This window comes from Miscanthus floridulus, chromosome 2, assembly GCF_019320115.1.
Source record: "Miscanthus floridulus cultivar M001 chromosome 2, ASM1932011v1, whole genome shotgun sequence".
Lineage (NCBI taxonomy): Eukaryota > Viridiplantae > Streptophyta > Magnoliopsida > Poales > Poaceae > Miscanthus > Miscanthus floridulus.
The window spans coordinates 107,500,810-107,571,847 of NC_089581.1; the positions used below are offsets into that span (position 1 = coordinate 107,500,810).

The 71,038-nt window shown below is 47.2% G+C and overlaps 3 protein-coding genes across 3 annotated transcripts in view; all 3 read left to right on the forward strand.

Moving 5' to 3' along the window:
• Positions 1-3,373, forward strand: part of LOC136536850 (intermembrane lipid transfer protein VPS13-like) — a 20,303-nt gene extending 16,930 nt beyond the window's left edge. Inside the window, exons 25-29 of the mRNA XM_066529006.1 lie at positions 1,733-1,841; positions 2,101-2,262; positions 2,371-2,514; positions 2,613-2,726; positions 3,147-3,373. Coding sequence (XP_066385103.1) covers positions 1,733-1,841; positions 2,101-2,262; positions 2,371-2,514; positions 2,613-2,726; positions 3,147-3,373 — 756 coding nt within the window. The remainder of the gene's footprint in view (positions 1-1,732; positions 1,842-2,100; positions 2,263-2,370; positions 2,515-2,612; positions 2,727-3,146) is intronic.
• A 14,406-nt stretch (positions 3,374-17,779) lies between these two features.
• On the forward strand, positions 17,780-35,214 carry LOC136527631 (phragmoplastin DRP1E-like). Its single transcript, XM_066520424.1, has 15 exons — positions 17,780-18,072; positions 18,168-18,231; positions 18,325-18,432; positions 19,015-19,116; positions 19,457-19,507; positions 19,600-19,661; positions 31,693-31,783; positions 32,989-33,053; positions 33,143-33,337; positions 33,422-33,541; positions 33,620-33,690; positions 33,784-34,009; positions 34,088-34,138; positions 34,223-34,645; positions 34,727-35,214. The coding sequence occupies exons 1-15, from the start codon at positions 17,938-17,940 to the stop codon at positions 34,853-34,855; spliced, it is 1,893 nt and encodes a 630-aa protein (XP_066376521.1). The 5' UTR covers positions 17,780-17,937; the 3' UTR covers positions 34,856-35,214.
• Positions 35,215-38,007: 2,793 nt separating this feature from the next.
• On the forward strand, positions 38,008-39,895 carry LOC136539319 (uncharacterized). Its single transcript, XM_066531275.1, has one exon. The coding sequence runs from the start codon at positions 38,278-38,280 to the stop codon at positions 39,226-39,228; it is 951 nt and encodes a 316-aa protein (XP_066387372.1). The 5' UTR covers positions 38,008-38,277; the 3' UTR covers positions 39,229-39,895.
• The last annotated feature ends 31,143 nt before the right edge of the window (positions 39,896-71,038 follow it).

Genomic DNA, 71,038 nt, shown 5'->3' on the forward strand with positions numbered 1-71,038 from the left:
CGTCGAGACCATCAGTGTACTCCCTGTACTTGCGCCTCGTATTCCCTCTAACTAACTCTGATTCCGTCCAGATAAACAGAGCTGTAGGGGGTGTATCCTGCCCGTTCCATTACTGCATTGAACACGATAATGAATTAGCCATTAATAAACTCATCATATGTAACAATATCGAAAAATATAGTGAACCGAAGTACTTACCGATAAACTAGTATTAAGGGGCCTTTCAACAGGCCATCGTTCCCAACACCAAACCTAGAGTAGGTACGAGCAACCCTCAAGGTTCGCATACCCTGAGGTGCGATGGCAGGCAACGCATAGCTGTCGATACATCCATGTCAAGACTGCGCTATCCTAGCTGTACGTCGCTATGTTCTTCCACGGCTAGTGTAGTATGTCAAGGAAGATTTAGCTGATGGTGTTGCCCGAGGCGTCTAGGAAGAGAAAAGCACCAAGAAAGTGCCAGAGCCACACTCGAGCGAATCTGTCGATCTGAACCTCCTCAGCCTATGGGTCCAAGTAATCAATAGGCTCCGTGATCCAAGACGATGAAACACCGGAAGTTTTCCTAAAATTGACCAAAGAAAATAAGACCCGATGGCTACAGAAAAGCAATACAAGTATTAAATAGGCTTGAATTTCTCACTTATTTTTCTTGAAAGCCTCATCGTTCAGTGAAAAAAAGCTAGTAAACTGAGCCACCAGCTCTCTCCAGTAATCGTTGTCAACTATCCCTATCACTGGAAGTCCCCCTAACCGAAGGCCAAAAATAGCCTTCACGTCCTGCATGGTCAAGGTCATCTCGCCACAAGGTAGGTGGAACGTGTGGGTCTCAGGCCTCCACCTGTTATAAGAATAGAACGACTATTAGTTGCCTCAAATTTGTTACAATAAAGTTTACGTATAAAGAATGCACTCGCACATGTCTACAGCTGCAGTAAGTAGTGCTGGGTCAAGGGGCAGAAGACCGTGGTTGACAACACGGACAAGCTCGAGGAAGCCAACACGTCGTATGTACGGCGCGTAACGCTCGTCCCACTGGTGCGCTCTGGTGTGCGTGCGGGGCCTCAAAATAGGTAAGGCCACCTCTGCGTCGTTGTCACTCAAGATGTGTGCTCGGTGTTAGTCGTCGTACTCCACATCAAGAATGGGATACAACGGGTGTTGTGTGGGAGGGGCCATCCTGTTACAAATTGATAAACAAAGCGTTAGAGTATTCAAATTAACAAAATTCAAATTTACGTTATGTAGCATTGCAAAATTTGAACTACTTGCTATGCAATACGAACACAATATGAAAGCACATGTATATATTCAAAGTAACATTAACAGACATATCACGCACTAGTAACATAAACAACTTCACTAGGAATATAAGCATTTGACGAAACTTCATTGAGTCATCAAAATCGACGTATCACGCACTAGTAAGTACCGACATTTATAAACTAGTATCTATACCCAAAATCCCTAACTAAATAACTAACTATAAACTAAATAATAAATACCTAATCAATCCCTAAACCCAAAATCCTAACTATACTTGAACACACAACCTCAAACCTAAAAACTACCTACGTAAATTACAAATAAATCCACTAACCTAACTATCCTAAATCACTAACTATCATAAATCAATAACAATCATGAAACCCTAACTATCCTAAATTACTAACTATCCTAAATCACTAATTATCCTAAATCAATAATAATCAAAATAACATGAAACCGAGAGGGAGGTACCTTAGAAGCGGGCGGCCTTGACGCGCCGGCGTTCGTGGCGCAGCCGGCGCGGGCGCTGTTTGGGGAGTGGGCGGGCGCGGGCGTTGCGCGGCGGCGGGCGGGCGAGTGGGCTCGCTCGCGATATTTATTTGACCCTGCCGCGGATCGGTGGCGCGACAGAGCTCTGCCACGTCAACGATCGCGAATCCGGTCGCCGCCACGTCAGCTCTCTGCCGCGCCACCATGCATGACGTTGCATAGGCATTTGGCCGCGCCAGGACAATATGCGTGACAAAAAATATTAGTTTTTTTTTTAAAAAACAGGCAATGCTAGATTTAAAATTAGTTTTAAAAAATTGTTAAAATTAAAAAAATCGCTAGGCACGGTGCTCGCGTCCGCCGCGGCGCTGGTGGCCACCGTGTGCGCTGAGGCCGCGGAGACCGCCGACGCCAACCGCGGCCGCGTCACATCCGCCGTGAGGACCGGCCTCGAGAGCCGCTCCTCCGCCGACCTGCTCACCCTCACCGCTGCCGCTGCCACATGTAGCAACTACAAACCACGGCCCGAATAAATAACGAAATTTAACGTGGCAGATTCAGAATGAAGGGGAGCTAATTGCGTGCATGTTAGTGTCTTGATGCTTCTGCCAGGTTTGAGGGGAGCCGCGGCGCTGAAGCAAAGGGCAGCTGACCTCAGGGGAATCAGCACCACCACCAGCAGCAGCAACGCCATGGCCATGAGCGTCAGCGCGGGCATCCAGAAGGGCACGACTCTCAGAGTCTGCCTGCCTTGCGGTGAGAGACGTGCATTTTCGATTTATGACCAGTTGTGCATCGTTTTTTGTGTAGTTTGACGCTGCAACTTGATTACTGTTTGGGTGCTATATATGCAGGAAGTGTGCGGGTGAGGACGGTGTCCGTCTTCCCGCGGCGCGGCGACGGCGCAGCGGTGGTGCTGCGGTTGGGGAAGAAGCGCCTGCACGGCGCGTTCGCCACCTTCAAGGACTGTAAGTAACAGCTCGTGCACGCACAGTCATCTCACAACGCTATTCCGCTGCCGCGTCGTCGCCGCGCGCGTGCATGCGCGTGGGTGCGCGCACTGTGTGTCGCCGCGCGCTCGGCTGGCCGGCTGGTCCGGGGAAGACGACGACGAGGCGCTTGCCCGTACCGCGACGTCACTGCACCGTAACACCTAAGCAGTTTGGCGTTTGGCCGGTTGCCCCGGGCGACACGCTTGTCTCTAACGTCTAACGACCCAATCAATCTTCCAGGGCCGGTCCAGTCCCGTCACGATTGGTCTGTTTGTACCTTGGTACTAGCGTCGCTGTTGTGATTTGGCTCCCAGCTGCTTGGCCGCATACTGTGTTGATACCGGCTTAATTGACGGACTGATCCATTTGCCGTTTGGTGGTGATGATGACTTCCAGATGTGGTCTCGGCGGTTGGAGACGGCGGCGGCGAGGCGGTGGTGGAGGGGCGGCCGGTGTTCCCGGTGAAGCTGATCACGTCAAAGGAGGGGGTGACGGTGCAGCTGCTGTTCGAGCACCAGACGCACTGCAAGGTCTGGAAGGCCGCCATCGAGGGCATGCTGGCCGAGAAGAAGCTCAAGCGCGACAATATATATATATATATATATATATATATATATATATAGGGAGAGGCTATTCAGCAGCCGGCTACAAAATAAGTTATTCTGTAGCCACCTCTATTTACCATAATTTTATATACTAATTTACCATAATATCAATACATATTTACGATAGTTGGGTTACTATAACACATGGGAATATTTACCATAACGTTATAGTAAACCACTTAGTAAGGAGTTACTGTAAATCTCGTAAATTAACATAGTAATTATCGTAACTCAAAGTGGCTACAGAATAAGTTATTCTGCAGCCAGCTATAGGATAGTAGTTATATATATATATATATATATATATATATATATATATATATATATATATATATATATATATATATATATATATATATATATATATATGAGGGTGAATCGAAGCTCATAAATAAAGGTGCTATAAAAACCTGCTCTAGGATTGAAGAGAATTGTCTACTTTTTATGGCATACATTTATATTACAAACAAAGGATCATGTCGTTTGAAGAAATAGAAACTTAAACAGGATTTTTAACATGTATTAACCCCACTCATCATCACACAAAGAAAAATGGAAGAGGATTTTAAACGAGGGGAGAACAAAGAATTAACCCCACTCATCACACAAAGAAAAATGGAAGCCCAAAGGGCTATTAAGGCCTAATTTTGGCCCATTTGATAGTTTAGGGGTGGCCCACCATACACTAACAAAGGTTTCAAATCTGAGGGAGAAATTTTGAAAGATATTCGAACAGACCGTCCTGTCTCTGTCCATCCACTGGACAAGGCCCCACTGTCCTTGTCCGCCCGCCGTCTCAACTTTCGTTCCGAAACTATCCTTGCGAATTCTAGCGAACGAGACGGGAATTTGCCGAGGTTGTTTGTGCTCACGTTAAACTATGGCATCCAGCTGTCCATCCAGCTGTCTCTGAGGAATAAGAAGAAGAATAGATAATTAGTAGTATTGAGAAAAGACAGACTTGTGCTGTCGTAAATGGTTTGGTGTAAATTATGGGCATCCGGCTGTCTCTTAGAAACAAGGAGAAGAATAGACAATTAGTAGCACCGAGAAGAGACAGACTTGTGCTGTCGTACATAGTTTGGTGTAAACTATGGGCATCCAGCTGTCTCTTAGAAACAAGAAGAAGAATAGATAATTAGTAGCACCGAGAAGAGACAGACTTGTGCTGTCGTACATAGTTCGGTGTAAACTATGGGCATTCAGCTGTCTTTTTAGGAATAAGGAGAAGAATAGACAATTAGCAACACCGAGAAAAAGCAGATTGTGTATATTGTTATGGTCGACAAAACGCTTACATTGTTTTCACCGAGGAGAGAAGCTACTATACAAATGTCAGTGTATATATATACACGCATATAGCAAGATAGAGCACGCATCATTGCCATAGGCTACTGCGTTCTTCTTTGGAGGTTGTCATGTATTTCTTTCTTAGTTATTACTTAAAAAAAATGTTCCTTTTAACATTTTAGTAGACTGTTTGCTGGTCGGTTAGTATATGGCCTGGAGCAATCCATTAAGACATCTGTTTAGTATGAAAGTAGGATGTCTATCGCAGTATCAAGTTTATTCTTGTCAACTTAAAGATGAGCATTAGTTTGAAACAACATGTTTTTTTATGCCATTCAAAACAACATGTTATGTTAATTTCTATTGATTATGTCAATGTTGCTTGATTATTGATTTTTATTGGTATTATAACAGTTTCAAAATAGAGAAAAGCTAAGGATAGTACGTGATCATGGCTGCCCCTACTCCGACTGTTCCAGGGCAAGAGTGGCCCGATCTGGTTGGCCAAACTGACATGGAAGAGGTAGTTGACACTATCTGTAGAGATGGCAAGATGTAACGCTATTTGTTGGAAAAACTGACATGGAAGAGGCAGTTGACACTATTTGTTGAAGAAAATAATAAGTGAGTCCATTTGTGTCTATGAATGTCGGTTCAGTATCAAATCTGTAATAGACAGATGTTTCGAGTTCTATTTTTACAAATCACCCCGGTTGTTGAAGGTCAAGAAAAGAACAAGTCGTTTACAAGTAGGGACAGTCTGTACAGCGTACATGCTCACTTTTCTTCGCTTCGTATGCAGCCAATTTTCATTTTTTGAAATTTCATCATATCAATAGTACTGTATATGAATATCGATAATGATCCGGACGTCGCACGTACACTCCGTCTCCCCGCGCTTCCTTGATGCACAACTCATCTCGTGTCACTCGCTCCTCGTCCCAACCCGTCATGCGCTCCACTCGCTGCTCGCTCCGGCTGTGCCCTCGACGAGCAGTCATCATGCTGGCTGGGCGTGCGACGGCTGTGCGCCGGGCCGGCTATGCCGCGCCATGCCTAGACTGGCCTGGATGGCATCCGCTGCTCGCGCAGCTGCCCGCTCGCTGCCATCTTCCTTCTCCACCGTGACCGAACAACTGGATCCCGTTGAGGAGTACTCCGTGTATCAGGGTTTTGCTGAAAGCGCATTGTAACACCCCTGGTGTTACAAACTTGTTTAGCACCGAGATTTAGGCCTAAGAAAAATTACCAAAACAATTTTCTCGGATTTTTAAAATCTAACTTATGTTTAAAAATATTATTTTGGCGAATGATATTGAACAACGGGTTAATTAGTTCCTAGATATTTTGTTTCTACGAGTTAGTATGATGTATGGACTAGTGTTTAAAAATGTCTGATAGCAATCAAAAAGGGCAAATGGCTTGTTTATTTGATTAAGTATGAAAAAACAAATTTATAAACAAAAATACGATACGACTGGCATATAGTAAAATTCGGAGCATGATTTTTGTTGCATTTAAAATATCAAGTAACAAACTTTAGTGCTTTTGCCGTGTTTGTAAATATAGATAGTCGGCTTGGTAAATTAATAATTGAGAGCTAAAATAATAATGAAAGCCCCATTGGCCACTCATCTCCCCTACCTCACCGGTATGACGTGTGCATTAATGGATGATTGGCCGGATTGACTGCCTTTGCGTCCCGCCAAGTTCGAGCCATCCTGTCTATGCGTTAGTGTGACGATGGTGGTGAGTTTCTCCTGCTCTGAATCAGTCATCTGATTTGTTGCGACGTGTCGCGCGTGTCCCTACCACCCGCTGTTCGTATCGTCCCGTCGCTCTGCAGCACTGCCGAAGCACATCGCGCAGTCCCTACGTTAATGAAGTTGGTCGAACCCTCGTGTTGTTTTCCTCCTCCCTTTTCTATTTCTGCTTGCCTCTGTCTCTAATTGTGCTTGCCTGCCCTCGTGTGTCCCTTCTCTGCTTGGTATTGTTGTTGTACTGGACGCGCAGTAGGCCACGTGCGCTTGATTTCGCACGATTTTGTTCGGGAGCGCCTTAATGGGATTTGCCGAGTCGCTGCTTGCTATGTCCCCTTGCTTCTGTGGCCTGCCTTGCTTGTATCTGCCTGCTCCGTCGCATCATTCCGGCAACAATCAGTGTCTCTGTCTGCCTTTGCCTCTGCCTATGTCTTGCCTCTGCCTTTGTCTTGCCGCTGCTTGCACTGTCGTGCCAGCACCGCAGCGTCGCAACCTCTGTTGCCGGCCACTATCGCGAAGGCACGCCCGAGCCTCGCTGCCTTTCCCGTGTGCTGCAGCGCCGCCTCTCCTTTTTCCCTCTCTGCGCTGCCATGGTCGCTCCATAGCTGCTATCGCACGCGCGAGCACGCCAGGCAGGACCGGTCATGGCTGTGTATCCTTTCGCACCGCTCCCTGTTGTGGACCATGTGAAAGCTCTAGTTTAGTTTTGGTTAATTGATGAAACCCTAAGTGCTAACCTAGTTTATTAAAGTGATTATGAGATAGGTAGCACTATTCCAAGCAGTGAAGCAAATGAAGACCATGACATGATGATGGTGATTCCACGGTGATGATTAAGTGCTTGGACTTAGAAAAGGAGAAAGGAAAACAAAAGGCTCAAGGTAAGGGTATAAGGGGTAGGAGCCTTTTCGTTTCGGTGATCAAGACACTTAGCGAGTATGATCACATTTAGGTTCGATAGCCGTACTATTAAGAGGGGTGAAACTCGTATCGAAATGTGGTTATCAAAGTGCCGCTAGATGCTCTAACTTATTGCATATTCATTTAGGATCTAGTGGAGTGCTAACACCCTTGAAAATGTTTGTAAAAATATGCTAACACACATGCATGAAGGTGATACACATTGTGTTTAGCACTTGGGAGCAAGGGTTTGAAGCAGGGGACACATGTTACACATCGTGTGACCGGACGCTAGAGTCCAGCGTCCGGTCGATCTGACCGGCGCGTCCGGTCGCCTTATTTTTCAGTGGACTAAGGAGCTAACGACTCTATTTCATGGGGGCTTCCATTGAAGCCCCATGGCTGGCTCAAGCTCACTCTCTTGGCCATTTGCATTGACATGACAACCTTATGAGCTTAGCCAAAGCTCTCCCACTCATCTCCATCATTGATTCAATATCTTTATGAGATTGAGAGAGAATCCTAGTGCATTGTTTGAGTGATTGTATCTAGAGGCACTTGGTATTTGTGTTTCGCTGTGGGATTCGCTTGTTGCTCTTGGTGGTTGCCACCACCTAGATGGCTTGGAGCAACGTAGGAGGATTGGCATGAGTTGGTGATTGTTCGTAGCCATCTCCGGTGATTGTGAGAGGGCTTATGCCTTCCTCGGTAGAGCGCCAAAAGGTAACCCTAGTGGATTGCTTGTGTTATTGAGTTTGCTCACTTGTGGATAGGTTCTTGTAGTGTCCAATTGTGTGGACGAGGTTTGTGCAACACCTCTTAGCCATCAAACCTCAAGTGTTGGTCGACACAACGGGGACGTAGCGTGTTGGTAAGCACGTGAACCTCGGGAGAAAATTAGTTGTCTCTTGCCTTTTGATATTCTTCTGGTGATTGATTTAGTATTCATCTTGTGATTGGTTCACTCCTCTACACGGTGGTATAATCACCCTACTCACTCATTTATATTCTCGCAAACTAGTTGTAGCAAGCTCTTTAGTGTAGCTAGAATTGAGAGCTTGCTTTATAGTTTAAGTTCATATAGTGGAGCTCTCTAGTGTAGCAAGTGTGAAAGCTCTTAGTAAGTAGTGACATAGCAAATTGTGTGTCTAGTGATTATAGTAACTAGAATTATCAGATAGGTGGCTTGCAACCCTTGTAGAGCTAGAGCAAGTTTGCATTTCACTATTTATTATACTAATCAAATTGCTCTAGTTGATTTGTAGATTTTTAAATAGACTATTCACCCCTCCTCTAGTCATATTAGGACCTTTCAAGTGGTATCAGAGCCGTGGTCATCGTTTGATTGAAGGCTTAACAACCTCGGTGTCAAATTATGGCTCAAGTTGTGTTCAACTATGTGGGGGGGGGGGCAAACCACCGTTCTTTGATGGCATAAGCTATGATTATTGGAAAAGAAAGATGAGGATGCATCTTGGTTCAATCAATGACCAAGTATGGGATATGACCAAAAATGACTATGCTATCATTTATCCCGACAATCTCACCAATTAAGACAAGACCAACAAGCAATGCAATACAATGGCTCTCAACACCATATATAATGCCATTGATTCTAAGGTGTTTGAGCAAATCAAGGATTGTGAGAGAGCTAATAAGGTGTGGAAGAGATTGGAGGAAACATATAAGGACATACCAGAGGTGAAGAGTGCCAAGTTGTATATTCTCAAGGACAAGTTGACAAGCTTCAAGATGAAGGAAGATGAGAGTATTTCGGAGATGTTCCATCGATTGTAAGTAATTATTAATGATTTGAAGGCATTGGGAGAGAAGATCAAGAATGATGATGTGTCTTATCAGTTCTTGATGTGCTTACCTCCAAGATTTGAGATGTTGAGATTGCTTATCATAAGAGGAGGATTGAAGGAGACTACCCCTAACCAAGTACTAGGTGAGGTCATGACACAAGAAATATACCATGTGGAAAGGGAAGGAGTTGATAAGGATGACAAGAAGGAAGATGAAGATAAGAATAAGAAGAGTGTAGCATTCAAGGCTAGCTCATCATCGAAGAACAAGAGCAAGTCCAAGAAAGAATCAAGTGATGACGATGATTTTAGTGATATTGATGATGAAGCCATGGCTCTCTTTGTGCGCAAGATGGGCAAATTTATGAAGAAGGGGTATGGTGCAAGAAAGAGAAGAGATCACACAAAAAGTAAAGAATATGTGAGAAGATGCTATAATTGTAAGAGCCCCTATCATGTTGTAGCGGATTGTCCCTACAATTGTGATAATGGTGAGGATGAAAAGAAGAAGCACAAGAAGGACAAGAAGGAAAAGAAGGAGAAGAAAGAGAAGAGGATGACCTTTCAAAAGAAGAAAAAGGGTAGAGGATATGTGGTCACTTGGGATAGTGATGGCTCTTCGGATAGTGATGATTATAGTGATGATGGCAAGAAATCTATCGAGAAAGCACTAGCAAGCATCACCATCAACAATAAGCCCTCCATCTTCGACACTCCATCGACATGCCTCATGGCAAAGCCTACCAAGGTAAAATATGATGTGAGTGATGATGATGAATGTGAAAGTGATGCTTGTAAGAGTGATGATGATGAGGAGGAGGAGGAGGAGTACACCAAGGACGAGCTCTTGGACATGTGTGAGCAAGTACACACTTGCGTTGAGATGAAGAGAAAGGAGTGCAAAGAATTATACAAGAAAGTCAAATTTCTTGAGCAATCCTTTGATGAGCTCAATGCCACTCATGAGAGGCTAATAGAAGCCCATGAGAAGCTTAGCAAAGCTCACTTTAAGCTTAACAAAGCTCACTCCTCTCTCATTGAGCAAGTCAAGAAGGAGGAAGCCAAGAAGGAGCAAGTGATTGTGTCTTGTGATGTAAGACTAACATGTGATATTATTGATGAATCTTTTTATAAGCCCATTGTAGTTGCTCCCACTAACCCTTCTTGTAGCACTTCAACTTTAACTTCACCTTTGAGTGATGGTCTCACCTATGATGCCTCACTAATGGTGGAAAATGAGACCCTCAAGAAAGAGGTGAATGAGCTCACTCGTGCCTTAGGCAATGCCTATGGTGGAGATATCCGCTTGCTAAAGTGGTTGGATAGCCAAAGATTTTCTCTCAACAAAGAGGGATTAGGCTATACCCCCAAGAAAGACAAGGCGACCTTTGTCACTCCCAAAGTTAGCTTTATGAAGGGCAATGGTCGGTTTTACAATAGATGCAAGTAAGTTAGGCATGTAGAGCAATATTGCAAGACTAATAAGAACAAGTAATCTATTGTATCCTCAATTAAATTTGATTCTTGTTATATGCTTGCTAAGGGTGCCAATGGTATAAAGACTAAGTTCATTAGTACACCAATTGTGGCCCAAAAAAGAAGGCCATTTGGGTACCAAAGACCTTGGTAACTAACATTCAAGGACCTAAGCAAGTTTGGGTACCTAAAAAGAATTTATCTTCTTTTGTAGGTCAATTATAAAGCTGAAGAAAGGCATTGGGTGCTTGATAGTGGGTGCACACAACACATGACCGATGATCTAAGAATATTCAATTCAATCAATAAAAACAAGAGCAATGGGATTGATAGCATCACATTTGGTGACAATGGCAAATGCAAGGTCAAAGATCTTGGTAAGATTGCAATATCCAATGACTTGAGTATTTTCAATGTGCTACTAGTAGAGAGCTTGAACTTCAACCTATTATTGGTAACTTAATTGTGTGATCTTGGTTTCAAGTGCATATTTGGTATGGATGATATAGAGATCATAAGTATAGATGGCTCCAACTTGATTTTCAAAGGATTTAGATATGCGAATCTATACTTAGTTGATTTCAATGCTAAAGAAGCTCAATTGTCAACATGTTTGATCACTAAGTCTAGCATGGGTTGGTTATGGCATAGAAGGCTTAGTCATGTTGGAATGAAACAATTGAACAAGTTAATCAAGTATGACTTAGTTAGAGGCTTGAAAGATGTCATATTTGAGATGGATAAGCTATGTAGTGCATGTCAAGCCGAAAAGCAAGTTGGTAACACATATCCTAAGAAAAGCATGATGAGCACATCTAAGGCATTTGAGTTGGTGCACATGGACTTGTTTGGACCAACCACATACACTAGCATTGGTGGAAACAAATATAGATTTGTGATTGTGGATGATTTTACTAGATACACATGGGTGTTCTTTCTTGTTGACAAGAGTGATGTGTTTGCAACATTCAAATCATTTATCAAGGGCATTCACAATGAGTTTGAAACAACTATCAAGAAAGTTAGAAGTGACAATGATAGTGAATTCAAGAACACTAGAATTGATGAGTTGTGTGATGAATTTAAAATTAGACATCAATTCTCGGTCAAGTATACTCCACAATGAAATGGTCTTGTTGATAGAAAGAATAGAACACTCATTGACATGGCAAGATCAATGTTGAGTGAGGACAATGTGAGTCATTCATTTTGGGCCGAAGCAATCAACATGGCTTGCTACTATAGCAACCGACTCTATTGTCACCCCATGATGGAGAAGACACCTTATGAGCTATTGAATGGAAGAAAGCTTAATATAGCATACTTTCGGGTCTTTGGTTGCAAATGCTACATATTGAACAAAGGCATTAGATTGAGCAAGTTTGAAAAGAAATGTGATGAAGGTTTCTTGCTTGGTTACTCCACTACTAGCAAGGCATATAGAGTTTGAAATTTGGCTAGTGGTACTTTTAAGGAGGTCCATGATGTGGAATTTGATAAAAGAAATAGTTCCTAAGAGGAAGATGAGAATTTAGATGATGTAAGAGACACTCAATTGGTCAATGCAATGAAGAACATGGACATTGATAATATAAGGCCTAGAGAGGTGATTGATATTGAAGATGACAAGAATCAAGTGCTCTCTAACTCAAATATGCAAGCTAGTGGTTCTCATGATCAAGTTCAACAATTGGTGGCTAGTTCATCATCTCAACCAAGTGATCAATCAAATGCAAGCAATCAAGCGCAAGTGCTTCAACCAAGTAATGTTGCAAGAGATCATCCATTGGACACTATAATTGGTGATATTTCAAGAGGTGTGTGAACTAGATCAAGATTGGCTTCATTTTGTGAGCATTTCTCATTTGTGTCATCCATTAAACCTAAAAAAATAGATGAAGCTTTGAAGGATGTTGATTAGGTCAATGCTATGCATGAAAAGCTAAATAACTTCACAAGAAACCAAGTATGAGAGTTAGTTGAGAGGCCTAAGGATAATAATGTGATTGGAACCAAGTGGGTCTTTCGAAACAAGCAAGATCAAGATGGTATAGTAATAAGGAACAAAGCAAGATTAGTGGCTCAAGGTTATACTCAAGTTGAAGATCTTGACTTTGGAGAAACATATGCCCTGATTGCAAGAATGAAAGCAATTAGGATCTTGTTAGCCTATGCTTATGCCCACAACATTAAGTTGTACCAAATAGATGTGAAAAGTGCATTTCTCATTGGGTACATCAATGAGCTTATGTATGTTGAGCAACCTCCCAGTTTTGAAGATGAAAAGAAACCCAACCATATTTATAAGTTGAGAAAGGCTTTGTATGGATTAAAACAAGCACCAAGAGCATGGTATGAAAGATTGAGGGATTTTCTACTCTATAAGGGATTCAAAATGGAAAAGGTTGACACCACTCTCTTCACCAAGAAGCTTGGAAATGACTTGTTTGTAATACAAATCTAGATTGATGATATCATATTTAGGTCAACAAATCAAGATTTTTGTGAAGAGTTTGGTAAGATGATGGCAAGTGAGTTTGAGATGTCCATGATTGGAGAGCTTAGTTACTTCCTTGGTCTTCAAATCAAGCAAATAAAGAATGACATATTTATGAGTCAAGGCAAGTATATTAAGGACATACTCAAGAAGTTTGGAATGAATGATGCTAAAGCTATTAGTACATCAATGGGGACAAGTGAAAGCTTGGATAGTGATGCTAGTGGTAACATGGTGGATCAAAAGATGTATCGGTCTATAATTGGAAGCCTACTCTATGTGACCGCATCAAGGCCGGATGTAATGTTTAGTGTATGTATGTGTACTAGATTTCAAGCCTCAACAAGAGAAAGTCATTTAAAGGCAACAAAGAGAATATTGAGGTACTTAAAGCATACATAAAATGATCAAGTGATCATTCAAGTAACTAGAATTGTGTAGCAAGTGTGAGAGCTCTTAGTGAGTAGTGACATAGCAAATTATGTGTCTAGTGGTCATAGTAACTAGAATTGTTGGATAAGTGGCTTGCAATCTCTTGTAGAGCTAGAGCAAGTTTGCATTTCACTATTTGTTATACTAATCAAATTGCTCTAGTTGATTTGTATATTTTTAAATAGGCTATTCACCCCCTCTAGCCATATTAGGACCTTTCACCATGCCGCCGCTACCCCACGTCGTCCGGTGCCGGCCTACCCCGATGCCCATGCCACTGCAGCACCCGCCGCGCCGCTGCCCCACCACCAGTTCACGCTGCACCCGCTGTTCTGCCCCATGGCTCCACCTTTGCCTCGGTCCATGCTATGGTTAGGCAAGCTGGCTGTGGCTGCACATCTCCAACCCTGCCGGTGCCGGTCTTTCTCCACGCACAAGCTCTCGGTCCGCTTCGGATCGCTACCCTCCCGTGCGTCCGTGCCCACAGCGCTGCCCTGCTGCTCCATAGCGGCTCACCGCCATCGCCCTTCCTCTCTCATGAGCGCGTGTTGCGCCCCTTGGCCCCACACTGAACCTGTTGCTCTAGGTGAACTCTTGTTGGTTCTGTGGCTGCTTCCATCACCGGCCATTGCATGCATAGGTGCGCCAGGGTTCCGCGCTACGTCTCTGTCGTGGTCCACGTCCTCGCCTGGCCGACGTTGCCTTGATCGGCGTGCTCGCCACATCGGCTCACGCGGGCAGGCTACCTAGGGTCAGCTCGGGTCTTGCCACGGCCAGCCAAGGCCGCATAGGTTCCCATGTGGCTTGCCGATGGGTTGTCCGTCGCTGCCGTGTCTTCCCTGGCCCTCAGCGCCATTGCCGCCGCCGCCGGGCGGTGCCTCTACGCCGTTCTCTATTTTGAGAATGAGGAAAAGGTGAGAAATGAGAATGTAGCTTTTCCCAGGGTTCTTATTGCGAAGTATGTGACTCTCATAAATAGTGTTTTTCATACCGCGGGTTAAATTGAGGAAGGATTAGGGGCCGTTTGGCAAATGTGCCATCGCCGCTGCCACCTAGGGCACGCACGTGCCTGTAGGCCGTGTCGCATTGGGCCACACGCGCCCGCCTAGGCCACTGGCCGCGCGCCTACCTGAGCCTCAGGCCGGCCTGCTTTTGCATGTTGGGCTCTCCCGCCGGGGCCGGCCGTTTCCAGCCTATTGGGTCGCGCGCCCTGCGCATCCACGATCTTGGCTTGCTCGACGCCGCGCTTAGGCCGTCCGTGTGCCGCTCCCATGCCTGGGCCGCACGTCCGCGGGCCAAGCCAAGCCGCTAGCCCTTTAGTCTTATAAAGCGATTGATAATTTAGTTTCAGGAATAAAACTTATAAAATCAATATAAAATTGTGTAGTTGTCCAAAAATGATGAAACCAATTATGTTGAGTTCCTAAAATCATGATCTATCTACTAGTATACTTTGTTCACATAGTTTGATGATATTCTTGGAAGTTATATAATTAATTTGAGATACTTAATATTGTAAAAAGGTGAACTCGTAGGAATTTTCGTGATAAATTGGTAATAGTATTGGATCTGAAATTGTTACAATAGGTTCCTAGCAATATTAGTTGCTCACTGTAATTTTTGTAGCTTTAGAATAATTAAATTGCTAGATAGATAATGATTTTTCTATTTCGAATAAATATTAAATTGATAGAATAAAATAAAGAAACACCTTAGAATTTTATAACTAAAACATTTGTTGGGATGTAACATCTTATTCGACCACATGGTTATATAGCCTAAGTACAGTCGTTGTTAGGACTGACTCGTTAACTTGAGAGACGTAAATCGTATTTTACTAGTCACGATTGTAGTCGATTAATTACGTCTTTGCACTGTATGGTATTGCATATCATATAGGTACGTCGATGGATCGAGGAGTCATCGGGAGTTTATGGAGAAATGGTACTTTGGAGATTGTGTTGCCATGATGGAAAGCTAACTTCGTGTTGCCATGATGGAAAGCTAACTTCTGATTAAATCTTACCCAGACAAGTCCCGGTGTATAACCCCTATCTTACTGCACTTTAAATTATAATTATGCATTAAGTTTTTAGGAGTTGAATGAAACCCACTTGCATATATATATATATATATATATCTTTATCCCATGAGTCTTACTAATATGATAGGATCGTGTAGATTGCTATGCTACAGGACTCCGGTAGAAATCGAGTGATTGCCTGTCACTCGCGAGAGATAAAAAATATATTACTGTATTATCATCACTTGTAAAATATAAATGGTGGAAAAAAAAATGGTGACCGTATAGGGATATGGTTTGGGTATTGGTGGGTGTAAGAGGTTGTGTCGCCATGGACGTGGGGCATAGTTTGGTTACACTTCTTTCTCTGTCTGTGTTGGTTAAGGACCGACCATTGCATAAGACGCTAGACGAGTCACAGACTTATTATCCTGAGCACATACTTGGGTATGGGCGCTTGGAAGACTTGTTACTCTCTTGTCATGAGTTCCGGCTCTTTCCAGACCGACTGTTATGGTGGTTTTTGGGTTAGGAGGTCCTTGCATCGCACTGAGTCCGGGACTCAGGTGCAAGGGCTTGGAGTCCCAATTTGGACGAGGACCTATACCCCGTGACAAGAGGGTAGTGGGTTGGTTCTGCTTGTGCCTGGGGTACAAGCGAGACGTATGTTTTTGGGGTACCCAGCTGGGGGCATTGATTCACGAATCGCTGGGCGATCCGGTACGGCTTGTCTTAACTCTAACATCGTAGTAAGAACTGGAAGATGAAAGATGAAAAAAGGAAATCTGATTGTTTACCACCTGCTTAAAAAGTAGCACATGTGCTTACATAGAATGGTTAGTTAATGTACTAATGTACTGCTAATAAAAATCGAATATAAGGACACACTTTTAGTAATGCTCCTGCAGATGCAATAAATCCACAAGCCAGATAGCCCTGCATATCCTTGAAGTATTTTTTTTCCTCCTGTCAGGTAAGTCATGCTGAGTACAATTGAGTACTTAGGTTTTTATTTTCCCTGTTGCAGGTGACAGGTGGATGCTAGAGCTGACCTTTATATGTGGAATCCTCCTGGTGAGCTCAGAGAGAATTTCCTTTATGCTGTGATCGTAGTTTCTATTTATAACTCTCACTAAATATTTTTATAAATGAAAGTCTCACAATCTGTTGTCATAGTTTATATACTAATATTTCATCATGCCATGAATAGATGTTTATTTCTGCTGTAATTCTGATCACATGTTTATATTTCGCTGTTAAAATTAAATTCTTCATAACTCTGATAATATGATTATATTCCCCTGTTATAATAATAAATATTATAATCTAAAATTATATTAAAAGTAATGTAAGAAATGGTTAAGAATGATGTAAGCTTTATTCTCTCATTTGTGATCCTGATGTAAAAATGTGGATTTTCGGGTTCCCCCATAGGATGTGCCCGACGGGACCGCGTAATTTGGTGTTCTCCCTTGAGTGCTTAGTGTCTAATAGAAGACGAGCATTCCTGAGAGGTATTAGATTAGGCGGTTCTGCCACACGTATGTTGTAAGCGTATATTTCAAGCGTTTCAGAGATATATTGCAAATATTTCATATGGATATTACAAAAAAGTAGATCGAGATGTTACAGTTCGAGCTCGGCCTCTCCTCTTCCTCCCTTCCTTTCCTTCCCTTTCCTCCATCTCGTTGCGACAATTCGAGCTCGGCGACAGCACGCGATGGGGGATGGCGGCACTGCAGGAAAGGGGCGTGGCTAGGCGTGGGCACAGCCAGGATGAGGATGTCGTAGGTGACACAAATTTGGTGTTGTGCTTAAAGGGAGCAGCGTCTAGACGCGTCCTGCTGCCGAATCGTCTGGTAGCCTGTTCGTTTAGCTGTGGCTTGTCGTAAACGATCGTAAATTTTCAGTCGGAATAGTATTTTTCTCTCACACAAATCAGCCAACAGTACTTCTTCACGAACCAGCAACGATATGAACCAACCAACCGAACAGACCGCTAGCTGCCCCGTATAAATATAGGACCTCTTCAGCTGCTTTTTTTTTACCGTTGATGGTCTACAGCTGCTAGCCTGCTACTTATCTTCTCTCACGAATCTTTTTTCCAAATAAATATTAAAAATCTCTTCAATAGTTTCGGTGAACCAAAGCAGTTCCCGCTCGACGACTTGGAAAAGGGCGGGGGCAAAATTGGAAGAGAAATAGAAAAAGGGAAGCAGTTACGGGTTGCAGCAGCGATGCCTCTATCGGGACCGCCTCTATCTGCTCGGCTCGCACACCTCAGACACAGGGCGGGCAGCGGGGAGCGCTCTCCCCCCTCGATCCTTCGCTTCCTTCTAGAACCTTCCGCCCCCCTCCGTCGCAGCACAGCGCTTTCCTCCTCCTGCCACCCCGAGATGGCGACCATGGAGAACGTGATCTTGCTCGTGAACCGCATCCAGCGCGCCTGCACCGTCCTCGGCGATCACGGCGGCGGGGACGTCGCCGCCCTCTGGGAAGCGCTCCCGTCAGTCGCCGTCGTCGGCGGTCAGGTCCGCCTCCTTTCTGTCACCTCTAGGTGTTTGCTCGCCTAGGATTTTGTCCGTAGCTTAATTACGAGGGCGCTTAATTCGGCGGCCATGTACAGAGTTCGGGGAAATCATCGGTGCTCGAGAGCATCGTGGGGCGAGACTTCCTGCCTCGAGGATCAGGTTGGAAGTGATTTTTACCTTCTTCAGTCACTGAATCATGTTATTTTTTGGGCTCGAAAATTTATGGTTTTTGGTTTGTGCTTGGATTGGAAGGGATCGTGACGCGTAGGCCACTCGTACTGCAGCTGCACAAGACGGAGGACGGGGTGCAGGAGTACGCCGAGTTCCTGCACATGCCCAAGCGCCGTTTCACTGATTTCGGTAAGCAACCTTCGTCGTCTTCAGCGATATAGGGTTATTCTTTGCCTATGCTGCTATGAAATTGGTTTGTTGGTAAGTTGATTGCTAGTATAATTGAATGCTTTAATGGTCATGTTTACCATCGCAAGATGCTCTGTTTACTGAAACCAATAACTGTATACTAGTATTTCTGCCAGCAGAAGCTGTGTGCCTGTGTCTTAATGCTAGTCAGTTATTAACGAATTCGGTTCTGTCAGTGATGTGTAGTATTGCTTCCTATTTAAGTTCTCTTCAAAATTTCTGCTCCATGAGGATAGACACTCCTTAACTTACTTGCTATGTTGCACCAGGCGTTGCCATTGGGGTCTAAGAAGTATTTGACTTGTGTAAATGGCATGATCATCTTTGTGTTTCCCATGTTGTGCTGCTAGTTCAAATATCATGTGCATTTTATCATGCTTTGCAACATGTATTCAAAAGTAGAATGCACAAAATTAGTAAGAAGCAGTTGCCATTTGATCTCAGAGTGGATTTGTTATTTTTCAGTACATGGAAATGGCTGAAGTACTTATCTCAGATGCCAACAATTATTGTTCTCTGCAGCTCTTGTGCGGAAGGAAATCCAAGATGAAACTGACAGGTTGACTGGAAAGACAAAGCAAATATCTCCAGTTCCAATTCATCTCAGCATATACTCTCCACATGGTATCTAAGCCCTGGGCACAACCTGAACCTGCCACTGCTTTTTTCAAGAAAAAAAGAAAAAATGGAGATTATTGCTATTGCTTTTAGTTGTTGAATCTAAAAATCTCAGTCGAATGCTATGTGTATATCACTATATCTCTTCTTTCTGACAAAAGCTGCATTGCAATGTTTTTTTGTTTCCTTTTGTTTTCCTGGTCATGTTTTAATAATTGAAATTGATGCTAGTGGACGCTTCTTGTTGACTAGTTTGTAGAGCAGTTGATTTATATGCAAAAGCATCTCTGAGCTCCTGAATTTTCATAGTATATATTTATTTACTCAATTAAATCGATTATTGCAGTGGTCAACTTAACATTGATTGATCTGCCAGGTCTAACAAAAGTTGCAGTAGGTATGCAAATGCGTTTATTGTTTCTGTTCACGTTCTTGTATTAGGTGGCCTTTTTTCAGGAGAAGTTTCATTGATTATGTTGTCTCTTTCAGAGGGGCAGCCTGAAAGCATTGTTCAGGATATTGAAAGCATGGTGCGCTCGTATGTTGATAAGGTATGAATGATGCACATATCTCTAGAACTGACTATGACCTTGACATATTTTGCATGGTGTTTCTTAAATTAAATGACGTAACACTTGCATCGTTGGTAGAAGTGCACCTTTAGTGGTCATACAAAATGCTTCAGCGTTAACATTCATTTCTTCTTCAGAAAAGAATTAAAGCCACTGATGTTTACCTTGTTATTAGTCATGGTTCTAAATAGCTAGCTATAGCATTTTCAGAGGGCCTACCTCTACGATATTGTCAATTCTTTTGCTATCGCACCTTAAAATGGTTCCACTAAACACTGCTATTTGTCTTTGCTGCAAAATTTGTTTAGCACCACTAATGCTAACTGAGTCAAATATCCACTCTTTGCTCTAGATGAATAGATTTCTATGCCTCTCCATTGTATTTTTTACTCAATGAATGTCATAATGAGCCATTGAGTAACTATTGATTTTATTTCTTCATTGTGAATTGAATGAATATGAATGTTGATTATAGCCGTGAATATATTATATTTTTTATTGAATGATTGTTAAGACATGGGACATGTATCCTAGAGAATTTTTATGTGTTCAAGTATTTATGTTTATGAAATATTGTTAGTTTCATGTTTTTTTCATAGTTAATTGACAATTTCCATTTTTCTATAAAACCACCAAATGAAATAGCTTCGCTATATCCCGCTATAACTTTTCATGGCTCTTGGAGGAGGCCGCTGCTGAATGGCGCAGTCTGCACAGTCCACTTGTTGGTGAAGAAAGTGACCAACACGTAAATATTTATAGTTTTGCTGTACGTTGTGATCGGAGATGGCCTAACACTCGATAACACAAGGTTTATACTGGTTCAGACAACGTGCCCTATGTCCAGTTTGAGTCGGTCCGTGACTTTATTCCTGAGTCCAGGTGCTCAAAGTTTGCTGTGGGGCTACAAACGGAAGGGAGAAAGATGGGGGTACAAGAGGTCCGGTCAGACTCTGATCTGAAGGGCCGAGAGTGACGGGAGCTCCGCTATGTGCTAAGTGTTCGAGCGTATGCTTGAGGTTTGAACCTAGTGGTTCTGTTGTGGTGTGTGAATGAACCGAGAGATCTCTCCCTTGTTGGAAGAGAGCGCATCTTCTTTTATAGATGAAGGAGATGGACTTACAAGTGAGAGAGAGAGTACGTATGCTACTAAGTCTTGTTGCCCACGCCGTCGGGTACAAGATGACGGTAGGCGCCCATAACACTGTTATTGTCAGACGCATGTGGGAGATTGCGTCGTCTTCTTCCGGTATGACAGATGTCGGTGCCTGCCATACTGTTGATGTCTAGAGGCACGTGGGGGGCCTTAGTGCGTTTGTCTGGTATGAGAGTTGATGGCGCCCACAACACTGTAGGGCAAATGTCGGCGCCCACAATACTGCTTGGGTTTTGACATGCCAGGAAGGTTGCAGGGTACCCTTATGACATGCCCTGTTGGTACTGTCCTGCAGGTGTATATGGTACGGTCCTTGGTATTGCGGTTGACTTGAGTGCCCTGCCTTACTTTCTCCGTCCGTTTCCTAGTCCTCACCGAGCGGGCGTTTTCGGTCGGTTGGTCCCAGGCGACTCTGATTGCGCCAGTCGAAGAAGAGCTATAAGCAGGGGTTCGGCGCATCCCCGGTCGGAGACGCGGGTCGAAGTCGGAAGTGGTGTTTGGCCAGGTCTTCTAGTCAGAGAGGCCATCCCGGAGGCGGGCCGGAGTCGGAACCGGGCGCTGTTCCTCCTTATTGAGGCCTTCCGATCGAAGAGGCGTGCCAAAGTCGGAAGCGGGCGTCGTTACTCCTCGGCTAGGCCTTCCGGTCGAAGATTGGATTGCCCTTCTGGCCTGTTGTTTAGGTATTTGGGCCGGCCCATGAGTTACGCGTCGTTCGCAACGTTATCTGCTGGGCCGAGTCTTTGTTGGGAAGCTGGTCCATGAGGGACCCTAGGTTTACGAACCCGACAGGAGCCCCTGAGCCTCCGGGCGATTCGGGTAGAATCGTCTGGAGGATTTTTGTCTTAACGGTGGGTGCGCGCGAGCGAACCCGCGGGTGTAGCCCCCGAGCCCCTGGTTGATTCGGGCGGAATTGCCTGGGGGGTTTTGGTAGCGGGCGTGAGCATGTGCACTGTAGTGGGCGTAGTCTCTTCTGACCCGTCGTTTCCGGGAGCGTGGTCCCAGGTGTTTGGTCGCGGTCGAGGGATCGGGCGAGACGGAGTCGTGGATCCAGACGTCGGGCGCGACGAGGGTTCGTGCGAGACGGAGTCGCGGATCTAGGCCTCGGGCGCGATGAGGGATCGGGCGAGTTGGAGTCGCGGATCCAGGCGTCGGGCGCAACGAGAGATCGGGCGAGTTGGAGTCGCGGATCCAGGCGTTGGGCGCGCCGAGGGATCGAACGAGACAGACTTGCGGATCCAGGCGCAGCCGAGGCGTTTGGGTGTCTTGAGCCCTTGAGCCCCGTTGCGCTTGGTAGGGGTCGGTTGAGTTTTGTGCGTTACCCCGTCCGCGGTTTCTCGCAACCGCAGGGGCTGAGCTAACGTCGCTTGCCTCGATGACTCGAGTGACGCGCTCGGTGAGCAAGCTAGCGGGTATATTCGAGTGAAGTCCGGGTCCGTCGTTCGTGACGGGGTCAGCATAGCCCTCATGTGGCACTCCACTGCTCCTTAACCTGCAATCCGGCAGATGCCTGGGCCGTTCTGGATACCGACCCGGGTGGACCACTGGCCTCCCCTCGATAGAGATTCTGTGGGTTTGGCGGGAGGTTGATCGAACGAGAAGGTTGAGATGATCCTGTCTGCTTTGGGGCAGATTGGGCGAGGGCCGCTCGGGGCTCATCTGTGTTTTCTTCCCTGGCTCTGTTTGACGCGAGGTGGCCTCGAGCCCTTCGTGGGCTGGCCTTCGAACCCCGATCGGTTGTTGCTCATGTTGAATGAGGCAACTGCCACTTTGTGACGCAACACGGAGCGTTGTGATGCATTTAACTGCATATGCGATGCTTTTGGATGTATGGTATGAATGAATGCGTGCATGGATGAATGAATGTTTATATAAAAAAAGAGAGGGGGTTTGGTAATGTTACCTAGATGACTCGAGTGACGGGGTTTGAGGAGCTCCTATCGGATATGTCCGATCGGGATCCGCGCTCGTCGTTCGTGACGGAGTCGGCATGGCCCGCATGGGGCGTCCCTCTGCTCCTTACCCGTCTCTCGGCATTCGTCTGAGCCGTCTGATCGACTCAGGAAGCCCGTTGGTCTCTCCTGGCGGAGATCCCGTCGTTTGGGCCTTTCCAAGTCCCGCCTGGGAAGGCGGAGGGCCGCCTGCGCGCAGTGGCGCCTTGTTTCTTGCTCCCGGCGTGTGGTAGTGGTGGGCCATACCCAGGCCACGTCTCGCCTGATCAGGCACCGTTCTGTCGGGCAGGGTGCGTCCCATCGGTCAGGGCGCGTCTCATCGTATCCCATCCGCATTGAAAGGGGGAAGGGAGAGGGTTTTTCGCCCCTGTCGTTTTGCCTTTCCCCAATCGCTGCGCCTTTCCCAACTGCTATGCCTCTTTCTTTAAGTAGCGGATGGGAGAGGGTTTCCGTCCCGTTCCTTCGCCTATTCCTTATCCGCCGCCTCTCCTCCTTCCTTCTCGCCCAAAGCGTTTGAGTGCCGCGGCGGTTCCTAGGATAGAAAAGGGGAGAGCGAGGGAGTGGAGAAAACTCAGATCCATTCGCAAACCCGGAGCGCAATGTCGAGCTGGAGGTCATCCGTCGTGAGGGAGTCGGTGTTGGCTGCCTTCGCCGAGAAGGGGTTTCTGCCGCTACAGGAGGTGGCGCACTGGAGGGCTCCTGCGGGGGAGGATTTCCCGCAACCTCGGGCCGGTGAGGTTGTTTCCTTCCTCGCCTTTCATGAGCGCGGGTTAGGATACCCCGCGCACCGGTTCCTGCGCGGGCTCCTCAATGAGTGGGGCCTGGAGCTGCAGCACCTCAATCCGACTGGGGTGCTGTATATCGCTGGCTTCGTCACTGTTTGCGCGGCTTTCCTTGGGATGGAGCCGCACGTGGACTTCTTCCACCGGATGTTGTCCGGGCGAGCTTTGTCGGAGGGGAAGCCGCACATGATCGCGCCGGTGGGGGGTTTCGCGCTACAGAAGAAACCGAGCGCGTCGGGCTCGTACCCCGTGTACATCCCTTGTGATTCCAATCGGGGGTGGCATGGGGAATGGTTCTACATTAGGAACCTGGCGGAGGCGCCGTTCCCGCCTTTCACCGGGAGGAGGCCGGAGAGGCAGGAGAGCTGGTCGTGGGGCTCCGCCAGCCGGCAGAAGAAGGTGGAGATTATTGAGGTGGAGCTCCAGAAGCTCGTGCGGCGTGGCCTTGACGGGGTGCGGGTATTCCACACCATCTTCCGCCGTCGGGTCGCTCCGCTGGCGGAGAGGACGCGGCCGATATGGAAGTACAACGGCCCGACGGACCTCGACCGTGTGTCGTCGGAGGAGCTGCCGAACGACGAGGTCTAGAGTCGCGTTGACCGGGTGCTGCAGCCGAGGCCTAAAGAGACCTCGATGGAAAGCCCGGATCCCTCAACACCGCGACGGTGTCCAAACTGGTATGCTTCCCTCTCCTTACTCCGTGTTCTTTCCCCTTTTGCTCTCCCGTGTCCTGACTTTGAGTCGTTCGTTCCGTAGGGATTTGGAGTTTACAAGTCCCGCCACAACTTCCGAAGGGGCCGGAGGGCGCGGCCCGGCTAGCCGCCCTGAAGGAGGCGGCGGTTGAGAGGAAGAAGAAAGCCGAGGAGGCTCGGCGGAAGCATGAGAAGGAAACGGAGATCGCCTGGCGCGTGCGGGTCGGGGAAAATAGGAGCGACGTCGAGTCAGAGGACCCCACAGAGGTGGGTGATGACATGATCTTCTCCGAGGAGGAAGGCCGGAAGGTTGTTGTGACCTCGGCGGAGCGTCGCGATCCTGCGTCCGTGTCCACTGGCGGCGAACAGGAGGTAGAGAGGCGCGGCGATGTTCCTGCGCCGAGGAAACGTGCTGCGAGCGCGGACGCCGTCGGCGAACGGGAGGCGAAGCGGACGCGGTCACTGCGCCCTTCTAAGGCGTCGCCGGCCTCGTCCCCGCCAGCTGTGGGCGCGGCGGGACAGGCCAGGCGATCGAAAGAGCGGGCTCACACCCGCCCGTCGTCGGGGTCGGCTGGTGAAGGTTCCGGACGAGGTTCGGGCCCTCATCATCGACGGGCTGTTCTACGGGACGTCGGGGGTGTTGACTTCGGTGGCGACGTACCACCCGAACCTGGACTTCACCGCCATCTGCAGCTGGTATGCCGACAGTTGGAGCGTGGAGGACATCTACTCGCTCGGGGAGAGCTTGCTGCCACACGCAAAGTTGGTGTTCGAGCAAGTCTCCGCGCAGTGGGTGATGAATGCTCGCCGTGCGGACATGGCCGAAGGCGCGCGTCAGGAGGACGTCGCCCAGCCTACAGATGTCGTGGAGCCTGGGTCGGAAGCGGACGTCGCCCCGCCTCCGACCGAGCCGAATGTTGCCCAGTCGGAGGACGAGCAACCCCTACCCTCGCCAGTCGAGCCGGTAGTCGATGCCGTCGGGGAGCTGTAGTAGAAGTTTTAAACTAGAAATACTTTAGCAGATGTAAAAGATAATGTCGTGGGGGGAGCCCCCTGTGTAAAGTGTTTTTGTGTATTCATGAATACAGTAACTTTGTTTTTGTGATGGAACTACTTAATTCGGGGAAGCTTGTCCCGTCCGTTCCTTTTTTTTCTTAGCATAACTTTGTTTTTTTTCTTTTCTTTTTCGCACCTGCCCGTTCGTACCGTAGGCTGCAATCTTAAGTGCCCGGACGTGGCCCACGAGGCAAAGCTGCTCGTAACCGTAGGTAGAGGCGGGGTACGATCGGTCGGAATATTTAAAGCAAAGTTACGTAAGGTAATTAAAGAAACGGATTACCCTTTCGTTCGGGGAAAAATGTATTTATCATATGATAGTAAAAAGAGAGGTGGCATTGCACCCCCGTGGAGCCCTCGAGCGACCCGTGCTGAAAGTGTTTGGGTTGGGACGCTTTATAAGAGCAAACGTTAAGTAAAAAATGGTAAGAGTGAATTTTAGGGGAAGAAACGACGTAGCTGTTCGTTGTTCCAAGTGTTGGTGAGAAAGTCACCGTTGTCGTCCTTCAGTCGGTAGGTGTCCGGTCGGATCACCTCGGTCGCCGTATCGGGACCTTCAGTCGTCCGGATCCTTGCTCGCCACGCCCCCTTTCTTGGCTGTTGCCTCTTTGCCTTTTTCTTCCTTCGGCCTACCGGCCTGTCGTAGAAAGCGCTTGAGGAGCTCGCAGTCCTTGTAGAGGTGTTTGACGGGGTAGGCGTGGTTGGTGCACGGGCTCTCCATGAGCTCGTTGAAGTGGTCCGGGAGGCCCTGCTGGGGCTGCTTGCCCGTGTGATCAGCCGCGGCGACCAACGCGGAGTTGGCCGGTCGGCGACGATCTTTCTTGTTCTTTTTCCCCCTCTGCGTGGAGAGGCTCTCGTCCTGATCCTCGCGCTTGGCCTTGTCTTTGTCCCGGCCTCCGTTGAAGACTGCTCCGACCGCCTCCTCGCCGGAGGCGTGGTGGCGACGTCGAGCAGGTCGCATGTGGTATGGTGCTTCAGGCAGCCAAACTTGTGGATTAGGGACTCGCAGGTTGTCCCGGAGAGGAATGCGCTGATGACATCCGCGTCGACGACATCAGGAAGGGAGTTGCATTTTTTGGAGAGCCTGCGGATGTAATCCCGCAGGGGCTCGCTGGGCTCCTGCCGACAGCTTTTGAGGTTCCAAGAGTTCCTAGTGCGGACATACGTCCCCTGGAAGTTTCCGACGAAGACCCTTTTGAGGTCCGCCCAGTCGCGGATGCTGTCGTGTGGGAGAAATTCGAGCCAAGCTCGAACATGCTTCCCTACGTAGATAGTGAGGTACTGAATGATGAAGTGGTCATCATCCACTCCACCGGCTCGGCAGGTGAGCCGGAAGTCTTCAAGCCATATACCGGGGTTCGTCTCCCCAATATACTTGGTGATGTTGTTAGGCGGTCGGAAGCGTTGTGGGAACGACGCTCTCTGGATGCGTCGGCCAAAGGCCCGTGGTCCCGGGCCATCCGGGCTGGGACTCCGGTCGTTCGGTCGGCGACCGCTCCTAGGGTGCGTTTCACCACTCCCCGCGATGGTCCGGCCGAGGTCTGTGTCGCCTGCCCTCACTGTCGCTCGATGGACGTCATCATCATGCTGGGACCGACGCCGGCTGCTGATGACGCTGTGAGCGTCTTGGTTCGGCCCGAGCCGCTCGCGCACAGGCGGTCGGTGCGGAGCGGGCGTCAGGTCAGGCTGAGGCGTAGATGCGGCCTCCTGTGCCGCACTCGGCGGCTGTAGCGGTGAGCGGGTGGAGCGATTCGTTTGTTGCGTCCCCACTCCTATGGTGGGGAGAGGCCGCGAGTCGGTGTCGCGATGCGGAGCTTTCCGCCTGTTGAACGGCGGCAGTTTCCACCAGTGCTCGGAGGTTCTGGTGGATCCGCGAGCCGATGTCGTGATGCGGAGCTTTCCGCCTGTTGAACGGTGGTGGTTTCCACCAGTACTCGGAGGTTCCGATGGATCGCCTGTTCTTGGGGGTTGTTCGGCTCGGGAAGGCCGCGCAGAAGCATTGCCGCGGTGGCGATGTTCTGGCCAGGCCGAGCGAACCGCGGGGGATCGTTCCCCTTGTCCATGATGTTGCGCTGGACCTGGCGGGCGCGACCCCGGGCGCCTCTCGTCGGGTTACGCGCACGGGGCGCAGCGTGGTGCGCCGAGCGCGGCGGCGCAGGTGGCGGTTGGTTCTGTCGCCGTTGTCGTAGCTCCTCGCCGTACTCTTGTGCAAGCGCGAGGGCGCCCGCACGAGGGTCCGGAGGGGTGTGAGTCTGTAAGGACTCCGCTAACACTGGCAGTTGTCCCGGAGCGTCCGCCATAGCGCACTCTCGGGACAGACGGTGGCTAGGTGCCACGTCGCCGATGCTGGAGCCGTTGCTCTCAAACTCGTCATCGAGGAGTTCGTGAAAAGTGGTGGGAGCATAGTGCGCCATTTCCACGAATTCGGATGTGAGAGGAGGCGGCACCAGCGTCCTTCGGAGTCCCCGATGAAAGGTCCTAATGGCTAGAGGGGGTGAATAGTCTATTAAAAATTTCTACAACAATACTTAGCAAACCGGTTAGACAATTATGAGACGAAACAAATCTTGCGTTAGCCTACTAAAATTGCAAGCCACCTACGACAATTCTAGTTTATATAGTTTTTAATCACACAATAGCTATGTCACTACACTAAGTTAGTGCACTCTCAAACGATAACTAAAGAGCTACAGTAACAAAACTAAAGAGCTACAATAACAAAACTAAAAAGCTCTCACAACTAGCTACATTAAAGAGCTTGACAACTAGTTTACGGTAATATAAAGAGAGTGAGCAAGATGGTTATACCGTCATGTCGAGGAAGGAGCTAATCAATCACAAGAATAAATACCAATGAAGAGCAATCATCTCGAAATCAAAAGATGAACACAATGATTTTTTACCGAGGTTCACTTGCTTGCCGTTAAGCTAGTCCTTGTTGTGGCGATTCACTCACTTGGAGGTTCACGCGCTAATTGGCATCACATGCCAAACTCTCAATAGGATGCCGCACAACCAACACAAGATGAGGATCACACAAGTCACAAGCAATTCACTAGAGTACCTTTTGCCTCTCCGTCAGGGAAAAGTCAAGAACCCCACACAATCACTACGATCAGAGCCGGAGACAATCACCAACCTTCGCTCGACGATCCTCGCTGCTCCAAGCCGTTTAGGTGGCGGCAACCACCAATACTAATAAGCAAATCCTGTAGCGAAACACGAACATCAAGTGCCTCTAGATGCAAATACTCAAGCAATGCACTTGGATTCTCTTTCATTTTTACAAAGATGTTGAATCTATGATGGAGATGAGTGGGAGGGCTTTGGTTAAGCTCACAAGATTGCTATGTCAATGCAAATAGCCAAAAGAGTGAGCTTGAGCCGGCCATGGGGCTTAAATAGAAGCCCCCCACAAAATAGAGCCGTTGTATCCCTTCACTGGGCACTGCTCGGGGTGATCGGACGCTCCGGTCATATCGACCGGACGTAGGACCCAGCGTCCGGTCGCCCGATGCTTGCCACGTGTCATCGGCTTCAAACGCTGATCGCCCAATCTCAACGATCATTAGTACATTTAAGTGGTGACCAGATGCGCTGCTCAAAGTGACCGGACGCACCAACACTAGCGTCCGGTCGTTTCCAGTAAGGTATCAGAAGCGAAAAATCACGACCGGACACGTCCGGTCATGCCCGACCGGACACCCAGCGTCCGGTCACTCAACGTCTCTGTGCGCTGCCATGTCAGTGGGACCGGATGCACCTAGCTAGCGTCCGGTCACGAAGTGACCCAGCGTCCAGTCGAAGACCGACGTCAGCGTCTTCATTGCTTCTACTGATCGGATGCGCCGGTCTAGTTGAGGCCAGCGTCCGGTACACTCTGTGAGACCCAGTCTTTTCTGTATAGGGCGCCGGTGGCACTGTCGGACTGTCCGCACTCTACGGGCGGACACTCCGCCGGTAAAGTTTCTAACCCTTGCTCAAATGTGTCAACCACCAAGTGTATCATCTTGTGCACATGTGTTAGCATATCTTCACAAACATTTTCAAGGGTGTTAGCACTCCACTAGATCCTAAATGCATATTCAATGAGTTAGAACATCTAGTGATACTTTGATAACCGCATTTCGATACGAGTTTCACCTCTCTTAATAGTACGGCTATCGATTCTAAATGTGATCACTCACTAAGTGTCTAGATCACCAAAACAAAATGGCTTCTACCACTTATACCTTGACCTTGAGACTTTTGTTTTTCTCTTTCTTCTTTTCAAGTCCAAGCACTTGATCATCACTATAGCATCACCATCATCATTTCATGATCTTCATTTGCTTCACCACTTGGAATGTGCTACCTATCTTATGATCACTTTGATAAACTAGGTTAGCATTTAGGGTTTTATCAATTCACCAAAACCAAACTAGAGCTTTCACCCGAGCGTACGCGTACGCGGGGGACACGAGGCCGTAGGGGAACCGGTCGTACGGTGGTTGTGGTGCGGATAATGCGGTCCCTCCGGATAATCGGCGGGAGATAGTAAATAACGAGTAAATAACAGTATGTACATTACTCACAGTGGGGTATGAGCAGAGCGTTTGTTCGGATTGAAGCGCAGGCGCCTCGTCGTTGAAGTCGTCGTGTGTCCCGGAGCCATTGGAGGGCGCCCCTCCGACGGGCGCCGGAAGAAGTGCCTCCTTGCGGAGGTGTAGTACGCCGAGCTGGTCGGCGACGAAGTCCAGGCTTCCGAAGAGGAAGGCCTGGGATGGCTCGAAGACGGGTGGAACCCACATCCCAACAGGTGGGAGTGCGGGAAACTCCAGCGAGCCGAAGCGAGTCATATCACTTGAGCCCGCCATGGCAAAGGTGGCGGAAAAGTGGGCCATCCGATGACCAAAAGTGTGAACGTACAACGTCTTCCCCACGGACGGCGTCAACTGTCGGTGCAGAAAGTGACCAACACGTACATATTTGTAGTTTTGCTGTACGTTGTGATCGGAGGTGGCCTAGCACTCAATGACACAGGGTTTATACTGGTTCAGGCAACGTGCCTTACGTCGAGTTTGAGTCGGTCGGTGACTTTATTCCTGAGCCCAGGTGCTCGAAGTTTGCTGTGGGGTTACAAACGGAAGGGAGAAAGATGGGGGTATAAGAGGTCCGGTCGGACTCTGGTCTGAAGGGCCGAGAGTGACGAGAGCTCCGCTATGTGCTAAGTGTTCGAGCGTATGCTCGAGGTTTGAACCTAATGGTTTTGTTGTGGTGTGTGAATGAACTGAGGTATCTTTCCCTTGTTGGGAGAGAGCGCATCCCCTTTTATAGATGAAGGAGACGGCCTTACATGTGAGAGAGTACGTATGCTACTAAGTCTTGTTGCTCACGCCATCGGGTACAAGATGATGGTAGGCGTCCATAACACTGTTGTTGTCAGACGTATGTGGGAGGTTGTGCCTTCTTCCGGTATGGCAGATGCCGGTGCCTGCTATACTGTTGATGCTCAGAGGCACGTGGGGGAGCCTTACTGCGTTTGTCTGGTATGGGAGTTGATGGCGCCCACAACACTGTAGGGCAAATGTCGGCGCCCACAACACTGTTTGGGTTCTGACATGCCAAGAAGGTTGCAGGGTACCCTTCTGACATGCCCTGTTGGTACTGTCCTGCAGGTATACATGGTACGGTCCTTGGTATTGCGGTTGACTTGAGTGCCCTGCCTTACTTTCTCTATCCGTTTCCTGGTCCTCACTGAGCGGGCGTCCCCGGTCTTTTGGTCTCAGTCGGCTCTGATTGCGCCAGTCGGAGAAGAGCTGCAAGCAGGGGTTCGGCGCATCCCGGGTCGGAGACGCAGGTCGGAGTCGGAAGTGGTGTTTGGCCAGGCCTTCCGGTCGGAGAGGCTGCCCCGGAGGCGGGCCGGAGTCGGAAGCGGACGCCGTTCCTCCTCGGTCAGGCCTTCCGGTCGGAGATTGGATTGCCCTTCTGGCCTGTCGTTTAGGTATTTGGGTCGGCCCATGAGTTGCGCGTCGTTCGCAACGTTGTCTGCTGGGCCGAGCCTTTGTTGGGAAGCCGGTCCATGAGGGACCCCGGGTTTATGAACCCGACACCGCTATTTAAAACCTTGTTTTTAGTTGAAAATGGTGAGGAAATACTCTGTATAGTCTAATCAAGATCATCTAACTATAACACTTGATCTCACGAGCAGATCTACTAAGTGTAAGACTCGGTAGAATTTCTATAGCATGGACTGTATTATTATGCCTGCTCTATCTTGAATTCAGTTCCTAACTTCCTATACCTACTCTTTGTTTTGGCACTTTGCTTATTGCATACGGTTATATTCCCAATCATATCAACAAGGTGTCTTGAATTTTTGTATTTTCTTTGCAGCCGAATTGTCTTATACTGGCTATATCTCCTGCCAATCAAGATATAGCAACATCAGATGCAATCAAGCTTGCCCGGGAAGTGGATCCAACTGGTATGCATCAAGATAGCACACTTGTTTTTCCATGGTATATTACTTTTATTAGCTGATGATACCTACTTTGATTTTGAGTTTGAATACTTGTGTATTCTCGTTTCACTTATGTCTAATAAAACCTTTTCTCTGATCATTTCAAAACTTGTCCACATCATCTGTGCTTGTCGTGAACAAATAGCCTCTTAATAGGTCACCAAGAACTCTCACACACAAGATACACACGAACACAATGGTTTTGGTGGCTGGAATGACTTGAGCTTTTTCTGATTTTCCTCCTAGATTTATACAGTGCTGAGAGCTACAATTGTGGCTGTGATAGCCTCCAAATTAATGCAGAATATTACCCAAATAATCAGTCTATTACTCCTATTACTCCATGCAGAAATTTAGCTAAAGTAAAGGCTATGAACCTAGACACTAGCATGTACCTAGACACACAGGATTATTTCCAACAATGATTGCATGCACATCATTTTAGGATAGAGACCATTTGCTTGTTTCAGTTTGTTGGGTAGAGCCTGAGAGCATTTGTGCTAAGCTTGTCGCAGGTTGAAGCATACTATACTCCCAACTCTGCAAATGTGGGGCATTTTGTACTAACTGATTATAGACTTCCCTTCCTTGTTACTTCTACCAGTTTCTAAATGAAACTATCCTGTTCCCTAACCATTTGTATAATGGAAAAATAGGACACTTGAAAACAAACCTCATTTGAAGTATATCTGTCACCTTTTCATGTCTATAAGTCCAACATTCAAAATTTTGTTGTTGAGGTAACCACAGTAGTGTTCAAACTCTTGGCTTACTGTATCTTAGTTTTGTGGTATGTAGCAAAGTTCTAAAATGAGGTAATAAATTGGTGACCGTGTGAATCTTTCGATGTACAGGGTGCGATATGATTACTACATTATCTAAAAAAGTGCCAGGAAACATGATGGTTGTGAACGCTAATAAAATAAGAGAACGTGAAGCTGTAAACTCATGTCAGCTACTAGATCAACTTTTGATGGTGTAAGAAGTTGACATAAGAGTAAAGTGGAATGATTCAGGAGTTTTTCCAAGTGTCAGTAATTTGACTTAGATTACTATTTCTTTCTCCAAAATTAAGGTTAATTATCATTTGAAAATCTCCATGCTGACAAAGTCCTATCCTTTTGATTCGCCTAGTTAATTCCTTGGCTTAGGATCATCTTAAATTTCAGGTGAGAGGACATTTGGTGTGTTGACAAAGCTTGATTTAATGGACAAGGGAACAAATGCGCTTGACGTAAGTGTCTGTGGTCTCTTGTTCTGTGTGAATTTTTTGTTTTTATTGCCATTGGACTCTGTAACTTCCCCTTCTTTATTTTCATTTAGGTTCTTGAAGGAAGAGCTTACAGACTGCAGCATCCCTGGGTTGGAATTGTGAACCGTTCACAAGCAGATATCAACAGGAATGTTGACATGATTATTGCTAGGCGAAAAGAGCAAGAGTTCTTTGATTCTAGTCCTGAATATTCTCATCTTGCCAGCAGGATGGGTTCAGAATATCTTGCTAAGCTTCTTTCACAGGTTCAAGAAATCTTGCATTGCTTTCATTTATACTGTTAGTGATCTAAAAATGGTAGATGATGCAGTGCTGCTTCCATCTTTCAGCATCTAGAGGCTGCGATCAGATCACGCATTCCGAGCATAACCTCTCTGATAAACAAAACTATTGATGAGCTTGAATCTGAGATGGATCACCTTGGTAGACCTATTGCCTCTGATGCTGGGGTAATCTTTACTGAAATTTTGAGCTAAAGTGCATTGGAGTTAAATGGACATAGGGACATCATGGCTATTCTTTTGCAGGCTCAATTGTACCTCATCCTGGAGCTTTGCCGTGCATTTGACAAAATATTTAAAGAACATCTTGATGGAGGGTAAACCTCATATCAATGTTTTTTCTTAATTGATTTATTGTCAATCTGATTATTGTTCTGGGCTGTCCTTAATATGCAATTTAAAATTTGTAGACGACCTGGTGGTGATAGAATTTATGGGGTCTTTGATAACCAACTCCCTTCTGCTCTGCGGAAGCTTCCATTTGATCGTCACCTCTCCGTGCAAAATGTGAAGCGGGTTGTATCACAGGCAGATGGTTATCAGCCTCATTTAATTGCTCCTGAGCAAGGGTACCGTCGGCTGATTGAATCTGCTCTCAATTATTTTAGAGGACCAGCTGAAGCTTCTGTAGATGCTGTAAGAAATCTTCTTCCTGTGCTGATTGTATTAGTACTTCCTTTAATCAACTGAAGAGCCTTTTATACATCACTGCAGGTGCATTCTGTTTTGAAAGAGCTGGTGAGGATATCCATTGGGGAGACTCAGGTTTGCCCTTGGTTTCTTAGATACAAAGTATCAGTTACACCCTTTTCCCTTGTACATTAGTTACAAAAGTTACTGCATCTTTAGGAGTTGAAACGATTTCCAACTCTACAAACGGAGCTTGCTGCTGCATGCTATAAGGCCCTTGAGAGATTCCGTGAAGATGGCAGGAAAACTACTCTACGGCTGGTTGATATCGAGTCAGCATATTTGACTGTGGAGTTCTTCCGCAAGCTCCCACAGGAAGTTGACAAGACTGGAACTGGAAATCCCAGAACTGCAAATCCTCCTGCTCCTGGAAATCCCAGAACTGCAAACCCTCCAGCTCCTTCGGATGATCGTTACTCTGATGCACATTTCAGGAGGATTGCTTCTAATGTGTCCTCATATATTGGCATGGTATCTGAAACCCTGAAGAATACTATCCCCAAGTCTGTTGTCCACTGTCAGGTCCGCGAAGCTAAGCGGTCCCTGCTTAATGATTTCTATACTCAAGTGGGCGGGAAAGATGTGAGTAACCTTCTTTGTGTTCTAGCTTGTTCATTCCTCCTCCCACCAATTTTTCCAGTAAATAAATTTTGTTTTTTGCAGGCTAAGCAACTTGCAGTACTCCTTGACGAGGATCCTGCCCTCATGGAACGCAGGTTGCAATGCTTTAAGAGGCTTGAGCTGTACAAGTCTGCTCGGGACGAGATTGATTCCGTGTCATGGACACGATGAAGGTAATTCGACTAATGCAGAATTAGCAGCTAGCTAATATGCACATTGGTTGTCAAGTATTACTAGACCGATCACCTGTCTCGTATCTTAGCCTGTTAATATCAGTTGCGTGCTTGACTTCTTGTGTTGTATCTCTGTCTCAACTCCCAACTCTTATTAGGTGCAAATCTCTTAGTCCTTCGTAACCCATGTGCAAACTTGTATGCACGAATGAGAATGAAGTTTTGTTCATGATACCTAGATTCTGTAAGAGTAGGATGCACATGTAGATTCTTCTTCCGTCCTTTACTAAGTGTAGTCGTGTAGACTGCAGAATGCGGACTTTTAATGACAAATATATTTTATGCAACTTGCCACTAGTCACTCACACTGTAGAATAAATCCACATTGTTGGCTGAGAGCATTACCATGCAATTGAATCAGGGAGTTGTTTGTGAGCCGTTCGATAAACAACTGGTATTGCGTCTGAACATTCTCGGCCTGCTGGACCTGCAAGACCCGTCTGCCATCTACGAGTATCTTTTGTTAGCGTTATTGCTGACATTTTCCACATCCGGGATGAATGACGCGTGCAGTGCAGAACCATTCGAAACAGGGATCAGGTCAGTCAAGCCCCGCATAAGCCTTGGTCAATTTCGCGATGCTTATTTGTCCTGCTCGCATTCTTTCAGCAGCATACAAATCAGTCCGCGCGTTCTTTTCTGGTCAGTTGGCCCCTCCGTTGATCTGACCCTTTTGGTTCGTCCGTGAAATCCTCGCCTGCTGGCCATGGATTCACTTCACGCTTTCTAGAGGAGGTTTTGCCCGCCGTGCGCCCTTCCATGAGTTCCCCGCGTAGAACAGGTCTTCTTCTGGAATAGAAACGCTAAACGCATGACGTGCTGTCCTGATTTTGACGAGTTCATGCATCTTCAGCAGACTGGATTGGTCGTCCTAAGAACACGAAATTGTAATTAGGAGCCATACACGTCATCTACTAGTGTTTCCGGTGAAGTTGCTGTCACCATGACCTGCCAGTCAGAATAAATGTGCTCCTAAGTATTAATCAGGCCTTGATCCGTCCTCCTCATTGCTGAAAACCTCACCCAAATCGTATAAGCCCAGCCGAACAGGCTAGCTGTTCCGGCAGTCCACATTTTGTACAGTTCCAAACTGGCATCGCTGCCAATCCACAGTACCAGTGCGTAATAGCCGCTCAAAAATTTCCAACCAATATTTATTGACGGTGGTAACAAGTGCTACTAACTGCTTATGTTATCTGTCATGGTCGTGACGCTAATGCCACTGTTCCGACTAATTTGTTCTATGGGGAAAAAAAAACACTGTTCCAGTTAAAAAAGTAAGCTGAAAAATATGGATTATAAGACAAGCGAACATGGCCAAAATCCAGGGCCGCACTTTGGACTTTACTAGCGTATAAATACTAGAACATGCCAGTAGTTATCTCTGAGGGCAGTATTCTTTTAAGGCGAAGAATAATGCCATGTTCGCTTGGTTGATAAGTCGTGACTAAAAGTACTGGTTGCTGATTTATTATGATAGAAAAATACTATTCGTTGAAAAAGTACGGCTTATAAGCCAAACGAAGAGATCGTAGGCCGACCGGTAGCTGTTGGCCATTACGTATGTACTTAGCAGTAGCACACATATACTCCTGTCTCATGTGGCGGTTGGTTGATTAAGGCACGTCTAGGCATCTAGTGAGTGGTCTGTCGGACCGGATCACCGAACGAGTAACGAGTAATCTCCTCGTGCAGGCCTTCCTCGTCGAGCTTATAATTTCTCTGCCGCTGGCCACCCCCTTACGGACCAAGGCTTTTAAACTAGAGTTGGTTGCCCTTGCACATGTAATCCCGTGGCGCCGCTGCTCGCCACATGCCAGGCACGGGCAGCGCCCACGCGCTCCTCTCACAGTCTCCACCCCCAATGATCCATCCCTCGTCGACGGACGGGAGGGAGGGGCGGGCGCTGTGTCAGCGTCTCCGCGGTCACCTCACCTGCCGCTCCTCCTCGGAAAACACTATTCAACCGCTCCTCCCTCCCCGTCAGCTGCTGTTGTTGTCTCCCGTCAAACCTGGACAAGCCTTGTTCCTGTACGCATGGGCCAGGACACGGACCCAAATGGATGGAAGCTTCTCCCTGTCACGCCTGTCGGTCCATACGCTCTCCAGACGAATATACCACAGGAAGGAATTCGAAAATGCAGAGCAATAATCAAACAGAGACGGGCATACGCTCTCCAGCAAACCAATCTGTACGACTGTAACCGGCACTGTTGATGGCGTGTGCCGGCGTTTTGTGTACCAATGTTTTTGACGTTTGACTTGAGCCCAATGACCCAATCGACCTAGGAGGCTAGGACTGTACACGCCCACTCTACAACCCTACTGCCGGTCGAGCCTGCAGGGGCATGAGTCCGATCCCAAACAAACACGCGAGACGAAGAGGACGTCCTCGCAAGAGCCTGTTCGCAGTGTTTCTCTCTCACACTCCACGATACGATAAGGCCTCCCGAACAGGTATGTGTCCTGTGTGTCCCTGACGTATTCAATTTGTCCGTCAGTGACAACGGGGGCAATAAATCCCGTGCATATGGACGTCCTACTCCTGCCGGCAATAACTCCGTTTAAACGGTTTCCCGTTTAGCAATGTTAGGATTGGCATGCAATTCATTCACATATATTAGGGTTGCTTTTGCTGTTAGACGTAGTAAATTCATGTATGTAAAACAGTGTAATTTCCCCTAGAGTACCCTAGCTTGTTTTGGATCAGTGAATTACGCTCGATTGGACTATAATTGTTTAAACTTTGAGTGGAATCTGTCAAGTGATTGCCAATTCTTGTCAGTGTGGAAATTTCCCAATTGCAAATCTGTGGTTATATATTTTTATATTATATTGTATCTAACTTCTTGGTGAGCTCATTCTCAATGTATGGTCTCTATATAAATCGCAACAAATGTGCTTAGACAAGATCAGGTAGGCATTCTTGGGCAGAGACTTTTTCTGAGAGGAAGACTCGAGTTTTATTTTGTTTTATCTTTTTAATAAAAAAAAGAACCCGGGAGTTGAACTAGACTAGCGGAGTAGCCTGCGCCAGGGACCCACCCCCCGTCCTTCCCTCCCCCAAAATAAATCCCAGCCATTACGGCGCCATCGCCCAGCCCAACCACTCTTCGGGTCTTCCCAGTTCCCACAGGCCACAGCGCACAGGCAAGCGCAGCGCCAAGGAAAATCCAAGCTGCCCGGCTGCTGCACAGCGCGGTACAACTACAACGCCGCTGTGGCCACGCCAAAATCCAAACCCAACCAACCAACCAACCGCGCCGCTGCAGTCTCTTGCGCCTCGCGATCTGCCTCTGCTGCTCCTTCCTCTCGGCGCTGCGGCTGCGGCGGCTGGCGCGGCGTGATGAGCGCTGGGAGATGAGGTGCAAGCTCCACCCTTACGCCAACCCCGTGGGCGTCTGCGCGCCCTGCCTCCGCGACCGCCTCCTCGCGCTCGCCGCCGAGCGCGCCCAGGCCGCCGAGGCCAGCAGCGACGGAGGCTGCGGGAGCAGCAGCTGCGGCGGCTCGCCCCCGCCACCGCCCCTGCACCTGCCCGCGCGGCGGCACCACCAGCACGGCCACGCCGAGGAAAGGGCCGGGGCGGCGTTCCCGCGCTCCGTCTCGCCGTACGTGCAGCACCGGCGCTCCGATGCCTGCGCTTACGCGACCTCCTCCTCGTCCGGGTACCACCAGCACCAGCCGAACCTCCTCTTCTTCCGCACGCCGCAGGTCGGGCCGGCCGCCGCGGCCGCGGCCGCCTTTCGCGCCGCCGACGAGCCCGGGGAGGAGACCGGCGGCGGCAAGAGGAAGGCCGCGCCGAGGCGGTCCTTCCTGGCAGTGATCTTCGGCGGCGGCAGGCGGCATGGACGGGAAGCAGAGGCAGGCAGGAAGGAGCCTCCCCGGCGGTCCACCTCGTGGCTCTCGGCGATCATCCGCCGCGGCAAGCGGAGGCCGACCGACTTGCCCGCGGCCGCTTCCTTCCCGGCGCCGCCACCGGCGCAGCAGGACGAGGAGCCTGAGTCCCCCGGAGGCAGCAGCAGCAGCTGGTGGTTCCCCTCCCCGTCGCCGGCCAGGCAGCAGCAGCACCGGCGCCGGCACGGCGGCGGCGGCGCTGGCGCGGGCGCCAGCGGGGACGGGATCTCGGGGTTCGCCGTGTGCCTGAGCCCGCTCGTCCGGCCCAGCTCCACCGGCGGCCGGCGCCGGTGCCAGCCGCCGGACCCCTCCACGCTGGGAGGAGACAGCCACCGGCGACACGCGTCGGCCGGAGGCGCCTCGTCGTTCGGGCGCAACGCCTCCCGGAAGCTCGCTGATATGGGTAGGTTCCGATGACGCGGCCTCGCCGGCCGGTTCTCGTCGTCGGCGCCGGCCAAAGTTCTTCTTTTGTTTCATTTTTTTCTTTTCTTTTTTGTTAATTTCGAAGATGATTGTTGATGTTTGTTAGTACAGTAGTAGCACTTAGCGCCTAGCTAGCAGCCACGAGATTGAAAACAAACTTGGGAAGAAATTCAATGGTGATTCCGGGGATCTGCTTTGTCCTACGAGCCAGCACATTAGACGGACGAAGGCAGTGGATTAGCTTCATGAGCTGTAAGAAATTTGATCTGAGCTTTGAAATTTTGTCTGGGAGGAAGATGTCAAACACGGCGACCTGGGGAGATCAGCTCTGCTGACCTCTGACCCGCGACTTCAATTTTGTCTGCTGCCGAGTGCTGAGCTATTCTGTTTATCGGGCGATTGGTTCGTTTTGTATGTGCGCGGGCGGTGTTTGCTGGCGCTCATCACATGAACTCCCGCAGGCCGGAGGTAGTTGTCAGTTGCGCGTCGCTGGCCTCCCTCTGTTGGACTTGGATCCTTCCACTTCCGTCAGCACTGTACTTCTGCTCCGCCTTCAATGGTAGCAGTATTCTTCTTCAGACAGTTGAATCAGCCTGTAGCAGCATGTACTCCTAGCCCAAGGTGTACAAGGGAATTTCAGCCCGTTCGGCTGTGCGGACTTGTTTAGTTTGTTTTAGCTTATTATCTTTCGTAGAATATTATTAAATTATCTGAATTTTTTGAAAACTGACCAGCCGAACGGTGCTTTATCGGGATTACTGATGAGCGGCGGAATCCATAGATAAAGTTTAGTGCTCGTCGCGTCGGACATCGGGTACTAATTAGTAGAACTAAATATAAGTTAATTATAAAACTAATTATAGAAGCCGTGGCTAATTCAAGAGAAAAATCTATTAAGGCCTTATTTAATTTCTTTCCATAAAGTTTAGTCCTTATCTCATTGTATGTTTGGCCACATACATGAAGTATTAAATATAGACTTAAAAAATAACTAATTGCACAGATTGCGAGAATTTTTTTTAAACCTAATTAGGCCATAATTTGATAACGTGCGCTAAGTATTAGAGCGTACGCTCTGTGTAACTTTAGAGTTATAGAGCTATTGAGGTTCGAATAATCAGCTAGAGAGAATGTCCTCCAGAGCGGAGAGAGCGCATCCCCTTTAATAGTTTAAAGGGGATGTCCTTATAAGTCAGAGAAAGAGAGAATGGATACCTGTGCTATCTAGTCTTATTGACCACGCTATCGGGTACGAGACGATCGTCGGCGCCCACAATACTGTTCGTGTCCAGATGTATGTGGCAGGCTTTATCGTGTTCGCCTAGTATGGCAAATGTCGGCGTCTACAATACTATAAGACAAATGTCGACGTCGACAACACCGTTTGGGTTCTGACACGTCTGGAAGGTCGCATTGTGCCTATATGACATGTCTTGTAGGTGTGCAGGGTATGGCAAGGTACGGTCATCGGTATTGCGGTTTGACTTGAGCGCCTTACCTTATCTGCTCCGCCTGATCCCTGTGACCCCACTGAGCGGGCATCCTCAGTCAGTCGTTCTCAGTCGGCCCGTACCGTATCGGTCGGAGAAGAGCCGCAAACAGAGGTCCGACATATTTCCGGTCAGAAAAGGGGGTCGGAGTCGGACTATGTCCCCACCTTGGCCATGTCTTTCGATCGGGGACCGGATCATTCCCCGGCCTGTCATTAGGTATCTGGGTCGGCCCGAGAGGCGCGCGTTGTCGCCTACGCCGCCTACTGGGCCGAGTTTTTATAGGAAACCAGGTCCATTGGGGACCCCAAGTTTATGAACCCGACAGGAGCCCCCAAGCCCTTTTGGGACTTCTGTGAAGTCGTAAAGGGGTTGTTTATACTTGTTTTATGAGCACACCCAGTGGGTGTAAGATCGTGGGTTGTCGTCGGACGAGGCTGAGCGACAACCCAAGTGTCGGGCACGACTGAAGGGTCGACCAAGTGTCGGGCGTGGCCGAGGGGTCGAGTGAGGCAGAGCGCCAACCCAAGTGTCGGGAACGGTCGAGGGGTTGGGCGAGACGGAGCGCCAACCCAAGCGTCGGGCGTGGCCAAAGGGTCGGGCGAGACGGAGCACCAGCCCAAAGTATTTGGCACGGTAGAGGGGTCGGGCGAGACGGAGCGCCAACCCAAGTGTTGGGCGCGGGCGAGGGGTCGGGCGAGGCGGAGCGCCAACCCAAGTGTCAGGCGTGGCCGAGGGGTCAGGCGAGATGGAGCGCCAATCCAAACGTCGGGTGCCAACCCCAAGTGTTGGGTGCGGCCGAGGGGTCGGGCGAGATAGAGCACCAACCCAAGGGTCGAGCGTGGACGAGGGGTCAGGCGAGATGGAGCGCCAACCCAAACATCGGGTTCCAACCCCAAGTGTCAGGCGCGACCAAGGGGTCAGTCTAGTTTCGTGCGTTATCCCGTTCGTGGTTTCCACAACCAGAGGGGTTGAGCTAACGTCGCTTGCCTCAATGGATCGAGGGACACGCTCGGTGAGCTTTAATAATGGGTACGTCCGAGTGGAATCAGGGTCCATCATTCGTAACGGGGTCGGCATAACCCTCATGTGGCATTCCACTGCTCCTTAACCCGCCTCCTGATAGATGCCCAAGTCATTCTAGAGACCGACTCAGGTGGCCCGCTGGCCTCCCCTCGATGGAGATTATGTGGGCAAGGCTCAAGGTCAGGATCGAACGAGAAGGTCGAGATGACCCTGTCCGCTTCTGAACAGACCGAGCAAGGGCCACTGGGGCTCATCTGCATTTTCTCCCCTGGCTCTATTTGATGCAAGGTGGCCTCAAGACCTCCGTGGGCCAGCCTTCGAACCTCGGTCGGTCGCCGCTCATATCGAATGAGGCGACTGCCGCTTTGTGATGCAAGACAAAGCGTTGTGATGCAACAACTACATAAACAATGTTTGGATGTATGGGATGAATGTGTGGATGAATGTATGAATGCATGCATGAGAATGGATGAATGATTATGCACTAGAAAAAGGGTTTGGTAAGGTTACCTCAATGGCTCGAGTGATGGGTCTGGAGAGCTCCTATCGGATATGTCCGAATGGGATCCATGTCCGTCATTCATGACGGGGTCGGTATAACCTGCATGAGGCATCCCATTGCTCCTTATCTATCTCTCGGTAGCCGCCCAAGCCATCCAATCGACTCAGGTGACCCGTTGGTCTCTCCTCGATGGAGATTCCATTGGTGGGCCCTTCCAAATCCTTCCTGGGAAGGCGGAGGATCATTTGTGTGCAATTGCGCCTTATTTCCTGTGCCTAGGTTGCAGTAGTGGTGTGCCCTACCTAGGCCGCATCCCACTAACCGAGCGATGTTTCACCGAGCAGGGCACGTCCCATCAGTCAGGGCCACATCCCGCCACACACTTTTTCACATTAAATAGGGGGAAGGGAGAGGTTTTTTCCTCCTGTTCTTTTGCCTTCCTTCAACCACCACCATTCCTCCTTCCTCCCCTTCGCCAAATCTATTCGTGTGCCACAATGGTTTCTAGGAGAGAGGAGAGTAGAGCGAGGGAGAAGACTCACAGATTCATTCATGAATCTGAGGCACGATGTTGAACTAGAGGCCTTCCAACATGGATGAGGAGGTGCTAGCCACCTTCGCCAAGAAGGGGCTGCTCCCATCGAAGGAGGTGGCGCATTAGAGGTCTCATGCACTGGGGAAATTGTTTCGCAACCCCAGGCCGATGAGGTCGTCTCCTTCCTTGCCTTCCACGAGCGTGGGCTTAGGTATCCCGTGCACTGGTTCCTGTGTGGGCTCCTCAATGAGTGGGGCCTGGAGCTGTAGCAACTCAACTCGACTGGGATGCTGCACATCGCCGGCTTCATCACTGTCTGTGTGGCCTTCCTCAGGATGGAACCACACGTGGACCTCTTTCGATGGATCTTCAGTGGGCGAGCCCTGTCCAAGGGGAAGCCACCCAGAATCGCACTGGTTGGGGGATTCACCTTGCAGAAGAAACCAAAGCCGTCGGTCCCCTACCCTACATACTCCCCCTATGACTCCAACCAAGGGTAGCACGGTGAGTGGTTCTATATCAAGAACCCAGCGGAAGTGCCATTCCTGACTTTCATCGGAAGAAGGCCGGAGAGGAGGGAAAGCTGGTCATGGGGCCCCGCCGGTCAATAGAACTAGCTGGAGGTTATCGAGATGGAGCTTTAGAGGCTTATGTAGCATGGCCTCGATGGGTTGTGGGTCTTCCACACCTTCTTCTGCCATCGAGTTGCCCCAATGGCAGAGACAAGGCCACCGATGTGGGAGTACTCTGGCCTGATGGATCCTGACTACGCGTCGCCGAAGGAGTTGCCAAAGGACGAAGTCTAGAGTCGACTCGATCGGGTGCTGCAACTGAGGGATAAAGACTCCCTCGAAGGGACACCCAGACCCCTTCACGCTGTAAAGCTATCTAATCTGGTATGCCCCCTTTTCCCATGACCTTATCCTCCTTGTTTTGATGTTTTGATTGATTTCAAGTTTGTCCGTTTCGAAGGGACTCTTGGGCTATAAATCCCGGCCACATCTTCCGAGGGGGCCGAAGGGCGTGGCTCGGCAAGCTGCCCAGAGGGAGGCGGCGCTTGCCAAGTAGAAAAAGAAAGCTGAGATGGCCTAGAGGAGGTTCGAAAAGGAGAAAGAGATCAGTCGGCGGGTCCGATGGGTGAGAGCCAGAGCGACGTAGAGGCAGAGCTTGAGTCAGAGGAGCCCACAGAGATGGTGGTGACGTGAGTGACTCTAAGGACAAAGGAGACAGGGGCGCTGTCATGACCTCGGTGGAGCACCGTGCACCTATAGCCACATCTGTCAGTGGCAGGCATGATACAGAGACGCACGGCGATGTTCCTGAGTCAAGGAAGTGTGCCATGAGTGAAGACACCACCATCGAACGAGAGGCGAAGCGGGCATGGTCACCGTGCCCTTTGGAGGCGTCGTTGGCTCTACGCCCCCCTACTTCGAGTGTGGTGGAGCACGCCAATCAGTCAGGGGGTCGTGATCATTCCCCTACATCTTCGAGGTCGGCGTGAGTATGCGCCCCCAATGGGGAAATGCTTCGTTAGTTACTCTGGTGGTTTCGCCACAAGCTGGTAGTCACGGCCGTTCGTGAGCTGATTGAGAACCGGCCAGGTTGGCTCCTCCCTCGATCGATATGAGGGGGCATGGGTCGTGACCCATGAGCGGTCTTCGTCCAGTCGGCTCATCGTTAGCTGGTCGGGGCTTTAGGGCTCTGTCGCTTTTGTCTAGGTAAGCAATTGTGGTCCCTCCTATTCTCATAGTAGAGTTTTTGAGTGTGACTAACCCACGCTTGTTTGATAGCAGCTAGGGGCTAGCGGGACTGGTAGTCTCCCCGCCTCCTGTGTGAGAGGAGTGGAGACCTAGCCTGCTGTGGGTCGTGATGAGTGATGGAGGAAGTAGGCTGGTGGCGGCGTGACCTTCCTTACTAGGGGTTGTGTCTTCCCAACCAGTTGCGAGCATGACGGCAATGGTGATGGTGGCAATCCCCATGGTGATGGCGAAGGTTGGGTCAGAGGTGACCCTCGCAATCCCTACCCCAACAGCTGTGGAGGAGGAGATGAGGGAAACCGGGCTCCCTGCCCTGCTCGGTGGAGGAGCGCACGATTCGCCCTCCTAGTCAGAGCTAGAGGGGTCAGGAGGAGACGCAGCCAAGCCAGAGGTAGAACATCTGCCGGTGAGCCATGGAGTCTAGGTGATGGAGATCCCCTTCTCTAGTGAGGAAAACACTGGGGTGGAAGCGCCGGCCATCCCACCGTCCCAAGAGCTGGTGATGATTCAATTGTCGCGTGATACTATAATGGCTAGATCTTCTAGCGGGTTGGGGGTGACCCATGAGCTGGTATGGCCTTGCTCCGATGAGCCGGGAAAGGCCCAGTTTGTCCTTCGTGATGAGGAGGAGGCGAAGCTCTGGCATCTACTAGGGGAGAGAGGACTATCGATGGAGTCTGATCTTGCCCTTACCCAGGCAAGGCTCAAGGAGGCCTTGGAGAGGGATTGAGCTTGTCCATCAAGCAGAGACAGTCGACCTACCACGTGTTGCAGAGGTAAGTTCTCTGCATATTTGGCGTTATCCTTGACTCCTTGGCCTTTCAATGGTTGTCTTAGCATGCCTACTTCTTGCCTCATAGGATCTAGAGATGATGTCGATTCGTAAGTCTTGATTTCTTTAGGAGAAGCACGGTCGGATGGAGCAGGAGTCCACCCGCCGTGAGTCCCAAGACCGGGCATCCGAGGTGATGGGAGCACAGGCGGTGAAACAACTTGCGGTTGAGTGGGTGACTGCTGCTGAGTGGGAACTGATGCAGCAAAGATCCACTTGGAGGAGACTAAGGCGATGCTTTAGAAGTCCTTGGAGGCTCTAGAGGTAGAGCGGAAGGCCTGGTTGGACATAGAACAAGTGGTTGCGCTCTAAGGGCAGATGCTCGGGGCAGAGGATCGAACACTCGAGAGGGTGACCCAGCAAGAGGAAGGGCTCTCCATTCTTGAAAGCGCCCACCTTGGTATGTATCTGTTCTGCCTTCGGTTGATGCCTTGGGTTTTTTCTTTCCTTTGCTTCTGAACTTGTCATCTTTTTCTAGAACTAGGTGGAAAAATTGGCTCTTTGGAGTAAGAGCTAGAGACGGCCAAAGCGGCGGTTGGTCGGGGCATGGAGCCGCTAGCCTAGTCTCTTGAGGAGCGATGTGCTCTCAAGGGAGAGCTCGACCAGATTCGTAACGTCGCACAGGTGGTTGTCTCTGAGGTATTTAGGTTGGGACCGAGCACCAGTACGTCCGCCATCCATCTGGTGGAGGTTTCGAACGAAGTTCGGGCGCTCATCTCTGATGGCATGTTCTACGGGATGCTAGGGGTGCTGACCTTGGTGGTGACCCACCACCCCGATCTGCACTTTGCGGCCATCTGTAGAGGATACACCGATAGGTGGAGCGCAGATGAAATCCATGCACTGGGGGAGAGTTTGGTGCCATACGCATAGATGGTCGCTGAGCAGGTCACCGCACAAAGGGTGATGGAGGCTCACCGTTTGAGCGTGGCTGAAGAAGTGCGCTGGGAAGATGTCATCTAGCCTATGGAGGGAGTGGATACCGGGTCAGAGGTGAGCGTCGTCCTGCCCCCAACAGAGCCGAACATCATCCTGACCAGGAGCGAGGTGCCTTCATCCTCATCGACTGTGCCATCAGCCGATGCCACCGGGCGGCTATAATAGAATTTAGAGTAGAAATAGTTAGTAGATGTAAAAGACGAGTTCGTGGGGAAGCCCCCATGTGAATAGTTTTAGATTCATGAATATTTTGAGTTTATTTTGTGATGAAATCACTCGTGAGGGGAAACTTGTCCCATCCGCCCTTGTTTTTACCCTTGCGTAGCTTTAGTTTCTTGTCCTTTCTTTTTCGCACCTGCCCAATGACCTGTAGGCTACAACCTTAAGAACCTAGGCGTGGCCCACTAGGCTTAGCTGCTCATAACCGTAGGTCATGGCGGGGTGTGATCGGTCGGGAGGTTAAAACATAAGTTACGTAGGGTAATCAAAGGAACAAAATGCCCTTTCGTTTAGGCGACGCCCTTTCCTTTGGGCAAAAAGTATTACTATATGATATTAAAAAATTAGGGTGGTATCGTACCCCCATGGAGCCCCCGAGTGACCCGGGTGTAAGGTCAAGATGGCGACTAGAGGGGGGGTGAATAGTCATTTCTAAATTTAATCGCGTCGGCTAACCGAAACAAATGCGGAATTAAAACAATTCGATCTAGCCATGACTACACCCCTCTATCAAAGTTCACAAGCACCTTATAAAGACCCTAGTTAGGCAACAAAGGTGTCGGGCTAGCTAGAGCTCACCTATCTAATTCAATGAGCAAGGTCATACATACCTATGCCACTAGTATTTTACACACCGGGGAGCTCCTACACAATTCTAGTAAGCAAAAGCACAAAGCTCCTAAGCTTACTAGCAATGCTCAATAACAAGGCAACCAATGCCAAATTAGAGAGCGCAAATACTTAGCTACACAAACTAAGCAATGTGACTAACAAGGTTACACAAACCAAATTAGCCACGCAAGGGAGCTACTTCTATGCTACACAAGCAAGAAGGTAACTAGTGAGCTACACAAGCTAACTAATTACAAGAACAACTACACAAGCACAATGTATATGAAAATAACAACAAGCTTGTGTAAGAGGATTGCAAACCAACAGAAAGAACAATATTGACACGGTGATTTTCTCCTGAGGTTCATGTGCTTGCCAACACGCTACGTCCCCATTGTGTCGACCGCTCACTTTGTGGTTTGGTGGCTAATTGGCATCACCTGCCAAGCCCGCACGTCAGGCAACGCAAGAACCTACCCCAAAAGTGAGGGTAGCTGAATGACATGCTCAATTAGAGTTGCTCTTCACGGCTCCCACAGGGCGAGCACAATACCCCTCACAATGCCCTTCTCTGGAGCACCGCACAAGCTTCTTACGGGCTTCAATGGAGACCACCACCAAGCCATCTAGAAGGTGGCAACCTTCAAGAGTAACAAGCACCACTGGCTTGCAACTTAATCACCTAGTGCCACTCGATGCAACATCACGATACAATCGCACTAGAATCGCTCTCTCACACAATCGGATGATCACTATCAAGCATATGTGAGATGGAGGGCTTCCAAGCACTCTCAAGCATGGACACAAATTCCCCTGAGGTGCTCTACCTTAGAGGGCAACACTGCTTTGGCTCTGTATGTGAGGAAGAAAGGGGTGAACCCTATGGACCGGTTTGGGGTCATTCTTAGACTCAAGAGGATCAATGGGACCTCTGCAACCCATCACCCATCATACTTTTTGAGTTGGCAAAGATGCAGGGCTTGATTCCTTGGAGGACCATGCCATTGGCCTGCTCGACCTAACCATTGGTAAGCGGGTGTCCGACCGAGGCCCAATCGATCCTTATGCCGTATCTATCACAGAAGTCCAGGAACTTCTTCCCACTGAAGTTTGTTCCATGGTCGGTGATGATACAGTTTGGAACGCCAAACCGATAGATGATGTCTTGGAAGAACTTGACCGCCTCTTTTGAGCAGATATTTGTTATGGGCTTCGCCTCTATCCACTTGGTGAATTTGTCCACCACTATGAGCAGGTGAGTGAAACCGCCTGGGGCCTTTTTGAGGGGTTCGACCATATCGAGGCCCCAGACCATGAATGGGTAGGAGATGGGGATGGTCTAAAGCTCCTGTGCCGGCAGATGAGTTTGCTGAGCATAGAACTGGCATCCTTCACACCTGCAGACAACCTCCTCTACATCTCGTAGTGCGGTGGGCCAGTAAAAACCTTGCTGAAAGGATTTCCTGACCAGCGACCTTGGGGCCACATGATGTCCACAGATTCTAGCATGGACTTCAAGGAGAAGCTATTTCCCTTGGTCGGTTGGGATGCACCTCATGAGTACTCCTGACAGGCTCTGCTTGTAAAGTTTGTCACCAATGGCGACTGACGTCTTGGTGCGTCGAGCGATTCATCACTCTTCAGTCCTTTCTGGTGGGAGAACCTCCTCGAGGAGGTAGGTGAGCAGTGGTGCTCTCTAGTCGACCAAATTAGGTGCCATTATGGTGATGTCAGCGGGCGATGTCGCCATGAAGGCACCCGGGTCAGAGCCGTCGAACGCTTGGTCGAGGTCAGGCATGTTGGGAGGTCAGAGCCCCCACATGCTAGATTAGTGTTAGAGTGCATCTAGATCAGATCCTCTAGAATGCAGGCAGACGACTCATGGAGATCATTGATGAAGACCCCATCTAGAGATGGCACCCGCCTCGCAACCAATTTTGTGAGAAAATCAGCGGCATCGTTGTCCTTTCGGGGGACATGATACAGTTCGATCCCTCAGAATTTGTCCTTGAGCTTGCACACCTCCTAGCAATATGCTGCCATGAGAGGGCTCTTATAGGAGGACTCCTTCATGACCTGGTCAATGACCAACTCTGAGTCGCTATGGACATACAACCATGTAGCGTTGAGCTCGACGGTGATGTGCAGTCCATTGATGAGGGCCTCGTACTCCATGGTATTGTTTAAGGCCAAAAAATGGAGATAGATCACATAGCAAAGCCTACTCCCATCTAGGGAGACCAGAACCACTCTAGCCCCCGAGCTAAGCGCCATAACTGACCCATCAAAGTACATTGTCTAGTACTCGTGGGCGACATTCGGGGTCAGGAGCTGGACTTCTGTCCATTCAGCGATGAAGTCGGCGAGAGCCTGAGACTTGATAGTGGTGTGAGGGACATACCTGATGTCATGACCCATGAGCTCGAGAGCCCACTTGGAGATTCATTCCACGACATCGCGGTTGTGGATGATGTCTCCTAGTGGGTACAAGGTGACGACCATGACCGCATGGTCGGTGAAGTAGTGTAGGAGCTTCTGGGTTGCCATCAGCATGACGTACATAAGCTTTTGCACCTAGGGGTATCGAGCCTTAGAATCAGTGAGTACCTCACCAACGAAGTACACTAGTTGTTGAACCTTCAGGGGTCATCCTAGCTCCTCCCTTTCGACTACAAGGGTGGCCCTCACAACGTAGTTGTTTGCCGCAATGTAGAGGAGGAGGGGTTCTCCCTGTTTGGGAGCAACAAGGACTAGGGCTGATGTTAGTGTTGCTTTGAGGCTTTCCAAGGCCTATTGTGCCTCTTCTATCTAGATGAATGCGTCTATCTTCTTGACAAGTTTATAGAGAAGCATCCCCTGCTCGCGTAGTCAGGAGATGAACCGACTCAGGGCGGCCAAATAGTCGGTGAGCCTCTGTATGCCCTTGACATTGCGTATAGGGCCCATGTTGGAGATGGCCATGATTTTTTGGGGTTGGCTTCGATGCCGTGTTCGGACATGATGTATCCGAGCATCTTCCCCATTGGAACCCTGAAAACACATTTTTCAGGATTCAATTTGACGTTGAACCTTTGGAGGTTTGCGAATGTTGCGACCAAGTTTGTGATCAGTTCGCCAGCTTGAGCCGTTTTTATCACTATGTCATCTACATAGACAACGATTGTTGGCTTTGGTCGCTCGACTTGGTTAAGCTAGTTGGGCGGGTTGATTTGGTCAGCAAAGCATCGCTGCATGCACCATTGATAGGTGGTGCCAGTGTTCTTCAGACCGAAAGGCATGGTTACGTAGCAGTACGAACCATACAGGGTGATGAATGAAGTCATGGGCTGGTCAGACTCTTTCATCATGATCTAGTGATAGCCTGAGTAGGCATCCAAAAAGGAGAGGATGTCGCATCCTGAGGTGGAGTCAACTATCTGGTCTATGCGTGGCAAAGGAAAATGGTCCTTTGGGCACACCTTGTTGAGGCCAATATAATCAACACATATTCTCCATTTCCTAGTCTTCTTTTTCACAAGAATAGGATTAGCTAGCCAGTCAGAGTGGTATACCTTTTTGATGAATCCGACTGCTAGGAGTTTGGCGATCTCCTCACCTATGGCCCTATGCCTCTCATCGTCAAAGTGACATAGGCGTTGCTTGGCGGGCTTTGAGCCTGGGATGAGGTGTAATGCGTGCTCGGCAACCTTCCTTGGTATGCCTAGCATGTCAGAAGGTTTCCACGCGAAGACATCACGATTGGTGCATAGAAAGTCAGTGAGCTCACTTTCCTATTTGGCCGGGAGCTTGGTCTCGATCCGCACCATTTTGGTTGGGTCGGCGGGGTTGATTCCCACCACCTTGGTTTCCTTGGTCGGATGGAAGGCACTCAAGAAGGTTGGCTTGTTGCAGTCTAGGACTGCTGGAGTTAACAAATTCCCAAGCTCTAGGAGCTCGGCAGAGTTGATGACGGTTGTGGCGAGCTCGTAATGCTCGCGGTCGCACATGTAGGCATGCAAAGAGGTGCTACCGATGGTGATGACGCTGTTCGGTCCCAGCATCTTCAACTTGAGGTAGGTGTAGTTGGGGATCGCCTTGAACTTGGCATAGCATGGTTGTCCCAAGATGGCATGGTAGGACCCTAGAAAGTCCACCACCTCGAAGGTGAGGACCTTTGAGCGAAAGTTGGCTCGGTCGCCAAACATGACGGGTAGGTCGATCTGCCCAAGCTGGTATGCCTGCATCCCTAGGATCATGCCGTGGAAGGGAGAGCTCTGTAACACCCTCGGTGTTACACTGTATAGTCTTTTGCTAAAACACTACATGAGCATCATATTTATGTGTAAATGTGTGTAATATAGGGGGCAAAGCAATGTATGTAACTTAAAACGTTCATCAGAAACGTGAAACAAATGTTATACTTCATGTCGCGTTGTATCACTTAGGGTTTAAACGAATTTTTATTGAACAAAAATACTATAGAATGCATATACGACACTTTAATAAAGTTTGTAGTATAAGCTTTGTAGGTGGAGATGAAATACTTGGGGTCACGAAAGGAGTTCACTAGCTAGCATACCGAATAGCTTGGAAATCGAATTCGACGTGAATCCGATCGAGACTTAGTCGAATTTCCTAAGTCGAAAAGTGTTTGGACGAAGCTAAGTTTGGCAATTTTTGTAGGAGAATTAGGTTAGGTAGTGGTATGGTCTTAGGGCTTGTTTTAGTAGCCTAACATGCCATCTTGAGTGTAAAATAGGTGGTTTAGCAATTGGCGCATCGAGTTGAATTTTTGGGGTGCTTTAAAAATTGTGCATGGCACGTTAATGTCGGCTTCCGCATCTGGACATGGTCACCATGTCTCAGTTCGGCTTGGTGCCACGGCACTGGCTTGCCCAAGCACGCACACCTGCATTGTCGTTGCCGTGCCCGGGCACACGACTCACGTGCACGCCACGCTTGGCGGGCCTGGCCGCTCTGCCACCACCATCATTACGTCTGCCTAGCCGCTCTGCCACCGTCATCACGTTCGCCTGGCTACTCTGCCACCATCGCTTTCATCATGGGCCTAGAGCCCTAGTCGGTCCACTGTCGTCGTCACTGGCACGTATGCATGCCTCTGCGTCGCATTGTCACCTCACTTGCGCTCATGCCACTTGTGTCACGACGTCGCTACCGCTGCTGTGCGTGCCCACTGCGTCGTCATGTGGTATTGCCATCGTCGTCTTGAGAGTCAAGGCACTGTGGTCGCATGTTGTAGTGTCAGTCTCATACGTGCACTTGGAGCCATCACCCGTCGTGCTGCCATCCTCTCCTATTTAGTGACTGTGCCATGCCATGCTCCTATCGCAGTCGCCTTGAATGGTGTCGCACCGGCCAGCCAAGCCATGCCAAGGCCAACCCGCATAGCCTGGCCCCATCCTTGTAATTACGCACGCCTAGAGCTTGAATTGGAGCATAGCTTTGCACCAAGCCTGCCACGGCTACTGCTGTACGGTGTCTGTCTTCAATTTGAGTTTTCCCTCACCATCGACTGCCTTAAGTCCAAATGGCGTCATCCGCCCAATTGGCCTCGCACTGTCCACCTCTGTCCAATTAACCGTGCACCCAACTAGCCCCTGGTGGTAGGCTCATGATTAGAGTTGACCCGATGAGCTTTCATCCTCTAGTGTGGTACTACGAAGCTTTTCCTGCACAGTGGTCTACCATGGCTGTCGGGGTGGGTGCTCAGCTAGGGCATTGTTCCATGCCCCTTTGTCTCAATTGAGTAGTGCTTTTGCATTGTGTTGACTTGCTTGCCTCGCCCATGTAGTAGTTTCACCAATAGAGTAATAGGTTGCCGGGGAAGCCATTGCCACGCTTGCCTTGAACTAGAGTAACCCCACGCTCATGTCCAACCACCTTGCCGAGCCACGTGACTTCATCCAGGTCATCCTGCATGTCTCTGGTGAGGCCCTCCTGCTCCTAGGGTAGATGGTTGAGTCGGTTAGGGCCGAGGCTCACCAGAGCGTGTGGCCGCCTCCGGTGGACGTGGTGTAGATGATGTGTCCATGGCTGGCTCATTTGGTAGTAGAATGGGTATGTTGATGACCTCTTGAATGTTATCAGCACTCTAGGCATGGTGGCTAGGCAGTGATGGTAGTGCTAGGCTAGATGTTTTCATAGAGGAGGGAGCCCTAGAGGCGTTCGTTGCTGACTTTGTTGACACTCCGCCTGCCCAAAGCAAGCCCTGGTGCATAACCCTTGTTTTGAAAGATCACTGAATATATACATGATGTGCATTTACGTACAGGCATTTTATGGAAACTACATGCATAGATATATCTACCTATGAGTCCTACTAGTATAGGTCGAGTAGCTGCTATGCTCAGGATTTTGATAGCGTGAGTAACCTATTGTTACTCACAATAGGTGATAATTATGATCACTCAAGATAAAATGATGGAAATGAAAATGTTGACCGAGCAGGGATATGGTTTGGGCATTGGTGGGTGTAAGAGGTTGTGTCCTGCGGCCAATAGGGCATAGCTTGGTTATACTTTTTCCCTGTCTATGTTGGTTAAGGACCGGCCATTGCATTGGACGCTAGGCAAGTCACAGACTTATTATCCCAAGCACATACTTGGGTATCGGCACAGGGAAGGCTTGTTCCTCTCTTGTTGTGGGTTTCAGCTCTTTTCGGACCGACTGATTAGAGGCGGGGATGGTGGAGGTCTAAGCACCGCACTGAGTCCAGGATTTAGGAGTGGGGGTTGGAGTTCAAGTTTGGATGGGGACTTGGACCCTGTGACAGGAGAGTGATGGGTTGGTCCGGCTTGTGCCTGGGGTACAAGCAGAGCGTGTGTTTTTGGGGTACCCAGCTAGGCACATTGAATTTGGTACTGTAATATTCTACACTCTGAATTTGGTACTGTAATAATATATTTTTAAGAACTCTGGATGTATGAAAAGGATTAAGTATTGTAACTCGTCATTATTGGATCCTTAAGAAAAAATGTGGATCTTTCAGGCTCTCCCTTGGGGTGTGCCCAATGGAACCGGCCTGATGTAGCTCACTCTTGGGGTGCTTAGTGTTAGTGGAAGACGAGCGCCTCCGTAAGTGTGTCATTTCAGGTGGTTCTACCACAGTTGGTACCAGTGCCAATAATGAGTCTATGAGTTTCATCACTCTTTTCCAAAACTTAAAATTTGACCAACAAAAGTTTTGCAAAAAGTAGGATATGATAAATTATGTAAATAAGTATAAGCCCTAGCAATATGGTCTATCTAGGATAGCGGTACTAGTTTTATCTAATTAGTTTTTTGCAGGTACACTGACTTATATTGCGTAAGAAATCGCTTAGCATACGAAAAGTGAGTGTGTGATGTGCCAAAATTTTGTGAATGCCACTATATTCTGGCTTGAGTGAGCGTACAGGCCGATGCATGTATCATGATAATAGAATCTTGCTTAAACTAAATCCCCCCTACACGTATAAATTGGATTAGTAAATTGAAAGGATAAACTAAAAGAATGCTTTAATAAATGTCTTATCATTTCTCTAATCCCTTGTTTCTGATCTAGAGGGTTGTTCTAAATGGATGGTTTCTATCTGTTATAGATGAACCTGAGGTCCGATCGTGGGAGCACCAGTGCCGAGGCGGGCCATGGTCTTGGCAAAGGCCAAGTTGAAAGTGGCCGGGACAATGAGCATGGCAACTGGGAGAGCCATGAGGCTCCACGTCTGGCTCCTCCTCCTCCACCACCACCACCTCTGATGACTCATGCGGAGATGATGGTGGAGATGTTGGCTGCTCGTCATGAGTCAGCCTATGCTATGGAGCTGCTGGCATAGGCTATCGGTGGCTTTGCCCATGGAGGCCACAGGGGCATGGTGGGAACAGGGGTGGTGCCCATGGTCCTGAGGGACCCTGCTCTTATCAGGATTTCTTAAAGACACACCCACCCACGTTCACACCATTGTCTGAGCTCCTAGATGTAGAGCATTGGCTTTGCATTCTAGAGCAAAAGTTTCTGCTGCTCACCGTCACTGATGAACAGAAGGTGCGCTTTGCAGCGCAACAACTATTGGGGTCCATGAGTGCATGGTGGGATACATTCAATGCCATGCAGTAGGTAGATCATTAGGTGACCTGGTAGGAGTTCATTGGGGCCTTCAGAGAATATTATATTCCTACTGGTGTTCTCAACAGAAAGTTGACCGAGTTTCTAGACCTTCGGCAAGGGAGTATGTCTGTGATGGACTATGTCAACAAGTTCAACCACTTGTCATAGTATGCTGGGACTCATGTTGATACAGATGAGAAGAAGAGGGACCACTTCAATCGTAGCCTCTCTTGCAGCCTATAGGAGTTATATACTAGGAACTATCAGACCTTTAGGGCGGTGATGAATGTTGCTATCGCCATGGAGGGCTTGCAGCGTGACTTGCAGGCAGAATGGAAGTGCAAGCGGGTGGCTACTGGGTCTTCTAGTCACCCCCATACCCAGAGAGTACATGTTGTTAGGCGGGTGCCCTATCATTCTTCAGGCGAGCATTCGTTTTGATAGCCTCAATAGACTTTTTAGGCTCCTTCCACTCAGTATCGTGCATCCACTCAACAGGTGCAACTTCAGCAGCCTCAGGGACAGTAGGTCCCACCTCATCAAGGACTGGGGAACAAGGCTGGTGCTTGTTTCAAATGTGGCAAGGAAGGCCGCTATGCCCGGGAGTGTCCGCAAAATTAGCCAGCCTAGTCTGCTCAGCCATCAGCTAACTCTAGGCTAATCAAGCGGACAATTATCAAGAAGAAGGTGCTAGTCAGTCAATCTGGATAGGTTAATTTCATGGAGGCTGAGGAAATATTGCAAAATAAACCGGTGATGGCTAGTATGTTCACCATTGATTCCCATCTAGCTTATGTATTGTTTGATTCTAGTGCATCACATTCATTCATGAGCATGGGATTTGCACACCGGCACAATATACCTCTTATGGCTATACCTTTTGCCTATAGAATCAGTACTCCGGGTGCGCAGATATGCATTAATACTCAGACGGACACAGTGAGCTTGGTATTAGCCACTCACACTTACCATCTCCAGTTTATGGTGCTGCCTGGGCAAGGCATTGATGTGATTATGGGAATGAACTGGTTGCATGTATATGGGGTAGACTTGGATCTAAAGCAGAGAGTTGTCGAGTTACGACTTCCTTCTTCTAAGGATAGGATATCTCTTCTTGTACCCTCAGATCTAGTCTTACCTGTTGCTGCTCATGCTGAAGCCTCTCCTAATCTTACCTCTATTCCTGTTGTATGTGAGTTCTTGGATGTTTTTCCTGAAGATCTACCTAGGTTGCTGAAAGCTCTAGTTTGGTTTTGGTGAATTGATGAAACCCTAAGTGCTAACCTAGTTTATCAAGTGATCATGAGATAGGTAGCACACTCCAAGTTGTGAAGCAAACAAAGATCATAGCATGATGAAGATCATGCCATGGTGATGATCAAGTGCTTGGACTTGGAAAGAAGAAAGAGAAAAACAAAAAGCTCAAGGCAAAGGTATAAACTATAGGAGCTATTTTGTTTTAGTGATCAAGACACTTAGAGAGTGTGATCACATTTAGGTTTGATAGCTGTACTATTAAGAGGGGTGAATCTCATATCATAATGCGATTATCAAGTGCCACTAGATGCTCTAACTCATTGCATATGCATTTAAGGTCTAGTGGAGAACTAACACCCTTGAAAATGTTTGTGAAAATATGCTAACACACGTGCATAAGGTGATACACTTGGTGGTTGGCACATTTGAGCAAGGGTGAAGTAGTTAGAGGTGAAATAGAGTTGGTCACAAAGATGCTGGCGTTGGTCAACTGACCGGACGCTGGGTCGCTTAGCGACCGGACGCTGAAGGGGTGCATCCGATCGTGTTGTCGGTCAGCACAGTAAGGAGTCACAATGTGACCAGACGATGGCAGGGTCTGGTTGAGCATGACCGGATGCATCTAAATGGCAAAAGTTGGTTTTGGAACCTTACTGTAAATGGCCAGACGCCGGGTGTTCAGCGTCCGGTCAACTTAGGCATAGTGTCCGGTCAAGACAGATGACCGTTGAAGTCAAGACACGTGGCTGACTGTGAGTGACCGGACGCTGGGGCTCAATGTCCGGTCAACATGACCGGAGCGTCCGGTCAGCCCGCATTATGCCCAGTGAAGGGGTACAACGGCTCTATTTCATGGGAGCTTCTATTTAAACCCCATGGCCGGTTGAAGCTCACAACCTTTGGCCATTTTCATTGACATAGCAACCTTGTGAGCTTAGCCAAAGCCCTCCCACTCATCTCCATCATTAATTCATCATCTTTGTGAGATTGGGAGAGAATCCAAGTGCATTGCTTGAGTGATTGCATCTAGAGGCACTTGGTGTTCGTGTTTTACTGTGGATTTCGCTTGTTACTCTTGGTGGTTGCTACCACCTAGATGGCTTGGAGCAGCAAGGATCGTCGAGTGGAGAGTGGTGATTGTCTCTGGTTCTAATCATGGTGATTGTGAGAGGTTCTAGACCTTTTCCCGACGGAGAGCCAAAAGGTACTCTAGTGGATTGCTCGTGGCTTGTGTGATCCTCATCTTGTGTTGGTTGTGTGGCACCCTATTGAGGGTTTAGCGTGTGAAGCCAATTAATGCATGAACCTCCAAGTGAGTGAATCACCACAACGAGGATTAGCTTGCCGGCAAGCAAGTGAACCTTGGTAAAAATCATTGTGTTCATCATTGATTCTGAGGTGATTGGTCTTCATTGTTATTCATCCTTGTGATTGATTGGTTTCTTTGTCTACATGGCAGTATAACCTTCTTGATCACTCTCTTTACATTACCACAAACTAGTTGTCAAGCTCTTTAGTGTAGCTAGTTGTGAGAGCTTGCTTGCTTGGTTGGTGTGGCTCTTTAGTTAGTCTTTAAGAGCACACTAACATAGGATAGTGTCATAGCTATTGTGTGAATAGATTATATCTAAACTAGAATTGTGGTAGGTGGCTTGCATTTTAAGTAGGCTAGTGCAACACTTGCTTCGTCTCATAATTGTCTAACCATTTTGGTTAAGTGTTGTTGTAGAAATTTTTATTAAGCTATTCACCCCCCCTCTAGCCATTAGGACCTTTTAAGTGGTATCGGAGCTAAGGTCACCATGATTTGAGGCTTAACAACCTTCGGTGTAAAAATGGCTCAAATCAACAACACCAAAAAGCCACCCCAATTTGATGGCATAAATTATCCTTATTGGAAGTCAAAAATGACCACACACATCAATTCAATCAATAGAAAGGTGTGGAAGGTGGTAGAAACCAAAATTGAGATTGAAGATCCAGAGAATCCCACCATGGCCGAAGAAGTGCTTCTCCAAAACAATGATATTGCTCTAAGTGCCATTCATGATGCAATTGATGGAAGAACATTTGAGCAAATCAAGAATATTGAGATGGCACATGAAGCTTGGAAGAAGTTGGAAGAATCATTTGAGGGCACTCAAGCCATAAAGGGTGCTAAGGCATACATCCTCAAAGAAAAGTTTGCAAGCTTCAAGATGAAGGAGGATGAGAGTGTGTCGGAGATGTTCCATAGGCTTCAAGTGCTTGTCAATGATCTCAAAGTACTTGGAGAAGAGGTGAAGGACAAGGACTTCTCCCATAAGTTCTTGAGATGCTTACCTTCAAGATTTGGCACATTGGTCACCATTCTAGTAAGAAGCAGGTTTGGACACCATGACTCCAAACCAAGTGTTGGGAGACATCATGACCGATGACACTTATAGAGATGATGATGAGAAGGAAGAAAAGAAGGAGAAGAAAGATGAGAAGAAGGATGACAAGAAGAGCATGGCATTCAAAGCCACATCATCAAAGGGCAAAGCTAAGCAAGAGACATCAAGTGAAGAAGATGAATCTTGGGATGATGATGATGATGAGAAGATGGCTCTCTTTGTTAAGAGATTTGGCAAGTTAATGGTGAAGAAGGGCTACCGTGCTAGAAGGAAGAAGTCTTCATCCAAGAACAAAGAAGAGTCAAGAAGGTGCTTCAAGTGTGGAAGCAAAGATCGTCTTGTTGCTCAATGCCCATACAATAGCGACAATGATGATGACAACAAGAAGAACAAGAAGAAGGACAAGAAGCATAAGAAAGAGAAGAAGGACAAGATGGCATTCAAGAAGAAGAAAGGTGGTTTCATATGTAGTCACTTGGGATAGTGATGCTTCCTCAAGTGATGATGATGATGATGATAGTGATGATAACAAGATCACCAAGAAGAAGGTTCTTGAAAGCATTGCTATTAATAAGAAGCCTTCTCTCTTCGAATCTTCATCATGCTTCATGGCTAAGGCCACTAAGGTACAATCTTGTGATGATGAAAGTGATGAAGAACATGATGATGAAAATAAACATGAAAATAAAAATGATAGTGATAGTGATAATGATGAACCCACTAAAGATGAATTATATGATATGCTAGAGAACATTTTGACATCAAGAGAAGGGAATGCAAAAGCTTGCGTAAGGAACTAAAAGACCATAAGCAAGCCTTTGATGAGCTCAATGCATCTCATGAGAGGCTAGAGGAAGCCAATGAGAAGCTTGGCAAAGCTCACAAAAAGCTTGAAAATGCTCATTCCTCTTTGCTTGATGAGCAAAATAAAAGGAAGCATGTTGAAACTTGCAATATAGGTTTAACTTATGATATAATTGATGAATCACTATCTATGCCTATCATTATTCCTCCCACTAACCCTTCTTGTAGCACTTCCACTTCTACCTCATCTAATAGTGATGGTTTCACTTGTGATGCCTCACTAATGGTTGAGAATGAGAATCTCAAGAAGGAAGTCAACAAGCTCACTCACACTTTGGCTAAAGCCTATGGTGGTGAGGACCGCTTGCTTATAGTGCTTGGGTAGCCAAAGAGCTTCTCTCTATAAAGAGGGATTGGGCTATACCCCCAAGAAAGGCAAGGCGGCCTTTGCTCCTCACAAGACTAGTTTGTGAAGAACTATGGTTGGTTTTGTACTAGTTACAAGCAAGTTGGTCATAAAGAGCATGAATGCAAGAACAAAGCAAAAATGCTAATGTATCCTCCCTTAAGCTTGATTCATGCTATATGCTTACTAAGGGTACAAATGGTGTGAAGGCTAAGTTCATTAGGTAAACCATGGATGGGCTCAAAGAAGAAAGCCATTTGGATACCAAAGAGCTTAGTGACTAACCTTCAAGGACCCAAGCAAGTTTAGGTACCTAAAAGGAATTGATCTTCTTTTGTAGGTCAATTACAAAGCCGAAGGAAGGCATTGGGTTCTTGATAGTGGGTGCACTCAACACTTGACCGGTGATGCAAGAATATTCAACTCAATCAACACCAATGGCAATGATGGTTATGATAGTATCACATTTGGTGACAATGGCAAAGGCAAAGTCAAAGGGCTTGGTAAGATTGCAATATCCAATGACATGAGCATATCCAATGTGTTGCTGGTAGAAAGCTTGAATTTCAACTTGCTATCCGTGGCTCAATTGTGTGATCTTGGATTCAAATGCATATTTGGGGTAGATGATGTAGAGATCATAAGTGTCGATGGCTCTAACTTGATCTTCAAAGGCTTTAGATATGAGAATCTATACTTGGTTGATTTCAATGCTAGTGAAGCTAGATTATCTACATGCTTGTTTACTAAGTCTAGCATGGGTTGATTATGGCATAGAAGGCTTGGTCATGTTGGAATGAAACAATTGAATAGATTGGTTAAGCATGACCTAGTTAAAGGCTTAAAAGATGTTGTGTTTGAAAAGGATAAGCTTTGTAGCTCTTGTCAAGCCAGCAAACAAGTTGGAAATACCCATCCTAAGAAAAGCATGATGAGCACTAGTAAAGCATTTGAGTTATTGCATATGGATTTATTTGGGCCAACACAATACACTAGCATCGGTGGTAACAAATATGGCTTTGTGATAGTGGATGATTACACTAGATACACATGGGTATTCTTTCTAGTGAACAAAAGTGATGTATTTGCAACATTCATATCATTTGTCAAGGGTATTCATAATGAGTTTGAAACAACCATCAAGAGAGTTAGAAGTGACAATGGTAGTGAGTTCAAGAACACTAGAATTGATGAGTTGTGTGATAAATTTGGAATTAGACATCAATTCTCGGCCAAGTACACTCCACAATCAAATGGCCGTATTGAGAGGAAGAATAGAACACTCATTGATATGGCAAGGTCTATGCTTAGTGAGTACAATGTGAATCAATCTTTTTGGGCCTGAAGCTATCAACACGGCTTGCTATTGTAGCAACCGCCTCTATTGTCACCGATTGAAAGAAAAGACACCATATGAACTCTTGAATGGTAGAAAGCCCAACATTGCATATTTTTGGGTCTTTGGTTGCAAATGCTATATCTTGAAGAAAGGCACAAGATTAGGGCAAGTTTGACAAGAAATGTGATGAAGGATTCCAACTTGGTTATTCCACTACAAGCAAAGCATATAGAGTTTGGAATTTGGATAGTGGTACTCTTGAGGAAGTTCATGATGTTGAATTTGATGAAACCAAGGGTTCACAAGTAGAGAATGAGAACTTAGAAGATGTTAGAGGCACTCAACTTTCAAATGCCATGAAGAACATGGATATTGGTGAATTAAGACCTAGGCAAGTGAATGATGATGAAGATGATCAAGTGCAAGTGCTCTCTAACTCAAATGTGCAAAATGATACAAATCAAGCTAGCACAAGTGGCTCTCATGAAAATGAACAAGATCAAGTGGCTAGTACATCATCTCAACCCAATAATCAAGCAAGTGCAAGCAATCAAGTTCCAATCCTCCAACCAATCAATATTGCAAGGGATCATCCATTGGATACTATCATTGGTGATATTTCTAGAGGTGTACAAACAAGATTAAGATTGTCATCATTTTGTGAGCATTTCTCATTTGTGTCATCCATTGAACCAAAGAAGATAGATGAAGCTTTGAAGGATGTTGATTGAGTGAATGCTATGCATGAAGAATTGAATAACTTCACAAGAAATCAAGTATGGGAGTTGGTAGAAAGACCAAAGGGACACAATGTGATTGGAACCAAATGGGTCTTTAGAAACAAGCAAGATCAAGAGGGGATAGTAGTAAGGAACAAAGAAAGATTAGTAGCACAAGGTTATACACAAGTTGAAGGTCTTGACTTTGGTGAAACATATGCCCCGGTTGCTAGATTGGAAGCAATTAGAATCTTACTAGCCTATGCTTGTGCTCACAAAATAAAGCTCTATCAAATGGATGTTAAGAGTGCATTTCTCAATGGCTACATCAATGAAGAAGTATATGTTGAGCAACCTCCTAGTTTTGAAGATGATAAGAAGCCCAACCATGTATACAAGTTGAATAAAGCTTTGTATGGTTTGAAGCAAGCTCCTAGAGCATGGTATGAGAGATTGAGGGATTTTCTACTCTCTAAAGGGTTCATAATGGGCAAGGTTGACACCACTCTTTTCATCAAGAAGATTGGAAAAGATCTATTTGTATTGCAAATCTATATTGATGATATCATATTTGGATCAACCAATCAAGATTTTTGTGATGAGTTTGGAAAGATGATGGCTAATGAGTTTGAGATGTCCATGATTGGAGAGTTGAGTTACTTCCTTGGTCTTCAAATCAAGCAATTGAAGAATGGTACATTTGTGAGTCAAGGCAAGTACATCAAGGACATGATCAAGAAGTTTAGAATGATTGATAGCAAAGTCATTAGCACACCAATGGCAACTTGGATAGTGATGCAAGTGGAAACTTGGTGGATCAAAAGTTGCATCAGGTCTATGATTGGAAGCCTACTCTATGTGACCGCATCAAGTCCGGATGTCATGTTTAGTGTATGCATGTGTGCAAGATTTCAAGCCTAACCAAGAGAAAGTCATTTGAAGGCTACAAAGAGAATATTGAGGTACTTGAAGCATACACAAAATGTTGGTTTGTGGTATCCCAAAGGAGTAAAGTTTGAGCTAGTTGGTTACTCCAACTCGGATTATGTGGGATGCAAGGTTGAAAGAAAGAGCACCTCAGGCACATGTCAATTGTTGGGAAGATCGCTTGTTTCATAGTCATCAAAGAAGCAAAATAGTATTGCATTATCAATTGCCGAAGCCAAATACATATCCGCCGGTAGTTGTTGTGCACAAGTACTTTGGATGAAGGCCACTTTGAGTGACTTTGGAATCAAGTTCAAGAAAGTGCCATTGCTATGTGACAATGAGAGTGCAATCAAGTTGACCAACAATCCAGTTCAACTTGCAAGAACAAAGCACATTGATGTCCGCCACCATTTCATAAGAGATCACCAACAAAAAGGGGACATTTGCATTGAGAGTGTAGGCACAGAAGATCAACTTGCCGACATATTCACCAAGCCATTAGATGAGAAAAGGTTTTGCAAGCTAAGGAATGAGTTGAACATATTAGGATTTCTCAAATATGTGTTGATGCACCCCCCACTAATATGACATGCCTCTCCTTCGAGCTATTCAAGGTAAAAGTTGATTGGCATGACATACATCCTTGCTAAGGACTTGTTTAGTGCATCTAGTCACATTTTCAATCTCATTAAGACCTTTCAAGTGGTTCTAGTTTATTAGGCTCATTCATGAAAATAAAATGAATTTGATGTTTGTATGGTATCACTATTGCTTCTATGCTTGACTTGATCTAGTGATAGCATATGACATGTTTATGAGCTTGTAAACCTAGTGTTTAATCTAGAAAATGAACTCTAAGTGTTTAACTCAACATGGTACAAGATAACCCTTATTTGGAGGTGTGAAGAAGCTTGTCCTTGGATCAAACCGAGTTAAATATCTTTGGCATATATTCTAGTTTGAACCAAATTTGGAACTTTGATCCTCACCCCATTGATTGGCATTGATTATCTCGACCCTACAAGTATTACTATCTATAGTTTGAACCTTTGTGGTCATTGATGACAAAGGGGGAGAGAAACAAAGATAGTAGTAAAAATAATGTAAAAGGAGGGAGAAATATCATAAAGGGAGAGAAACATAGAGATATACTATATGACATAGGGTGAGAGAAGTGAAAAAGGAAAGGGATCAATTAAAATTTTGTGCACACAAGTAGGGGGAGCAAGCTCATGAACTTGGATGATGCATTTGAATGTGCATTTCATATGTTTGCTTGCATGGACAAGTATTAAATTTAAACATCCTTGCTTGTGTGATGTATGCTAGTTGTAAGTTTGAATGATAATATGAAAAACTAGCATGAATAGATTATTTAGTGATTTCATTCTCTAGTATTATCAAGTGGTATCTATTCAAAATATTTCCATGTGGTATATTTTCAAAATGGTATCAAGCTAATCATGGTGCTAAGGAAGGTATAATGGTGCACTCCGATTGGTATCATGCTTCAAAGGTCCATCTTTTATACCTTAGCATCATTTGGTAGACATTGACTCCTATATTTCCTATCTAATCATATGTGCAAGCTACAATCCAAACTCTTAGCACATATGTAGGGGAGCAATTGCTACCATATAGAGTTCATGAAACTTGTCCATATCCTTTTACACATGGTAAATATGCTTGGACAAGCAACATGGATTTAATTGAATTTTAATTCATATCTTTGTATAAGGGTTGTCATCAATTACCAAAAAGGGGGAGATTGAAAGCTCTAGTTTGGTTTTGGTGAATTGATGAAACCCTAAGTGCTAACCTAGTTTATCAAGTGATCATGAGATAGGTAGCACACTCTAAGTTGCGAAGCAAACAAAGATCATAGCATGATGAAGATGATGCCATGGTGATGATCAAGTGCTTGGACTTGGAAGGAAGAAAGAGAAAAACAAAAAGCTCAAGGCAAAGGTATAAACCATAGGAGCTATTTTGTTTTAGTGATCAAGACACTTAGAGAGTGTGATCACATTTAGGTTTGATAGCCATACTATTAAGAGGGGTGAATCTCGTATCAGAATGCGGTTATCAAAGTGCCACTAGATGCTCTAACTTATTGCATATGCATTTAGGGTCTAGTGGAGAACTAACACCCTTGAAAATGTTTGTGAAAATATGCTAACACACGTACACAAGGTGATACACTTGGTGGTTGGCACATTTGAGCAAGGGTGAAGTAGTTAGAGGTGAAATGGAGTTGGTCGCAAAGATGCTGGCTTCGGTCAACTGACCGGACGCTGGGTCGCTCAACGATCGAACGCTGAAGGGGTGCATTCGGTCGTGTTGTCGGTTAGCACAGTAAGGAGTCATAGTGTGACCGGATGATGGCAGGGTTTAGTCGAGCATGACCGGACGCGTTCGGACGATAAAAGTTGGTTTTGGAACCTTACTATAAATGACCGGACGCTGGGTGTTCAACGTCCGGTCAACTCAGACACAGTGTCGGGTCAAGATAGATGACCATTGAAGTTAGGACACATGGCTGACTACGAGTGACCGGACGCTGGGGGCTCAGCGTCCGGTCAATATGACCGGAGCGTTCGGTCAGCCCATGTTGTGCCCAGTGAAGGGGTACAACGACTCTATTGCATGGGGGCTTCTATTTAAACCCCATGGTCGGTTGAAGCTCACAACCTTTGGCCATTTTCATTGACATAGCAACCTTATAAGCTTAGCCAAAGCCCTCCCACTCATCTCCATCATTGATTCATCATCTTTGTGAGATTGGGAGAGAATCCAAGTGCATTGCTTGAGTGATTGCATCTAGAGGCACTTGGTATTTGTGTTTCACTGTGGATTTCACTTGTTACTCTTGGTGGTTGCCACCACCTAGACGGCTTGGAGCAGCGAGGATCGTCAAGTGGAGAGTGGTGATTGTCTCTAGCTCCGATCATGGTGATTGTGAGGGGTTCTTGACCTTTCCTCGACGGAGAGCCAAAAGGTACTCTAGTGGATTGCTCGTGGCTTCTTTGATCCTCATCTTGTGTTGGTTGTGCGGCACCCTATTGAGGGTTTGGCATGTGAAGCCAATTAGCGCGTGAACCTCCAAGTGAGTGAATCGCCACAACGAGGACTAGCTTGTCGGCAAGCAAGTGAACCTTGGTAAAAATCATTGTGTTCATCATTGATTCCGAAGTGATTGGTCTTTATTGTTATTCATCCTTGTGATTGATTGGTTTCTTCATCTACATGGTGGTATAACCTTCTTGATCACTCTCTTTACATTACCGCAAACTAGTTGTCAAGCTCTTTAGTGTAGCTAGTTGTGAGAGCTTGCTTGCTTGGTTGGTGTGGCTCTTTGGTTAGTCTTTGAGAGCACACTAACATAGGATAGTGTCATAGCTATTGTGTGAATAGATTCTATCTAAACTAGAATCGTGGTAGGTGGCTTGTATTTTGAGTAGGCTAGCGCAACACTTGCTTCGCCTCATAATTGTCTAACCATTTTGGTTAAGTGTTATTGTAGAAATTTTATTAGGCTATTCACCTCCCTCTAGCCATTAGGACCTTTCAGTTGCCACCGGAGAGAGATGTGGAATTCTCCATTGAGTTAGAGCCTAGCACTACTCCTATCTCCCGACGTCCATACCACATGGCTCCGAAGGAATTGGCTGAAATGAAGAAGCAGTTGGAAGAGTTGTTGGAAAAGGGATTCATCTGTCCTAGCTCTTCACTATGGGGGTTGTCCAGCCATTTTTGTGAAGAAGAAGGATGACACTCTTTGAATGTGTGTGGATTACCGCCCTCTCAATGCGGTAACCATTAAGAACAAGTATCCTTTACCTCATATAAATACTTTGTTCGATCAAGTAGCTGGTGCCAAGGTGTTCTTCAAGATTGACCTTCATTCAGGCTATCATCAAATCAAGATTAGACCACAAGATATACCAAAGAGCTTTTTCCTACTAGGTATGGGTTGTATGAATACCTAGTCATATCTTTTGGTCTCACCAACGCTCCTGCATTCTTCATGTACTTGATGAATTTAATTTTTATGTCAGAGCTGGACAAGTTTATAGTGGTATTCATTGATGATATCCTAATATATTCCAACAACAAGGAAGAGCATACCCAACACCTTCGGATAGTACTAACTCGATTGAGGGAACACAAGTTATATGCTAAATTCAGCAAGTGTGAATTTTGGTTAGATCGAGTGTAGTTTTTAGGGGCATGTTTTGACACCTGATGGTATCTCCGTTGACCTCAGGCAAGGTTCAAGATGTGCTAAATTGGAATTCTCCTAAGTCAGTGCATCAGATTCATTAGTTCCTTGGTCTTGCTAGGTACTATTGGCATTTCATTTTAGATTTCTCCAAGGTAGCTCAGCCAATGACCAAGCTGCTCCTAGAAAGATGCCAAGTTTGATTGGAGCCTAGCCTCTGAAGAAGCCTTCCAAGCTTTGAAGACATTTCTTACCACTACTCCTGTCTTGGCCTAACCTGATATCGATAGACCTTTTGATGTATATTGTGATGCCTCAAAGATAGGGTTGGGATGTGTGCATATGCAGGATGGGCGCGTGATAGCTTATGCTTCTCGCCAACTGAAAAAGCACGAAGTGAATTACCCCACCCATGATTTAGAGCTGGCTTCTATGGTCCATGCTCTAAAAATTTGGAGGCATTACTTGTTGGGCAACAACGTACACATTTTTATAGATCATAAGAGCCTCAAATATATTTTTACTCAGTCTAAGTTAAATATGAGGCAAAGGAGATGGTTGAAATTGATCAAGGATTATAACTTAGAGGTATATTACCACCTAAAAAAGGCCAATGTGGTAGCTGATGCCTTGAGCCAGAAGTCTTATCAGGTTGAAGAAACACCTCTGTCTCTCAACCATGTTGAGGTGCTAGCTCACATTACCTTAGTCTTAGAATTGCTTGAGCAGATTATTACGGAGCAAAGGCTAGACCCTTTAGAAATTCCCCACATCAAGAAGTTAATTGGCGAAGGGCGTGGTCCTCAGTTTAGTATTGATAAGCAAGGTGTAGTGAGGTATAAGGATAGATGGGTGGTTTCATCAAATGAGGAAGCTAAGAAGGAAGATTTTGAATGAAGCTCATTATTAAAAGTTGTCTATCCATCCTGGCAACAACAAGATATACCATGATTTGCGCCACTTGTATTGGTGGTCCAACATGAAGCAGGACATCACCCAGTATGTCACAGAGTGTGACACTTGTGGGAGAGTTAAAGCAGACCACATGCATACCCTAGGATATTTGCAGCCCTTGCCCATTCTTGTTTGAAAATGGGAAGATATTTCCATGGATTTCATTGTGGGTTTACCCCGCACATCCAAGGGCTATGACTCTATTTGGGTCATTGTGGACCATCTCACTAAGTCTACCTATTTCCTTCTGGTGGACACTAAATATACAACCAAGAAGTATGCCTAGATATATTTTGATCAGGTTGTGACCCTACACGGAGTTCCCCTTACTATCATCTCGGATAGAGGGTCAGTTTTTGTCTCTCGTTTCTAGGAGCAACTTCAGCAATGTCTTGTAATCATCTCCTTAGAAGCTCAGCATATCATCCACAAACTAATGGCCAAACAAAAAGGGTGAACCAGGTACTCGAGGACATGTTGAGAGCTTGTGCCATTTCTTTTCCTGAGAAGTGGGATGAATGCCTAAAGTTAGCCAAGTTCTCTTACAATAATAGCTATCAAGAGAGCATTCATATGGCACCATTTGAAGCTCTGTATGAAAAGAAATGTAGGACACCACTTAACTAGGTTGAAGTGGGAGGCCATGGATACTTTGGGTCTAACTTCATCAAAGAAGCTCATGAGCAAGTCAGCATTATTCAGAGTCATTTGAAGGCAGCTCAAAGCTGACAGAAAGCTTATGTGAACAAGCAAAGAAGGCCTTTGCAATTTGTAGTTAGGGGATTATGTGTACCTCAAGGTGTCTCCTATGAGAGGGATGCATTGGTTTGGTGTCCATGGCAAGCTAGCTCCTTGATACGTGGGTCCTTACCAAATTCTAAAGTAGTGTAGCCCAGTTGCTTACTGTCTCCGACTTCTAGATATTTTATCAGTGGTACACGATGTGTTCCATGTATCTCAGTTGAAGAAATGTTTGTAGGTCCATGATGAAGTTGTGGCAATTGAAGGGCTTCCCCTCTAGTCGAACTTGATGTATATTGAGCACCTTGTCAAAATCCTGGACGAAAAGGAAAGAGTGACAAGGAACAATGTGGTGAAGTTCTACAAGATGCAGTGGCAAAACCACTTGGAGGATGAAGCCACATGGAACAAGAGAGCTATATATTGAAGCATTACCCCCACCTTCTCTCTAGTTCAGATAGGTAGTTGTTTACGTTGAAATGTAATTCTTACCTCTTTTCCCACACTAGACACATGAAATCTCGGGGTGAGATTTTATTTTAGGGGGGGGTAGATTTGTAACACCTCGATGTTACACTTTATAGTCTTTTGCTAAAACACTGCATGAGCATCATATTTATGTGTAAATGTGTGTAATATAGGGTGAAAAGCAATGTATGTAACTTGAAACATTCATCGGAAACGTGAAACAGATGTTATATTTCATGTCGCGTTGTATCACTTAGGGTTTAAACGAATTTTTATTGAATGAAAATACTATAGAATGCATATATGGTACTTTAATAAAGTTTGTAGTATAAGCTTCATAGGTGGTGATGAAATGCTTGGGGTCATTAAAGGAATTCACTAGCTAGCGTACCGAATAGCATGGAAATCGAATTCAACACGAATCCGATCGAGACTTAGTTGAATTTCCTAAGTCAGAAAATGTTTGGACAAAGCAAAGTTTGGCAATTTTTGTAGGAGAATCGAGTTCGGTAGTGGTTTGATCTTAGGGCTTGTTTTAGTAGCCTAACATGCCATCTCAAGTGTAAAATAGGAGGTTTAGCAATTGGAGCATCGAGTTGAATTTTTGGAGCGCTTTAAAAATTGACCAAGGCACGTTACCGTCGGCTTCAGCGTCTGGACGCAGTCACCATGCCTTGGTTCAGCTCGATGCCATGGAACTGGTATGCCCAAGCACGCACACCCATACCGCCGATGCCATGCCTAGGCACGCAACACACGCGCACGCCGCACCCAGCGGGCCTAGCCGCTCTACCACCACCACTGTCGTGTTCGCCTGGCCGCTCTGCCACTGCCGATACCGTTGTGGGCTCGGTGCCCTGGTTGGTCCGCTGCCATCATCGCCGGCACGTGAGCATGCCTTTGCATCGCTTTGTCACCTCGCTTGCACTCACGTCACTTACGTCGCGATGTCGCTGCCACTGCTGCGCGCACTCGCTACGCCATCATGTGGCATGGCCGTCGTCATCTTGTGAGTCAAGCCGCTACGGTCACATGTTATAGTGCTGGTCTTGTACACGCATGTGGAGCCATCACCCGTCATGCTGCCATCCTCTCCCATTTAGTGACTACACCACACCATGCTCCTATCGCAATCGCCTTGAATGTTGTCACGCCGGCCGACCGAGCCACACCAAGGCCAACCCACATAGCCTAGCCCCATCTGTGTAATTGCGCACGCCTGGAGCTTGAATTGGAGCATAGCTTCGTGCCAAGCCTGCCACTGCTGCTGTCATATGGTGTTTGTCTTCAATTTGAGTTTTCCCCCACCGTCAACCGCCTTAAGTCCGAACGACATCGTCTGCCCAATTGGCTTCGCACCATCCACCTCCGTCCAATTAACCATGCACCCAACTAGCCCTCATGGTAGGCTCGTGATTGGAGTCAACCCGATGAGCTTTCGTCCTCCAGTGAGGTACTATGGAGCTTTTCCCTCGCGGTGGTCCGCCACGGCCATCGGGTGGGTGCTCGGCGAGGGCGTTGTTCCATGCCCCTTTGTCTCAATTGAGCGATGCTTTTGCGTTGTGTTGACTTGGTTTCCTCACCCATGTAG

Bases quoted from the DNA above. Each gene is read 5' to 3' on its own strand.
- LOC136527631 (XM_066520424.1), top strand. From the start codon at position 17,938: ATGGCGACCATGGAGAACGTGATCTTGCTCGTGAACCGCATCCAGCGC. The intron at 19,117-19,456 runs GTATCTAAGCCC...CGATTATTGCAG, and splicing joins CAGCATATACTCTCCACATG to TGGTCAACTTAACATTGATT. The intron at 33,691-33,783 runs GTAAACCTCATA...TAAAATTTGTAG, and splicing joins AAAGAACATCTTGATGGAGG to ACGACCTGGTGGTGATAGAA.
- LOC136539319 (XM_066531275.1), top strand. From the start codon at position 38,278: ATGAGGTGCAAGCTCCACCCTTACGCCAACCCCGTGGGCGTCTGCGCG.